Source organism: Armigeres subalbatus, chromosome 3 (assembly GCF_024139115.2).
Source record: "Armigeres subalbatus isolate Guangzhou_Male chromosome 3, GZ_Asu_2, whole genome shotgun sequence".
NCBI classification, from domain to species: domain Eukaryota; kingdom Metazoa; phylum Arthropoda; class Insecta; order Diptera; family Culicidae; genus Armigeres; species Armigeres subalbatus.
Genome location: NC_085141.1, coordinates 186,788,203 through 186,841,514, shown reverse-complemented (window position 1 = coordinate 186,841,514; position 53,312 = coordinate 186,788,203). Strand labels below are relative to the sequence as shown.

The 53,312-nt window shown below is 40.7% G+C and overlaps 1 protein-coding gene and 1 pseudogene across 1 annotated transcript; one reads left to right on the top strand and one right to left on the bottom strand.

Annotated features, from left to right (window-relative positions):
- Nucleotides 1-4,177: 4,177 nt before the first annotated feature.
- LOC134219366 (DET1 homolog) lies at nt 4,178-6,446 on the bottom strand (annotated as a pseudogene).
- A 1,587-nt stretch (nt 6,447-8,033) lies between these two features.
- Nucleotides 8,034-53,097, top strand: LOC134226888 (mucin-17-like). The gene is made up of 13 exons (XM_062707967.1): nt 8,034-8,499; nt 9,582-9,967; nt 10,035-10,111; nt 22,474-24,298; nt 24,355-24,564; nt 26,768-26,965; nt 27,086-27,674; nt 27,736-28,092; nt 28,153-28,524; nt 33,611-33,958; nt 42,127-42,510; nt 43,857-44,258; nt 44,358-53,097. Exons 1-13 carry the CDS (start codon nt 8,320-8,322, stop codon nt 52,806-52,808), a joined length of 13,779 nt encoding a protein of 4,592 aa, XP_062563951.1. The 5' UTR covers nt 8,034-8,319; the 3' UTR covers nt 52,809-53,097.
- Nucleotides 53,098-53,312: the final 215 nt, after the last annotated feature.

The window sequence follows — 53,312 nt, the reverse complement described above, 5'->3', positions numbered from 1 at the left end:
GAACGCCATCTGACCGAATGCCGTGTGGCCGAATAGTTGAAATTCTCTGAATGAAGAATAAACGAATAAGAAGGAAAGAGAAAGAAGAAAGAATAAAGAAAGAGAAAAGAAAAACAAAAGAAGTAGAAAGAATAGAGCAGAAAGAAGGAAGAAGGAAGAAAGAAGACGGAAGAAGGAAGAAGGAAGAAGAAAGGAGAAAGAAGGAAGTAGAAAGAAAGAAGACGGAAGAAGGAAGAAGAAGGAAGGAAGAAGAAAGAAGAAAGGAGAAAGAAGTAAGTAGAAAGAAGGAAGCAGAAAGAAGGAAGAAGGAAAAAGAAAAAAGGAAGAAGGAAGAAGAATGAAGGAAGAAGGAAGAAGGAGGAAGGAAGAAGGAAGAAAAAAGAAGGAAAAAGAAAGAAGGAAAGGAAGAAGAAAGGAAGAAGAAAGAAAGAAGAAGGAAGAAAGAAGAAGGATGAAGGAAGAAAGAAGAAGAAAGAAGAAAGAAGGAAGAAGGAAAAAGGAATAAGGAACAAGGAATAAAGAAGAAGGAGGAAGGAAGAAAGAAGAAGGAGGAAGGAAGAAAGAAGAAAAAAGGAAGAAGGGGGAAGGAAGAAGAAATTAGAAAGAAGGAAGAAGAAAGAAGATTGAAAGGGGAATGAAGAAGGAAGAAAGGAAAAGGAAGGAAAAAGTAAGACGGAAGAAGTAAGAAGGAGAAGGGAGAAAGAGAAGGTCAATTTTTATTAACTGTTCGGCCAAACGGCATTCGGCCAAATGGCGTTCGGCCAAACAGCGTTCAGCCAAACGGCCGGGCACCCAAAAATATGAATAATGAATTCTATCATGAAACAAATGAATATCATGAAACAAATGAATAATGAATTCTATCATAATAATACCTAAAAAGTAGTCATTGATGATAATATTGTGCATGTAGACCAAATCCGTTTGTATGACGCTGATGAACTGGCAGCAAGGCCTACTTCCGACGAGATTAACACGGAAAAATAAAATAAATATGCAGCACTGCACGGTATTATCTGTCATAAAATCGAGCTTGTTTTGTCGCTGACAACGTCGCGGGCACCAAATAGAAGTTCGGAAGTCGATTTCCACACTTCCGAACGCTCTTCCGACAATGTGTTGGTAGCAAATTTAAATTTTGTTCTGATGTTCATGATATCGGAAGTAAGTTCGGAAGTAAAACGTCGGAAGTCGGAATACAGTTTAGTGCTGGCGACACAATAACCACACTAGACATTCGAGAGATATTGGTCTTATTTGGCTAAAAAGAAGCTATTTCAGCTAAAAAACTTTGTTGGGATGTGATAGGAACGCAAAATACGGAATTCTAATTGGATGTAAGAAATAAGTTTTTTCTGCATTTCCAATACTAACAGTTACTAAAACAGAACGCTCTCGAGATTACGAATTTTTTGTTCTATTTAGTGCGGTCAGTAATTGAACTAATTAGTGCGCGATAGTTAAACTACACGTTATACACAGCATGCCGTTTACCAAGACGAACCCCGCTACATTCCCTACCCCATATTTTTCAACATCCCAGTGATTTCTCGTGGAAGTGCAGATGACTCGTCGGCTTCCATCAAAGCGAGTATCACGTCAACATTTTCCTACCCATTCCTTAATTGACCTGCATCCGGACACGGCCGGCGCTGGTATTACTTTATATTAGGTCACCAGTTTTTACACATTGAGGATGAAGCTAGTCCCAAACATCATCTGTTGGTTCTCTGTGTAATTACAGCTGGCCTGGCAATAACGGAGTAGCAACCGTGGGCGGTCAATCATGCATGCATGAATGCATGCATTTCCAATACTAACAGTTACTGTTAGACTAGTCAAGTTGAAGGTACAGGATTGAAATGGAAACGCTACGGAAATCCATTTCCTGTTCTAGCGATTGCTGTAACATGAGAAGTATACAAAAAGATACAAAGTAGGTGAATGAAATGGGCCTGAGATTGAACCCAAGGCATCATATGTATGAGGCAGTAACGATAGTTATAAGACACACTTTTCTGAACATATTGGTTTTCAAATCCCAAATAACTGTAAATGACGGTACTTTTAAATATCCTGCGACATCTAACAATACCGTTTGATCCATATATCACCACCCAGCGGATGTAATCCAAACTAAACAGAATAATGGTTTTCATCCTCGAGCAGCTGTGAAGAAGACGGCCACTCTCTTTAATATCACAGCTCCGGGGTTATATAATCAAACTGGTGGTCTCACATGTACTATCACTACTCTACGGATGAATTTTAAACTTCACAATATTTCAACATATTGGTTTCCAATGCTCGAACAACTTTATAGAGGATAGCAACTTTCCAAAACCAATAGATCCCGAAATATCGACCAAACTGATTTCTCATATACAGTAGTGCCACCTTGCGGGTGAATTTTAAACTAATTAGCTTCTCAACATATTGATTCCCAATTGTCGAACAACTTTGTAGAAGACTGCAACTTTCTAAATCCTACAGATCCCGAGATATCGAAGAACTGATCTCTCATATACAGTAACGCCTCCTTGCGGATGAATTGTAAATTATTCAATTTCTCATCATATTGGTTCTCTGTACTCGTTGTAGAAAACGGCAATTTACTAAATCCCACAGATCCCGAGATATCAAACTATACACTATATATCTCATATACACTAGCGCCGCTCTACGGCTCAATTCTGAACTAAACAGTTTCTCAACATATGGGTTTCCAATGCTTGAACAACTTTATAAAAAATGGAACTTTCCAAAACCAATAGATCCTAAGATATCAAACCAAACTGATCTCTCATATACAGTAGCGCCACATTGCCGATGAATTTCAAACTAATTAGCTTCTCAACATATTGGATTCCAATCTTCGAACAACTTTGTAGAATACGGCAACTTTCTAATTCCCACAGATCCCGAGATATCTAACCAAACTAATAACTCATATACACTAGCGCCGCCTTACAGCTGAATTCTGAACTTAACAGTTTCTCAACATATTGGTTTCCAATCCTTGAACATCTTTGTACAAGACGGAAATTTCCTAAATCCCATAGATCTCGAGATATCAAACCAAACTGGTATTTTCATGTACACTAGCGCCGCTCAGTGGGAGAATTCTAAATCATTTTTTTTCTTGACTCATAGGGCCGCATGGGATTATAGATGGATTAAGATTTTTTTTTCAGAGTTTTTAGAATTCTTATAAGAAACATTGCGCTATTTATTGTGAAGATGGACTATTTTCACCGGTGTTCCGTTGGTTCCGGATCTTCCGGAGGACCAGCAGAAGATTCATTGGACTTAAAAAATGTCCTCAATGAGAGAATATATCCCCTTTATTATTTTCCCGAAAAAATCACGTTCATATCATTTGAATTGGCTTCATTATAACGGATTTTAGGACTGTTGTACTTTTTACAACACGCTCGTTCTCGTCTTATGAAAGTTGAAGCGAGTTGCGGAAGGTTAAAGGCCCAAAAATATTCACTTTGGCATTCAGAAACTATCACCTTTGTAATCCCGAAAGGAATTCGTTTGGAATCCCAGAATGATTCCTTTGATAAATCTTCCACTCAGTTAATCCAAAATTCAATTACCTACTTATGTCGATATATTTGTTCAAATTTTCTATTGATATCTACCTATCTAGCTAAATTCAAGCGCGTAGCTACTTACTACTCATCAGGGAACGTATGAGAAGAGTAATGCTGAAAAAAGAGATCTCACATCATCCAATCTCCGAGGAACAAGCAAGGCCTGCTTTATTGGACTACCGTTCAAGGCTAAAATACACGGTATATATTAGATCACATCCGTGAAATCAGTACCAGATGATATGTGATGCGGCTCTAAACAAAAATAGTCAACATGTGCTACCACCACGACAGGATGTCTTTGGTTGCCATCTCAGTGCTAATGGCGTAAGGAAGCCGATCCATCACGACAACATATCCGAGGGAGAAAGTGTATGCACAAATGGATATTAAAATAAAATACCTACCTATATTTTTCTGTGTTTAACCATTTTGTATGTCACCCAAAAAAATTGGAAACTCTTGAATAAAAAGAGTTTCTGGTAATCTGGTAATATCAACGCACCCTGTGACCGCAGCCTATGTTGATATAATTACCGCTAAGCGATACGTCTAGGGATCGTTCAAAAATTACGTCCAAGGTTTGAGAGGGGAGGGGGTTCTATAATTTGTGACAGGGGGAGAGTGGGGGGGGGTCTAGTAGTGTGCAAAGAAGACGAAACATTATATATTTTAGAATTGTACGTACAAGGGGAGGTCAGTGATTTGTGACAGGAGGGGGGAGGGGGGTTCAAATGCCAAATAAACGATGGACATAATTTTTGAACAGTCCCCTACCTGGCAACTAAAAAGTTAGTTTGAGATAATATTCTTCTACCAGAGAGTGGCCCTAAAATTCGAATCGTTTTTCTGGCCCGAGTTGTTTCATTACGATTAGGGAAGATTCATGATTTACGTAACGCAAAAATTGCCCATTTTCGACCCCCCGCCCTCACACTTTGTATGAAGCATCTGAAATTTTTGTATGGGTTGTCACACTTCGAGCAACCCCCTCTCCCCCTCCAAACGTTACGTAATTTATGGATGCTTCATTAGAGTATTTTAGACGTCTTCCAACTACTTTTTCATCATAAGGCCCAATGTCCACGTAACGTCTACTCAACACTGCGTGTAAGTGGCGTTAGAAGGACGCAAGTGTGCATCGTGAAAAAGCGATAACGCAGCGTCGCCGCGCCGAAGCCACTTGCATTATTTTCATGCTGCTATATATGGTTATGGCGTAAAGTATTTTTGAAAAGGGCCAACTTACAAAACGAATAGTTGTAAATCTTCTCAAGCCGCAATACAAAAAATAGTTATCCAAAATTTGATTTTATACTCTTGTCTCTCATTATTGGTAAGTATAAAAAATTCTTATCACCATATTTAATACTAAATACAATCAGTCAACAAATAACTCTCTACCGATAAAATTCTATCATCACCTTATCATCCGTGCCCCGGATGTGGTATGTGGAAGTTGGCAATGTATTCCATATTGATCCGCTGCAGGCTGATTGCAAACGGCTCCGTGAGGTGGAACGCGAACGCCACCAGCCGTCGCGATCCAGAGCTCGGCAGTTGAATTTGAACTCCAGCGTAGATTCGGAACTTGAGCAAGCCAGAGTCTCTGGCAAAGAATCGAATGGGAAACTCGGCGCACGCTTTAGGTCGCTCCATTGCCGAAACCCATTTGTCGTCGAAGCTGAACAAAATAAGGTGCAGGTATGGAGAGCTGCTGTAGCTTTGTGCACTAATTGGCAGGGTGGCCAGGATCCGTTTGGTGGCCATTTGAACTCCTCCGCCACGTGCCCCGATTATCGTTTGCTTAAAACGTTGATGAAGCAGATTGCTGTAGATGTTGTTCGTTAACGAGCTGATAAATTGCGTTTGATGTGCCAGGTCGGCATTCCTGAAACTGTCACAGAAGTTCTCATACAGATACAAAAGCTCCGGGTATTGATTGCCGTAAATTCCTATTATCGTATTCTTCCAGATGTTGTAGATCACAAACGGGCTGTTGCGAATATTTGGTTCTTGAATCTCCAGCCTAACTTCGTCCTCGCTAGAATATTTGATCAACAGATGATCATCATCCAGTAATTCCATTTTCCACATTCGGAGGTTTCGAAACTCATCGAAGCGACGATAGAATTTTCTCAACGCAAATCTATCTTCGCCAATCGACTGCTGAATATGCGCTTGTCTGAATACCAACCAACATACGATGCTTAACACTATTGATCGTTCGCTCACGAAGCGCTCGCAAGTTTGAAATGTTCCCCGTTGTTCTACCTCCGGACGTTCACATACTGTACAGCATTCCTTCATCTCGACAACAAAACCTACCTATCGTTCGTTCAAGTTTGAAGGTGCCTTCAGCTATCGAAAAGATATGAGCCGTTGGGTGTTGAATCGACAGAATGGCTAACGCGACGATGTAAAGGTAAACGCCTTGTATTTGGTCGACATTAAAGTCCATCGAGTCGGAAATACGTTCATACGTCTGGCAGTGTTTGTGTACAATTCGTAAAGCCATGGATGATTATCTTCTGGGATGAATGATCCAGCTCCAATCACGTATTTCCCATCGTTGGTAAACAGGCTGCATTCGCGGTTCAGTTGATTTTGTTGAATTTCCATGTTAGCTGTGTGCCTTAGCTAAAATAAGCAACATTGGTCATTGGTCTGTCTTTACCAGCCTCGCAAAATCTCACCTTTTTTTTTCTTTGTGATGTCTGTTGACCAATCATGGTCCATCTCGCCAAAATCTCACCTTCAAAGCTAGTCATAAATTTGACTCCGAATCTCGTAGCTTCGGCCTCCGGTTCCATCGTTGAGAAAAACAAAGACTGATGCTAGAAAACGTAAACATAAACAAAAACTGACAGGAATAAAGTCTACACTTCACAAAACACTTTCAAATAAATTTACCATAATATGAGTAAAATACACTAGCGCCTCTGGCGGTGCTGGTCTCGTGAGCTCATCTGAGTTGCACGAATTTTTAATCGGTTCTTCGGGACTCACACGTCCCGGTTATTAGTTCCTGGCGCCACTACCCCCGCGTAGAAAATTTGACAGCTGGAATCGACCGATTTCGTCGGGTAAAATCGGCCGATTGTTGCAACCTACGCTTATGAGATTTTAATACAGGCGTGGGTCAATTAGTCACCCTATTTAATATCATTTCGACGAAATAGCTTGTTTAATACTGGAACTTCGTGCACACCAATTTAAACGAACGATGAATCAACCGATTTGATCGGTAAAAATCGGAACTACCGACTAAGTATAGTGATTGATCGGCCAATGCATGTGTTAAATTCCCATAAGCGACGGTGCAACAATCGGCCGATTCGCACCCGATTGAGTCGGGTCAATTTTCTATGGGGTACTCATTAAAATGGGTAGTGGCACTTTTTCAAGAAAATGGGTGAATTTTTCACGGTGGGAATAATATCAACAATAACATAGTACCCATTAATGGGTAAAGTCATCTAACCGTGTAGATGAGCGAAAGCATGGCTGAGTCGATTTTTTTGCCCGTGCACACGCGCATATGACGTCACAGCCCTTAACGTTTCCATTGAAATCGTGACGTCATGCTCGTTTGGAGACACGTTTGACAGTTCGTTTGGAGTATAGATAGTAGAATCTATAGATGAGCGAAAGCATGGCTGAGTCGATTTTTTTGCCCGTGCACACGCGCATATGACGTCACAGCCCTTAACGTTTCCATTGAAATCATGACGTCATGCTCGTTTGGAGACACGTTTGACAGTTCGTTTGGAGACAGTGGATTTATCTTCGCTCATCTATATACCCGAATAAAAAAGTCCAATAGAATTACAATAGAAATTATTGTAACAATACGATAAATTTAATTGTAATTACAATAAACTCTATTGTTGCTCACAATAAAATAACAATTAAGAATATTGTTTTCCACCAAAAATTCTATTGTAAATGGCAGTTTTACAATAGAAAATAGGAGTTGTTAGTTACCGTAACAATAAAAAAATCGTTTTTTCTCGAATAAAGTTTTGCCATTACATTAGAATTTATTGTAATTCTATTAACAACATTTTTCTGTCAATAGATTTTATTGTACGATTATTGGAACAACAATTAGGCAATTTAATTGATACAATAGAAGAACAATAGAATTGAATGTTCATAAATAAAATGTATTGTAATTTTATGATATTTTATTGTAATTCTATTGTATTTTCTATTCGGGTATTCCACTATCTATAGTTTGGAGACAGAGGATTTATCTTCGCTCATCTATTATTCCACTATCTATAGTTTTGAGTGAAAACGACCCACTTTTGGGCAGTTTTAGTTCTCAGTGTACACTTGCGCCTGTTTATCACCAAACGGTCGATGAGAGAACTACGAAATTTGTTTTTCTTGCAGTTTTCAGTTGAGCGGAGTGATTGCAGTCTTCAACGGAATTTTCGCGGTTCAACTTGTTTTGCTCGCGGCTTCATTCAAATGTAAAAGCAAAATCAAAGAAATAGCTTGTGAAAGCGTTGTTTTTCGTTGTGTGATGAAATTTCGATTAAAGTAATTCAAAAATATGGATGAGGTTTTAGTTAATTTAAAATCCATCGAATAAAACATGAAAGTGAAGCAAACGGTGTTAAATTAGCTAAGCGATCCAAGCATTCCGCGTTTTTGGCTAAAGTAGCCGGTTTACAACGACGCAAAAAGAAAAAAAAAATACGGACAAATGGCGCTTTTGAGTGGGGCTCGTTTGTATGTTCTTCGGAAAAGCGGTGATGGTGTTATCCGGGAAGTTCCCATCCGGAGCAGTTTTGTGAAGTTTGGGTCGGAACTACAGTGCACTATTCGGTTGAAAAGTGAGCTTACGGAGCAGCTTCATTGCAAAATATTTGTAAAAAATGACAAGGTACGTAACGATTTTTCGTAATTAAAATTATGGATTTTAGGTTTTAGTTTGTTTTTATTGTTGCCTAACAATTCTTGAAGTTGTAATGGTTTGCTTATTTTTATCGATAATCAATAATTGATTATTGTGCTGATTATCGGGTTAAGAAATCAAAACTGTCCTTAAGGGCTAATTTTTTATATCCGTTTAACTCTTAAGCGGTCCTTGCCCATACGCTTATGGCCCGTTTACATATGAGCTAGTTCTAGCGGACAATGCACTATCCGACAATACTAGCGCGATATTAGCACAATGTAAACAGGAATTGTCCTCGCTAATAAGCGTTTATGGCCCGTTTACATATGAGCTAGTTCTAGCGGACAATGCACTGTCCGACAATACTAGCACGATATTAGCATCATGTAAACAGGAATTGTCCTCGCTAATAAGCGTTTACATTATGCTAATTTCGTGCTAGTATTGTCGGATAGTGCATTGTCCGCTAGAACTAGCTCATATGTAAACGGGCCATTACATTATGCTAATTTCGTGCTAGTATTGTCGGATAGTGCATTGTCCGCTAGAACTAGCGAATATGTAAACGGGCCATTAAGCATGGCTTAAGACGGAGGTAAAAAAATCGATCGATTTCGAACGATGTGATAAAAGGATACAAAAGAGATACATCTAAATAAAAAAAAAATGCACAAAAATTAACAATAATATTGTTGGTTCTGTCGTTATTGCCAATTGGCCGGGGTTCTGCCAGCGTCAATATAAAATATCCCATTGTTTCTGTATAATTTTTGGAAAGAAGATTCAATAACTGAGGATATCCTACAACAAATGTTCGCATGGATTGATATGAATATATTTTTGTTTTCCATTTTTGAACAAATTTAATTGTAATTGTATATTTTTTAACGATAACCAGTTAGTATATACATACTTTTTATCGGGTCAGTCAACAAAATACTGCTTTGCTGAATCCTTTTTCGTCTTTATTAAATAAATTACAAATTACAAATTGAAGAGGTTTTCTAGCTCGCCTCTATTTTTACTCTATTTTGAATATTAATATACATAATTTGTTTCTATTCTAGGTCATGATAGCAAACTATTCCTCGAAAAATCCAATTTCAGTCGAGGGCAAAGTAATCACGAGACGTGGAATTTTGTCCAATGGAAACATTATAGAGGTATGTGGTACTCGTTTTCGATGGCAGTTCGATGAATCCCTGCTCCAAGCTCGAACCGAGAGAACAAAAAAGGGCCAACCGACACCGACTAGCTCCAAGTTCAGTAAACCTAGACGTACAACGATGGTAGTCAAGAAGTTGCAGCTTGCCGAAGGCAAAAAGCCGCCTGTTGATACAGGATCTGGTAAAAAATCGGGCCCGAAAAAGTCGCGGAAGACGCCAACCTACACGTTACCCAAGAATAACAAACAACTGTTGAAAACCATCAAAAAACGATTTACTATGCATAGGTAGTTTTTCCCCGAAAAGATTTTTATTCACTAAATATTTATTCACTATTTTTCTTGTATTTCAAAGTGTTATGGTTGATAACCATTCAGACGATGAAGATGAAGAGATAGAAGAAGATGAACACGATCAAAATGAGAGCGCATGTAAGTAACATTTAACAGGTTTCAAAATTTAATGTTATGTTTGCCCATTTCACGGAAACAGATATCGAAACTACTAACGAATAAGTGGTATTTCCTATGTCAAAAAGTTTTTTCTCTTAATACAAAATCTGAATACAAACAGTGATTTACAGATAGAATGCATAACTTACGATGAAGAACTATGATACTTGTCCAGTTCCTTCAGAATTTAATACAAAATGTTATGCGGAAAACTATAACTTTGCCTACATTCTGTAGGAACTGGACTAGTTCTCCGTCGTAAATTGTGAATTCTAACTCCAAATTACTGTTTTCCGATGTTCCCCCATATAAACTTCCAACGAGTTTAGCATCTCTTAAACGTTAACCGATTTGGCTGAAATTTTGTCCAGAGCATCAGGACATCAAATAGAAGGAAAATTAGAAGGCGGCTCAACAAAAAAAGAATTGAAAAAAAGTTTTTTCCATACTAATTTGAACCATCCAAATAGGGAATAATATAAATCAGAACTATAAATGATTGTGGAACCTGTTGCAAAGATGTTCACAGATAGTTTCTTCGTGGTGACCCCTTGGTAAGCGGTCCTAATAAGTCTAATTTTATATGTGCGCTTCGTTACTCAATGTGCAAATGCACAGCATGGGCAAGATTTATTTTAAAAAATGTATTGGACCACTTTTCTTTGGAAATTAGCTTTGATTTAGATACTTAAAATAAATCTCAGATTTCTCATGTGTGAATATGTACAGTTGCTGATGAAGAATGTGTGTAGCCGCCAGACATTCTAAATACTCACGCTCCTCTAATGTGAACGTGTAGGTACTATACACATGTGGAAGTGTTGGCATGACAAAATGGATTGCGAGTGATTTGACTATGCGTCCAAATTGGGAATCTGGAGCTCATTCAGTAGCCACTAGTGTCGAATTCGTTTTTAAAAAGTTCCAACCTAGGTTGGAACCAGTTCCAACCTAAGTGCTGTCAAAGTGTTTTTTTATTCGCTCAGGTTGGAACTAGGTTCGCACTAGTTCCAACCCCAAAGCTGTCGGGTTCGCACTGTGTTGTTTCACGGTTTCGCACCGGGTTCACCAATACAACTGTACTTCAACTGTCAAAACCACGTGGGTGGGTGGGACTGGGCGGAATAAACAAGCAGAAGGGAGAAACGAAACTGTCTGTTCATTAAAATAAAATGCGCGTTGAAAATCTTTTTTTCCGGGAATTTTGTCATATTTGTTATTAAAGTTTTAAATGAAATTAATCCGGTACTGTTGTTTAGATTCAGTTTAAAAAAATAATTGTTAGGGAAGTTATGTGTTCGTAAGTTCATTCAGGTTTTCCTCACAGATGGTGTCCTAAATTAGGTCGGTGGATGGAATTATGTAGTTTGAGAATTCCCCTTGAAACCCGTTCACAAAATCCGCTAAGAATTGTCAGAAAAATATATTTAAGGAATACCGAATAGAATTATTTCTTTTGCAGAATTTCTTTTGAAATTCTTCCAAAAACTCCTTCGAGCGTTTCAGAATTTTCTTCGGGAATTCTGCCAGAAATTACTTCAGAAATTCTTTCAGTATTCTTTCTTCATTTTTTTGGAGATATCTTTCAGGCATTCCTCCTTATTTTTCCAAGGGATCCTTTCGAGATGAATTCCTTTGGAAATTCTTCTAGGAATATCTTTGAATACTGTTCTCCAGGATTTTCTCTGGAAGTTGCTACAAGAATTTATTTTGAAATTCCTACAATATAAATCTTCTGGAATACAGGAACTTACTCGAAGTTTTCTTCAAGAATTGCTCCGCGAATACATAAATTCCCCCAGAAGTACCTTGAGCAATTCCTTCGGGAGATTCTTGAAAATTAAAAATGCACGGGGCCCAAAATCCGGCGGGAAATTTTCCCGAGGTGTGAGGCTCCCTTTATCAGGAGAGGTAGCGAGGAAAAAAATTAACAAATCCTGAAGAATTTTTATTACATGCTTCTGAGTGTTCTCCGAAAAAAACTTTGCAGAAATAGATGATTTTTTGTAGAATAAAAAATCTCTTTTACATGAATTCTATACGGAATTCTTGGTATAAAAATGTGCACAGGATTATTGAATATAATTAAATAGGGGAACTGTTCCGATCTCCATCTCACTGAACATATATTCATCTCATCGGGAAACAAAAAAATGCAGCACCAATTTCGTCGCCTCTTTCATGCGTGCTCACTGCTGAGAAAAATCACAAAAATAATAAACAATCCAATTTCCTTTCAATTGCTTTGTTTTTGATGGGATGAATATCGGAACCATGAGATGAATTCCAGAAGCAGTTTTCCTATTTATATCCACCCAAAAGTAAATTCCACTATCCGCACTGTCGGTGCACTGGATGTCCTGGATCATATGTTTCGAATCAAAACAAACACGATGCTACGCACACCAACATATCCACTGACAGATGGAACTGAAAATGTTTTTTTATTCAGGGTTCGGGTTGGCACTGACCCAGGTTTAAAAACGAATTCGACATAGGTTGCGAAGGCCGAGGGAGGTCCTTCGTAGCTTAGTTCAGCGGTTCTTAACCTTTTTCTTGAGAGGTACCCCTTCGTGTTTTTGTATTTATCGAAGTACCCCCTATTTTAATAAGCGTAATTTATAAGATTATCTTGAAAGAGTTCTTTCGAACCTATTGAAAAGAGATTTTTGAGCATCTTGAAATGACATTTCTGAATTTTTTGAAAGTAGGCTTCCAAGCTACTTGGAAGAAGAATTTCGAGCCATTCGAAACGAAGTTTCCGAGCCTCTTGAAAGTGGGCTTCCGAGACTCTAGAAAGGAGGCTTCCAACTCTCTTGAAAAGGGGGTCTCCGAGCCTCCTGAAACTGGGCTTCCGACCCTTTTGAAAGAGGCTTCTGAGCCACTATGGGTTGGCTAAAAGAGTTCTAAGCCCATCGAACGGAGACTTCTGTGCTTTTTGAAAGTGGGCTTCCGAGCCTCATGAAAGGGGTCTACCGAGCCTTTAGAAATGAGGCCTTGGGCATCTTGACATGATGTTTCTGAGCCTTTTGAAAGTATGATTCTAAGCTTCTCGAAGGAAGAATTCCGAGTCCCTCCAAAGGATGTTTCCGAGCCACTTGAAATAGGGCTTCTGACTCTTTTTGCAAAGAGGCTTCCGAACCACTCGAAAGGGAGCTGGTTGAAAGAAGATTTCTGAGCCCCTCGAAAGGAGGTTTCCGAACCTCTTAAAATGGTGCTTCCGAGCCGCTTGAAAGGGGTCTTAGGAGCCTTTTGAAAGAAGGCATTGATCATGTAGAAATGATGTTCCTAAGCAGTTTGAAAGTAGGATTCCAAGCTTCTTGAAAGAATTCCGAGCTACTCGAAGGAAAGTTTCCTAGCCATTCGAATGGGAACTTCCAAACCTCCTGAAACTGGGCTTCCGACCCTTTTGAAAATTGGCTTTTGAGCCACTTGTGGTGGTTGGCTGAAATAACTCCGAGCCCCTCGAAAGGAGGTTTCCGAGCCATTTAAAGGGAGGCTTTCGAGCCTCTTGAAATGACGTTGCTGAGCCTTTTGAAAGTAGGCTTACAAGCTTCTCGAAGGAAGAATTCTGAGTCCTCGAAAGAAAGTTTCCGGGCCACTTGAAAAGGGGCATCCAAGTTTTCTGAAACGGGGCTTCCGCCTCTTTAGAAAAGAGGCTTCCAAAACACTTGAAAGGGGTCTGGGTGCATGAAGATTTCCGAGCCCCTCGAAAGGAAGTTTCCAAATCTCTTAAAAGGGGACTTGAAAGTAAGCTTTCGAACCACTTTGGAAAAAAGTTTTTATGCCTTCAAATTCAATATTTTAGTTATGAAGTATAATATTCTTAACATATTTCATAATTTTGTTTCGTTAAAGTAGATTGCTTTTGAAGCTTTTTTTTATCTTTTGTCCCACATACAGCGATCTTTTGTCCCATATACGCCTTTTATACACTGTGAAGGCTATGGTGAACATGCTTCGATTTGTTTTGATTTACTATGCATATTATGTACAATACAATGTCTTGGAATATAAATTTATACAATTATTAAAACTTTACCAATACATTTTTTTATTGGAACTGTAGTATGTCCGCCATTACGCATTTTCGTCCGAGGTACCCCCAGGGGTCAGTGAAGGTACCCCCGGGGGTACATGTACCCCAGATTGAGAACCGCTGGTTAGTTGGTTAAAGCACCAGTCTAGCGTATTGTAGGATCGTGTGTTCGAGTCCCATCGAAGGGCATTATCTTCCACATAATGTACATATTCACATATAAGTTTTCATAACATTGTAAATTAATGTCCAAGTCGGATGGTTTAATCTCTGGAACATAGGCAATTAACTTTGATTGAACTCAGATTTCTGTAAAATATCACCGACATCTCAACAGCAGCACTTTTGTTATTACGCACAAATCTGCTGTTGAGATCTAAAAAATGTTTTAAGTATCGCAGTTATTATTCTGAAAATATTGGCCACCTTGCAGAAATGTTCCGATGCTTCGGTAGCCTTCTTACTTAATTATTACTCCGAATGGTGTAAATGACCAACTTAAAATATCTCCATGCTGGACTACCCAAGTAACATTTCAAGTTTTATTCCGCTCTAGAAATGGTTTTCAAGATCGAATTACAAGAACTGACAATAAAACCCATTACTACAGGATTACCTTCTGATGACCACTATAAGAGTAAAATATGTCCAAATGGCCCTCTCTAGATTACCACTATAAACCTCTTATAAGAGTATATAAAAATCCGTTTCAAGCCGCCCGCAAAAAAGGGAATTTGGCTGCGGCAGCTGTCAAAAATGTTGCTTTGAAAAAAGAGAAACAAAACCTTGCAAAAAAATAATAACAAACTAAAGTGTTGATGAAAATCATGATGAGGGTGAATACAAAATAATACTTTTTCAAGTTTTTTTTTCAATATACTTTCATGGAAATGAGGTGCGCACTCGATTTCATGGTGAAAGCTAGTGCAAAAATGAGATTAAGCACTACGCGCCCGCAAAATAATATAGTTTTGGGCAATAAATTTAAAATTATTATAACATCAATAACGTAAATCTTCACTAAATTTATTGATATTACACCCAAATATGTTTGTTTTTATAGCTTTTACCAAAAACGTGTCATTTGCGGCGGAAACACCGTCTAATCATAAATTCCAGTGATAAATTTCACTGACTTGAAGATGGTTCTCCATTTCCAATATGGCCATCATAGACTTCGATCAGAAAAATGTTGCTCTTATTGAACACCGTTATAAACCCTTTGCAATGTAAATATTCTTATTGAGGTTATTCATTTGACCACATTATGACCAAAAATTATGGCTTTGATCAAGCTTTGAAAATTGGACTTATTACGCTCTTCGTTACAACCATATAGTTGCTAACAAGACCAATCAGTATTTGACGTTTGAAGCTTTTCAAGCAGATTTATTAGAGGTTTATTGATAGCAATAGGATCGCCAATAAATCTGAGCAACTAGCCATGGTGACTGCCGTCATAAATCCGCTATAAGAATTAAATAAATCCAACAAGCATGAAAATTGTTACTTGGGTATGTCCAGTAGAGTGGGGCGCAGTTGTATGGAAAAACGCAAACTTCGTCCGATCAAGTAAGATCAAGGTTTTTCTGAATCGTTTTGGGACCCCAATCAACTGTGCAAAATATGTTCTCGATTGGTTGCAACCTCGCATGCCGCATCGTGTTTTAAATTTACATGGAGATTAGTATGGGAAAACTTACTTTTTCACATTTTTGCTATTAGCGGCTTCAATTTATCATCAATCACGTGACTCAATACGTTAGCATATAGTCTGGAACATGCCGAAAGACTTTGCCGAAGAAGGTACGTAGCTGGAAGGTCTACAAAAAATGTTATTACGTTTCGAAAATTGATTGTTCAAACCATATGCAAGAAATCAATGTTTCTGCCAGCACTACCGGACAACCTATCTTCCTTCTTGTCGGATTTTTTTTCTTTGTGAAATGATTCCGGATAGCTCCCATTAGCTCTAACGCCCTATAAGATCAATTATTTTAAAATAACTTTCAGTTAAATTATTGGTCTACGTAGTTCGGCAGTGCTGGCAGAATAAACGATTTTTTGCATATGGTTTGAACATTCAATCTTCGAAGCGTTATAACTTTTTTCGTAGACGTTCCAGCAACGTGCCTTCTTCAGCAAAGTTTTTCAGCATCCTTTGGGTTATACTTTAACGCAATGTGCCACTTGGTTTACGGTGAACTGAAACCTGTAGTAGTAGAAATGCAAAAATATACGTTCTCCCATACTAATTTCCATACAAACTTCAAACGCGATGCGGAAAGCGAGGAAGCAACCAAATTATGCACAGTTGTTCAGGACCCAGAATGGCTTCGAAAAACCATTGATTTGAAAAAATGACCATGACGCCCCACTCTAATGTCCAGCTATCGTCTTACCCTGTTGCCAGGTTAGATTTAAATCGACTTCTGTAATTTATTTATGGAGACTAAGTAACCTCTGGGTCAGCCTCTGCTACTGTTGAGATCTGGGTTCCAGTCTAATGTTTGTTTACAGTTTTCTCTAAGTGTGGCAGACTCAGCATCACTTCAGTTCCTGAACTTGACGTGACAATGACGATGGAGTTCGGTAGCCATTAAAATGACGTGACAATGACGATGGAGTTCGGAGCCATTAAAATGTAAAAAAAAAAGAACCCAACGCCAAACCAAAATGTGTAACAAGCTTCAGCATTTTATAAGACAAATAAAATTCTGTTATACATATTATGAGTGTGGTTGGTCTGAGGGAGCCCATATGGCATAAGGTCGTTTGGGATAATGGGTTGAAGGTCTATTTGATATAAAGATCATTTGGTATACTACCGTTCCAGATGTGCTTGACTTGCGGTTAGCGGCAGATTGAGACTGAAAACCGTTTAAATAAGACCGTTTTATCTCCTGAAAAAGTGTTGCCTGTGCCCATAACATCCCAAAAATATTTGTTGAATATCAAGATACTATCGATTCGGAAATTAGTGGGACAAAATGACTCGAATTTGGATTTTTTAGATTCATCAAAGGTAACATGGGATAATTATGTGTAGAACGGCAGTATAATTCCCACCAAAAAAGTGAAGCATATGAATATATGGTTCCATCTTTAGAAGTTTTTATTTGTCCGGGATAAGGCAAAATAGTAGATTAACCCCTTATTCAAAAGTATACATTTTCCCGGAATAAATCGAAGAGTACCGTGCTGTGAACTTATTCTAATCAGCACATAATTCCGTTCAGACAAAACAAAATAATAAACAATGAAAACTGCATAACAAAATAACAGAAAATTAACAGTCTTAAAATAACAGAAAATTATCTTTGTACTATTCTACGGTTATGTGTGATTGGAATAAAATAAAAGACAACGTAAATTTAACCTTTTGTCTGTGCTCTGGGGTCAATATGACCCCAGGCCACTTTAAGTGGCTGCCATTTTTTTAATTTTCAACCGACTCTCCTAATTTTTGGTAGTTTGGTAAAACTCGCCGAGATCTGTCTCCTAGGTGCAAATTCACTTAAAAAATCTTGAAAATATGCGCTACAGTGTACTTTTTTCAAAAAACTTACGTTGTCTGTGCTCTGGGGTCAAATTGACCCCAAATTGAAATTGCTATAACTTTTTTAATGCTTGGCCAATTTTGGATTTTTGGGGCTGTTTCGAAAGATAATTTAATCATCTTTCAGGTCGTTACCAAAGATCGACTATAGGTGGGCGGGTACATCGTGAGGAGGTTTTCGTAAAAAGGGTACAAAATAGTGATTTTTCATGCTTATTTTACTTATATCTGAGAATCCTACCCATTTTGAACTGCACCTTTTCAAAAGGTTATGCAGGAAGGCGTGTGCTTTGATATGAGGCATTGATTAGTTTAGAGCTTGGTCGCTAGGTGGCGGTATATTTGAATTCATTACTTTAGACTACTCAAGTAATTCCGATATATGGAATTTTCCTCATTGTAAATATTCTTATCGCACAAATTTGAAATTTGTAAAGATGACGTCTTTAATAAAGTTCGTCTGGTGGGAATGGACTGTCATGTGACGAAATGAATAATTAGGAAATTTACAAATAGGAGGCGCTAGCGGACTTGCAATATTCTTGCATATATGAAATATTGCTTTAGCTTGAGATCCCTCATACCTACACTCAAGTTGTATTCGGCAACATTGTTCAGGATGTCTAGCACTAAAAAACGGTGCTCAATATAATGAGTACGTCTTCCAATTTTTAAATTTGTGCGATAAGAATATTTGCACTGAGGAGAATTCTATATATCGGAATACCTTAAGTAGTCCAAAATAATTAATTCAAATATACCACCACCTGGCGGCCGAGTTCTAAACTTATCAACGCCTCATGCCAGAGCACATGCCTTCCTGCATAACCTTTTTAAAAAAGGTGCAATTCAAAATGGGTAGGATTTTCGGATATAAGTAAAATAATCATGAAAAATCACTGGTTTTATACCCTTGTTCACTAAAACCCCTCCCCGCGATGTACCCGCCCACCAATAGTTAATATTTTGTAACGACCTGAAAGATGATTAAATCATCTTTCGAAACAGCCCCAAAAATCCAAAATTGACCAAGCATTAAAAAAGTTATAGCAATTTCAATTTGGGGTCAATTTGACCCCAGAGCACAGACAACGTAAGTTTTTTTGAGCACAGACAGAAGGTTAAACAAGTTTTGGTCTTCATTATAGCCACCATTTAACTGTTTTCATTACCTCACTTCACTTCAGAAATGTCGTAAAATCCCGAATAACCGATTAGTAACTAATCAATAAATCGATTACTCTCGATTCATGTTGATTGTCTACGTAGATACCTGGTTGGGTCGTTACAGATAGCGTCGTTACACCTATATCTAGCGTATTGCAGAGCTCCATAATCGTCGGTCTTGGGCGATGTTCCTCCAGTTTCCACTAACGTTCAGGGTCTTTTTGTGGCCTTCCACGAAGTCGCAGGCCCCATATCTGGTTCTCTGTTGAATACTGCTTTCGCTATTCTTTCTTCCGACATCCGCACTAAGTGACCAGCCCACTGAAGTCTGTCGTATTTTATACGATTCACAATATTTTCTTCTTCGTGTACTTGATACAGCTCATGATTCATGCGTCTGCGCCACAAACCATTTTCTAGTTTCCCTCCGACTATTGTACGCAGCACTTTTCGCTCAAAAACCCCGAAAGCTCTCCGGTCGGTCTCTTTTAACGTCCATGCTTCATGTCCATAAAGGGCCACTGGTTGAATTAGAGTTTTGTATAGAGCAAATTTCGTTTCCGTCTGCATGCTGCGGGACCTAAGCTGTTTACGTAATCCGCAAAAGGCCCTATTTGCAGCAGCAATACGTCTTTTCACTCCACGGAAAACGTCACTGTCACATGTCACAAGCGTTCCAAGGTAAACAAATTCTTCAACAACTTTAAACACATCCCCATCAAGCACTACCTCAGCACCAACACCACTAGGTCTTACTCTATCTCTACCTGCCAACATGTACACACTTAGTTTTTATTTCTGCAGCTCGGCAAAAATCCGCACAGCCGTGCGCCAGCAAAATAAATAATTGATATTCCGGCAAAAATTATTTTTGTTAGCTGATTTTCGGCAAATTATTTGCTGATTTCCAGCAATTTTGACAGAAATCTCGGCAAAAAACAGGTTTGCTGGGGCTCGGCTGTGCGAATCTCGGTAAAAGTTGATCATTTTGCTGAGATCCCGGTAAAAAAATTAAGTGTGTAATTTGTCTTGGTAGAGTTAATGGTTAAGCCTATCCTCGCCGTCTCCCTCTTCAGTGGGACAAAAGCCTCCACTACTGCTCTGCGATCGATTCCAATGAGGTCGATGTCGTCCGCAAAGCCTAGGAGCATATGCGACCGTGTGATGATAGTGCCGTTCCTCTGCACGCCAGATCTCCTAATAGCGCCCTCGAGTGCAATGTTGAACAATAAATTCGAAAGTGCATCACCCTGCTTCAATCCGTCTAAGGTCACAAACGAGGTTGACACTTCGTCTGCAATCCGAATACTTGATTTTGAGCCATCCAGCGTTGCACGTATCAGTCTTATCAGTTTCGCCGGAAAACCATGTTCGGACATTATCTGCCACAGCTCATTTCTTTTTACTGAATCGTACGCTGCTTTGAAATCTATGAACAGATGGTGAGTCTGCAAGTTGTACTCCCGGCAAGGAAAAGCCGAATATCGAATGATTGTTTTTGATGCCAAATGACTTAAAAATGCATGAAACGTCGAGATCTGATGTCACTTAATTTTTTTTTGTATATCGATTTTTTCTCTTAATACATTTTTGGGACTTTTTTTTCAGACGATGACATTTTTTTCATCGAATTTTAACACCGGACGATACGCAAACATTTTCGTAGCCAAAAATATCTTCCTATGCAAAATTTTAGCTCAAACGAACCAATTAGGGGTGTTTAAAAGGCGATTTAGGGGTGTTTAAAATTCATCAAAGTTTTGAAATTTTTACCCATGAAAATGCAAGAAGTGTAAACCGAAGAACAAGCTGGAGTCCTTTGGCATCAAAAAACAAAGAGAAAAAAAATTGTTTAATTTTGAGCACTCCTAAATCATGTCCGATTTAGCCTATGTCCGATATTAAAATTTTGTCCCAAAACTAAGAGAAAAACCGATTTTTCTTCAATTTTTTTAATAACATCAGATCTCCATGTTTAATGCATTTTTAAGTAATTTGGTTCAAAAACAAAAATTCGATTTTCGACTTTTCCTTTGGGAAAATCCTCCCCTTCTTGGGAAAATTTTCATTTCAAAACTTTAATGAATTTTAGGCACCCCTAAATCATGTCCGATTGAGCTCAAATTTTGTCATATTTTGGAGTAATGAGTTTTTTGAAATTAGATGACATTTTTTTCCCATACATTCCATTGGCACCCTACTTTTCAGCAACTCCGTCAACTGAACTACAAGTTAGTGATCCGAGTCAATGTTCGGACCTCTGAAGGACCTCACATCTATAACATCCGAGAAATGTCGTCCGTCTATCAGCACGTGGTCTATCTGTAAGCACGTGCCTCCAGTCGGATGTTGTTCCCAGCTCGTGTGCATTGCCGCAGCTCTGGTAGATGGTATGACTACCTCTAAACGTTCGCACCATTGCTCCCTTCCAACAAACCTCCTGCAGCGCTACGATGTCGAATCCACGGTCCTTGAGCACATCGGCTAGTATGCGTGTGCTCCAGATGAAGTTGAGAGATTTGCAGTTCCACGAACCGAGTTTCCAATCGCTAATCCCTTTTCGTCGCGGTGGTCTTCGCCGATGGTTCCGGTCCGTACTTGTTGATTGTTCGTTGCGTGAGTTTTTTAAAGGCTGGCTTGCAGGGCCTGACACCAAACCCCCTAAATTTCCGGAGGACTCCTCCTTATTCTCGGTGGACCATGGTGCACAGTTTCACTTATAAGTCCTTCGCTGGCACTCGGACGATTATCAGCCGCCCATAACATGGAGAACAGACGCTGTTGTGAGTCGCTCCTGACATGGAGAACATACGCTCAGTAAAATTTGCATCCTTCCTCCCCTGTCAGCATACGACCATAGTTCCCACCGGGGTTGGTTACCCGATCTTCCCTTTGGTCGAACTCAGGTGGGGTAAAACTCAAGTTATATCTGAGCTTCGGTCAAATTTTCAGCAAAATTGGTTCACACGCAACCGAGATCTAGATCTCCAAAGTTAACCATTTTGTATGAAAACGGCTTTTTACTATGCCGATCATTGTACGTGAGAACTTGGTTCAGAAACTTCGCAGTTGATGCTGGAAAAATGCTTTTAGAATGCTAAGCTGCTATGCGGCATTAACCCAGTTGTTGGATACGCAGACAGTTTGGATCTTCTTCTTCTTCTTCTTCTTATTGGCATTACATACTCACACTGGGACAGAGCCGCCTCGCAGCTTAGTGTTCATTAAGCACCTCCACAGTTATTAACTGCGAGGTTTCTAAGCCAGGTTACCATTTTTGCATTCGTATATCAATGAGGCTAGCACGATGATACTTTTATGCCCAGGGAATTCGAGACAATTTCCAATCCGAAAATTGCCTAAACCGGCACCGGAAATCAAACCCAGCCACCCTCAGCATGGTCTTGCTTGGATCATGAGTTTTGATCATGTGACATTAACTCTGTATTTTTAGATTACAGCACAGAATATGTTCACATTAAAGAGTTGCTAATATTTCGTAACATGGGCTATTATTTGAAAAATTGATTGTAAAAGATAGATGGAGTAATTTATTTTTATCTCGTTTTTATAAAGCTGTTAAACCCGTGCCTGCGACTCCCACGAAATTGGTCACTCCAGATGTGTCGAAAAACAACACGCCATTTTACACACCAGAGCCGGAGAAGGAGAATCAAACACCAGTACCAATCGGAAAGACACCGTGTACACCAAAAACTCCCTCTTTGGAGAACTCTGCGATGATGATTCTATCCTACACGCCAGTCATTGGTCCTCGCGCCAAAACCAATTTACAGAAAACTCCCGCAACAATGAATAAAGCCGGAACACCCCTATCTCGATCCGGATACTTGACACTCAGGAACGAGAACGTATCTATGAGCAACACGCCTGCTAAAAGTAAAAATGTTGCAAAAGTTGGAAACTCAATGTACCTTATCGACCTTACGTCTCCTGCTACTTCCAACAATAGCAGTTTTACCTGCAGCCTAACGGATACTTCTTTTTCGTCTTCGTCTGGGCCGATAGATTTGATAACCCCTCCTCCGAATAAGTTGAAAACTCCGTCATCCACAGTAGCCAAATCAGCTCAAAAAGGTTTGTTACGCTCAGCCTTGAAGAACGCCAGCAGAACACCTGTTAGCGCACTGCGTTCTCGTTTAGCAAAGGATACTCCGAAGAGTGTGACGAAAATCAGACTCGATGAATCAATTGGTTCCAAATCCACACTAACGCCAACGAAAGGTCGCACCAGTAGCCGGCCAATCACTCCTGTGAGCACATCTAAAGGCAAGCTAAAAAGCGAATTGTCGAAAACTCTGCCGGTTGATTCCCCCTCGGATTGTGTTGCTTCTGGGAAGTCAGATACGCCGAGTGTTGTCCCAGTTTCGGACAATAGATCACCCAAAGCAACAACTACCGCCATGACCACCGACGAACTTTTTGATACCCTAGTTGGCAGAACATCCGTGAAGAAAACATACACTCGAAAGTCAGAGTCTCCGAAGAAAATGCCCTCGCCGTTGGTGGTTGCTGAAGGTTCAAGTGATTTACCGAAAACGGATGTAGATCTATGGGTGGAGTCGGTCGTGGCTGCAGTCACAACGCCAAACCGCACCACACAGGTCCGATTATCTCAATACTCTGACATAACTCCCCATGAATCCTTCTCAGCCGATCCAGCGGCCACAAATATCGATTCCCAGCAAATAGAGACCAACAAAGAAGCAATTGGGCTGACTGCGATCGCTGATGAACTGGATAAAATGGATGACAAACCAAGCCTTCCCAGTGAATCCCGGAAAAGTCATACACCATTTTCTAGTAAGATTGTTCGTTCATTGGGCAATAAACGACAAACAATTGGAAACTTTTTCTCAAACATGTTCGGTAAGTTGACAGTCAGCCCTGTCACCAGAGTAAGCATCACTGACGAACATCCTAGCGAAGAAATTGAAGAGGCCCTTAATCGTAGTATTGGGCATGAATCTGATGGCTCTGAAGAAGTCTATCACGATAGCGAATCAGACCATCCCCCAGAATCAGACGTTGTATTGGAACCAGGTTCGAAGCCCAGTCCAAATCTACGACACTCGTTGAGAGATACAAGAAAATTCATCGGCAATGCATTAACATCGTTAAATACTTCAAGATTGACGATGGACAATACAGCAGACATTGACGAGAGTCTACTGCTGAGAGATGACGAAAGCGTCGATCAAAACGAAGAAGAAGAGAATTACGATTTAACGGATTTAAGCTCCAGACCTGACAACGCACATTCGATCAGCGAAAGTCTTAATGACCATTCAAGGCTAACTACTCCTGCTAAATCAAATAGGAAGACTTACTCGCGAGATTTCCGAGCTGAAATATCTCCGTTTGTCGCTGGCGATAATCGGTAATTCTTGCCACCACATTATTCGCAATCGTCCATAACTCACAAATGTTTTTCAGGCTCGCACCAATTTCCGTTTCAACGCCAACTGGCCGAAGGAGCACCCGAAAAAGACCTGATGTTGATGTCGACATCAGTCCTTTGGCCGTTTCTCTACCATATACGCCGGGCAGAACTTCACCACAATCCGAAAATTCAACGGTACCGGAACAGACAACTTCAATGCGTGTAGACGACGAACCGGAAAAGTCGATTGAATCTTTCGAGAGGTAGGTATTATTTACACGTAGGTGAATTTCAAACATTGTGAAAGTAAACATTTTTAGATATAGGGTAACGGTACCAATAGTGGAGGTATTAGTAGATCCACAAAAGAAAATATTTTTTAAAAATTAATAATTATGGGAAATCCACTACTTTAATATCTTAGTCAATAGATAAACTAGTTAATATTTGTTGCATAGCATATGAATGATTGATATGAATTTCAGAATTCACGTTAGTTGAATCATTGATTCGTTAGCTCGTTTTTGCAAGTTATGAATTGCAGAATGCATTCTTTGCAATTGTTGTTTGCCATTTTGATTGTTTTTTACGTAATGTCGCGTACTCAGACGACTAATGACGGTGATTGACGTCATTAGTCGTCTGAGTACACGCGACCGTTTACGTAAAGGCAATCAAACTCATCAAATGCTTTAGCCAAGCAAGCCTTTGGCACAGCAGAGTGCGATTGAATTCGCATTCTATACCGTCCCGCCCAGTCCGTTGCTGGGGGGCATGGAGTGCGATCCTCTCGTTTAATAAACAATGTGCACTCGCTTGGCTGTGGATATACAACAGTAAAGCAAATGTGGAGATTGGGCAAATCAAGCATCCGAAAGATATTCAATTTGGTAAAAAAGAGAGCTAACCGCGGTGGAGGTTGGTACTGGATTCTGATGGCTTTTCCGCAAACGTGACCTTTAAGTGGTCATGTTGTGTAGGAGAAATCACGCCTATCTCGAGAGTAGGAGGTTGAGGGTTCTGAGTCCCTCCAAGACACGTGGATTCTTTTTCGCAAATTTCATATCAATTTGTCCATTTCGAAACATATGCTGTGCATATGCACAGCCAAGATATTTAACAAAAAAATGGTTTTCGTACGGCCGAGTTGCCGAATAATATGCAATTAATTGTAATCAAGTGTCGGTCTTTCACCGTCATTAGTCGTCTGAGTACACGCGACCGTTTACGTAAAGGCAATCAAACTCATCAAATGCTTTAGCCAAGCAAGCCTTTGGCACAGCAGAGTGCGATTGAATTCGCATTCTATACCGTCCCGCCCAGTCCGTTGCTGGGGGCCATGGAGTGCGATCCTCTCGTTTAATAAACAATGTGCACTCGCTTGGCTGTGGATATACAACAGTAAAGCAAATGTGGAGATTGGGCAAATCAAGCATCCGAAAGATATTCAATTTGCAAAAAAGAGAGCTAACCGCGGTGGAGGTTGGTACTCGGATTCTGATGGCTTTTCCGCAAACGTGACCTTTAAGTGGTCTTGTTGTGTAGGGGTTATCACGCCTATCTAGAGAGTAGGAGGTTGAGGTTCGAGTCCCTCCAAGACACGTGGATTCTTTTTCGCAAATTTCATATCAATTTGTCCATTTCGAAACATATGCTGTGCATATGCACAGCCAAGATATTTAACAAAAAAAATGGTTTTCGTACGGCCGAGTTGCCGAATAATATGCAATTAATTCTAATAAATTTGCTAAAAAAAATGAGATAGATATCATTTAACATCAACAATTATCAAATATTGCTTGCACCACTATGGGTACACTGTTCCTTTAGTGGTGGTACAAATTAATTTTGGTTCCTATAGAGTCGCTATCCATTGGTTTCTTATAAGACTCGCAACTATTGGTACAGTTGCACCACTATAGGTGCAAGGGAGTCAGTTTTGTTAAGGGAAATCATTGTTTTCAATAGTTTTTCAAGCGAAATCTTAAGATAAGTTGCATTTAACAGGATATTTAAAGCACGACGCATCAACTGAAACCATCGTAAACTATATAAATATGATAAATCTCATTAAAACCCCACTACCTCCACTACTGGTGCTACCTCCACTAAGGGTACGGTTACCCTACACCCGATTGTTTTTCCCGGTTTTTTACACGGTCGTTTAAAAAAAAATCCTTAACAAAATGTTAACAAATTTTAACAGCTCCATTTTGCAGATTACGTCGAGAAATCATGAAAAAAAAATTTTAACGGATTTTCGAATTTTAAACTGAAAACTTTTTTTTACATGGAACGTGTCCCCCGTGTTAAAAAAAAGAATCGGGTGTACAACGAAGTTAATGGATTAAATTCAAGCGCAATATGTATTTAAGAATTCCAGATATTAATAGAGTAATTCTGTTTTGAAGAATAACATTTGTATTTTTAAAATAAGTAGGTATATAATTTCTTGTTTGATTATAGCAAATCTATCACGAGCGAGGATAATTCAACGATAGCCACTTCGGCTAATTCTACACCTAGGCAATCAATAACAGCAAGCTCTGCAAAAAGAGGCGCCGATGACTTTAGTCCTGATGTTCGGCTGTCTAGTGACATGGGCGCTAATACGACGCAAGAAAAGCACGTACATACTGGAGACGTACCATTTGATAATCATAGGTAAGTCATTGATCCCACCCATCAAAAAATGAAGTCCCAATACTTTTCCAGTGATAATTGAATAACTTTTATTATGCAATGCTTGTGACCTGAACATAAACTATGACATGTTTTTTTTAGCACCTTGGAGCAATCAAATTTGGTAGAACAGCTCAGTGAAGCCGATATGGATAACCCCGAAAAAGAAAAAGAGGAAAATACCAGCACTTCTAGTAAGCGCCAAATTATTGCTGATGCACCAACATTGTCGACTTCAATACTTCTCCAGAGAAGAAGAACTACGGCATCCATTCCACGATCAGAAATTAAACAAACTAAGCGACATTCGATAGCAATCGCGAGTAGCGCGTCACCTAGCAGCAATTATATGGCTATTGGAACGCCACTACTGAATGAATCGATTCAAACAATGGAACATTTTCCAATGCAGGAAGAATCCATGAATACACTCAGCGTTTCTCAAAACGATATCGGTTCACATGTTGAGCAGGAATCAGAAAATACTGCCGTGGAAAACGAAGTGCAAGCCGATGTCACTATTGATAGCTCTATCGTTTCCAGAGAAGCGTCGCCAGATCGTAGCACAGCCACGCATAATGTTAGCAACAAGTCTGAAGTAATGTTTGAAAAAGCGCAGGACGCCGCACTACAGGAATCGGATCCATCAGAGGAAGTTGTTGATCGAAATCAATCGACTGGTTCTGGAACGGTAAGACTATTTTTTTAGGAGATATAAATCGTAAAGGTAAATCAATTACTTATCTGTTTAGGCATCCAACACCCCTGTTCGTCGAGGAAGGAGCTCTCTTAGGCAGAGTGGAACAATCAATGATAACAATCGGATAAGCATGACCGTCGGAAAACAAATTAAGAAAAATTCAAAAGACACACCTCTTCTAAAAAAGGCCATCTTAGCGATGTGTACTCCTACTCGTACATTGCGGAATAATGCAGAAAAGACAGATTCTAAATGGGAGTCGTGTTCTTCGCGGCAATCAACGATTTGTGAAATTACAACAGTTAGTCAAGCTGGTCAGCAGGTTTCCTCAAGCTTGGCTGTTGAAGAAGCAGTTGATTCAAATGCAGAGAGCCCTTCGAAAACATGGGACGCGATTACTTCATCATCGGTATAGTAATCAATTAACTATCTCGTTGATCAATTTTAAAATTATTTAAATTATTTACAGTCTGTACATACTCCTCGGAATCGGAAAACTGCTTCAAAAACTGAAACACCAGTGACATCGCCTCGGTTAGCGCTGGCTGAAATTTCTGCATCATCAATTCCAAATACAGATTCCGCCACAACGATGACGGAAGAAGAAATGCATTTTGTCGATGAAGCAACAAATGAGGAAACATCGTCTCCAAAAAGAGCATCAAGAATAATCACCGATGACGCTATGAGAGAGTCGATACTAATCGGCCGAAGTTTTAATCACACTGGAATTGACTTACGGAATGAATCCACAGAAACTGGAAATGGCTCCAACCATCCACACACTGAATTCGAGGAACAATCGTTAGTTGGGCTAGCGGAACTTTCGGCTTCTTCATTGGTAAGTTGTTATGACGATTACTTATTTTTCTGCTACTCGTCATATTTTGTGTCTGTGTCTGACACACCTCCGGCAATCTTGGCATCACTCTGAAGAAATCATGACATCTTTGTTGTGAGATTTTATTTTTAACTAGTTTGCCATCCGTTCCTACCAACCCTTTATTCCAATGTGAATAGTATTTATTTTCATTGCCTTTATTCCCTCTGCTTTAGTGATAGTTGCTCTCATTGAAAACACAGAAATACAGCACAAACCTCGTCACTTCTTTTTGTTATCACGCGTGTTCACTGGTTAAAAAAATCACAAAAATAATAAACAGACCAAATTCCTTTTCAATGCTTTGTTTTTGATAGGATAGATATAGGAGCAATGGGATGAAGTGCCGAACCGTTCCCCTCTGACATTCGAATTGGCCTGTATCTCACAAATACAAATTTCTGTTGAACAATTTGTAAGTTTTTAACGAGTGGTTAGTAGCAAATTATAGGGGAAATGACGGCTTTGGCAAGTTTTGTCCTATTATTGTCAGGGGGGTTTTCTATAAACAATTATCTTCAAATTTGGGCTAAACATTCTTTGCATATCGAAGAATTTTGTGGCCGAATTTCATAAAATTTGGACAAACAAAAACCCCCCTGACAATAATAGAACAAAACTTGCCAAAGCCGTCCTTTCCCCTATCATCCTTAGGAAAATTATGTTGAGCTTTTTATTGGAATGTCTTCACTTGTCATAAGACGAGTTTGTACCATCCTATTTAATTCCACTACTTGATTGTACCTTGACAGATAAGTATTTCGACCTCAACAGTAAGGTCGTCTTCAGTGTCTCGTAAGTCGAGTCAAGTACGAGACACTGTAGACGACCTTACTGTTGAGGTCGAAATACGTATTTGTCAAGGTACAATCAAGTGGTGGAATTAAATGGGATGGTACAAATTCGTCTTATGACAAGTTATATTAAATTTTAACATAACTGTAGTTCGCTGCCAAAATTTCAACTCAATCGGCCATCTACTAAGTTACATGTCAAAGTAGGGCATTTTGCATGAAATACACCAAAATATTTAATACCCTACCCACGGGGGCTGACGGCACTGAAGATAATATTTATCTGTGTATCATATCACAATTGGAGCACTTCAGTGCACCTCTAACGATTCACAGTGGATCGGCTGCTTTGCAGACTGAGCCCCTGATGGTATGTCCCGGCATACTTATCCGGTATAGCTCTTTACATGGAGCTAGGGCTCATTAGCACTTTCCAAGGGGTCGGGAAATTAACCAATTTCTCGTCAACTGGAAGTAGCGAAGCCAACGCGTGGCCACAGGTAGGATATGATAGGTTGTAATATAGATTGAAATTGAGAAGTCATGAATCACAATAGATTAGTCTTCTATTTTAGAGACATTCAAATTTCAGAATGTTTTCAATTAGAAGTGGAGAACTATTTAGACTCATCAGAATTTGCATCAGGTTGGAAAATTCAAAATGGTAATTTCGATGCAATTAAATCAATGGAAAATAGCTTAATGATAGGAATCTGAATTTATGTTTCTCCATAACAATGAATATTTCCTACATAAACTTTGCATTGGTTACGATGATAAGTCTTAACATAATACCTAGAACCAGAAATCAAGTAAGAAAAAACCGTAGGAATAAAAAAAAAATAGAAATGAAAAAATGAATGAAATAATAATATTGAAAATTTTAGATTTAGGTATTTAGATAGGATTTTTTTGTTGTGTTTGAGAAATTGTTTACTCTACTATTGGATAGAACATATTAAATTGAAATTCTGAGATAGAAGAAAGACAAAAGAAAAAAGTAGAGATTGAGCTATAAAAGATAAAATAGAATTTGATAAAAGGCAGATATTGATAGATAGAGGAAGGACACAAAGGATTTGTAAGGCAATACTTAACTATTCTTTTGTAGTTTTATACACACTGTATCTAACAATGACTAAAACACTAATAAGACGAAGTTATACCGTGAAGTACCCTAATTTCGCGCACTTAAGATCTGACAAAGTTAAAACGTTCATTAAAAAACATGTAGTGGCCATTTGGAAACATTTGGAGAAGTAGGCTTCGGCTAAGCAAGACGGTTCATTTTTTTTCCTGTCATTTTTTTCGTTCTTTTCTAACTTTCGAAGTTTGTGAAAATTTTAATATTCTGCGAACTTGATATTGAGTCAACCACCTCATATGATGATGCCAGCTCTGGACCTATCTGCAGCAGAAATTTCACCTGACCCGGCTCGACTCCCACCCCAGCGGTAACCCTGGACCTCTTCATCAACGATACAAGCACTGGACACAGTACAGTGAACCAGCTCTAGGCATGCCGTCTGTAGCAGAGAAGAGGATACTATTTCTGCCACCATCAATAGAAGAAATAATTGCGACGGTGGCAGTGGCATCGAAACCGGAACAAGGGAGAAGATTTTGTAGGAGTGGTTCTTCGGAACGAACCAGAACTTCAAACAGAACTAAAAGGAAGCAAAGATGGATGAACTGAATTGGTGAGCACGTTCCAATTCTTTACTTTTTCTTCTCTGATCGCTTCACCAATATATGAATAAAAAAATAAACACTAGATACGTACAGGGCATCGTTTGCTGCTATTGCCGCGGATACTGTGGGAGTCCCAGGTATCCGGTTCAAGCTCTAGTTAGCAACGGTGGCTCTTCTCGACCTTCTACTCCCTGAGTAGTTAGTACGAATAAGGGCGTCCTTGTGAAGTCTTGCTGTACCTGTTATGATCAACTAGTACATCCCATTCGCTACACTTCTGAAGAAACCTTCCTTGCTTCAGAAGTGATTCCTTTTTGTAGTACTAGTCTTCGTAACAAAAAGGGCACCATAACGGAACATGAGATCTGATCAAATTATTCGTAGTACTACTTGATCGACACCCCCGGCTGGGTGAGGGATAGAGGATGAAGCACACACACACAGTAGCCATTTGGAAACATTTACTACTGCATCACGTGGTAGAAACATTCTAGGTTCTCAAAAAAATGTTACTTGCAAATTTTGCTGCTATTTAAAAAAAATTGAAGTATGAATCCGAGACCGTTGAATGCTCCTTATTTCGCGCAAGAAAATAGGATAGTTTCTAATTTCGCGCAAAAGTGTTCCTAACTTCGCTCATGTTTGGAATTGAATATCGTTATTGGTTTGATGAAATATAATCAATTAACCAATAGAAGCATGCATCCATTGTTCAGAATATGCAGATAACGGTATCAGACAGCCGTCAGTGACCCATTATTTAGTCGAAATGGTATGTGCCTATATTTCGACCCTGGAGCTTTGCTTAGATTTTACTTTATGCATTTTAGTTGACACAAATCATAATTCCTAAAATATCGTTTGCTTCTGAAATATAAACCATATTTTAAGAAAAAAGGCATTGTATGAGCAATGTTTAGCTGGTGTGTAAAAAAAAGTTTAAATTTTCGAGACGTCGTGAAAGAAAGTCTTAAATTCCGCTATCTCTTACATCTTCAAATATGTGTTTTATTCAAGACATCTTCAATATTATATACGTTATCGAAAAAGCTGCTGTAGTTTTATCTTAAGTTTAGCATCATTCTACACATCGCACATTTTAGCATCATTTTACACATCGGATTTGGTAGCTATTGCAGGCACTGATCTATAAGATTTTTCTAGTCAACATTAGTCAATGTCGGTGGTTATGCGCCTGAAAATTAGATAAAAAGCGTATGGGAATGAACTTTTCGGGTTCTATTCAGTGTAAAACTGTCCTGGGTATTTTATTGCTTTTGTTTCATTAGAATGTTGCAAATGAAACTACGCAACAACAATAAACGAAATTAGGCACCATAATTACTCTCATATACCTAATTTCGCTCACAAAGCAAAAGTCTAAATAAACACAAAATACATAAAATTTTACACTTTTCAATAGTAATGACGAATAAACATATCCAACAGAGCATAATGGATACAAATATTTCCAAAAAGTAGCCAGTTTTGTACAGTAAAATCATTTGTTTACTTGGGTCATGTTCTTCGTCGCTGTGCTAAGCACAAGCAAATATGGCGGTCGATGGGAGGATCAAATTGAAATAATTTTATTTGGTGTACTAAACTGTTCCGTAACAGTGGACCATAAGACTTGGTGGAGGGTAATCGTCGTAAACTTTGGAATGACACGGAAGTGTCCTTGGATTACGATTCCCTTGGATGGATGGATCTTCGGAAGTGGACTGTATTAATAAAGACCGGTTCGAATTAATTAACACATTAACACTTAATTCTACTTTATTTTTGAAAACGCTCTACACTGTTCGAGATCTTATACGCGACTGTCCTTCGTTCCAAATTTTCCGCTCGCACGCTCTCGTTCACCGGCCGGCTTAATAGCATTGCGGGTCGCTGTCTTCTTAAAGTCGACGCTGCGTCAATATTGATCGTCGCTGCTGTGACGAACGGAACATAAACCAAGTTTGTTTTTCAAATTTTTTCGTGAAAAACATTCAACAACAATGATATTTTGTAATCCTCCAGATTTTTCAATTTTGACTGGTACCTAAAAATTGGAAAAATAAATGATTTTTTAATGTGCAAAGTTAGGGCGCGCGCGTAATTAGGGCACATCACGATATAAGACATTTAAGTTGAAACTTAACAGACAATCGACAACAACACAGTGACAATAGCAGATCTAAAATATAGAAGATAAGGTGTGTTTTACATTAATGATACAACTCACAATTATAGAAATAACTCAATAAATAATTAACGCTTAACGTACATACAAATAATACTGACATATTCAAATTTACATTTTGTTATTACTATACGTAGAACAAACTTCCCCTTTTTATTAATTTCTTATAAATATTAACATAAGTTCTGATGATTCCAACAAATAACTCAAAATCAGTGAAAAATCGAATGGGACAATTATGCCACACACGGCAGTACACAGGGCCCACAAAATTCAGGAAAAAAGCTTCCTGTCATAAATATCAATTAAATAATGCAGTCGTACGCATGTTGGGGTAAGAAACTCTAGTAACAGTTTTTTTTTTTCATTTTAGGCTTCCGACTCTTTTGGGCATAATCAAACAATCAACGGTGGCGCTCGACTAAGCCTGACCACTGAGAAGTCAGGTAAAAAGCGTAATACTGGAACACCACTATTGAGGAAAGACATATTTGCAATGTGTACTCCCACTCGTACTTCACGAAGCAGTCTCAAAACGTCGATTACCCTGGAAAGAACTACAGCACGAACTTTGTCGCGGCGAGCGACGATAGACGAGTTGACATTAAATGATAATGTCGCGAAAGACGGTTCCACGTTGGACATTGTAGATAATGCAACTGTTTCGAATGCGGAACATACGGTAGAAGACTTGGAAGTTTTCGTGACAATTCCATCACCGGTAAGTTCGATATACAAATTTCGCGAATATGGGGAGTTACTGCACTTTGTGTAATGTATTTTGGCTTAACGAGTTGGAGAGCTAAGGGTCCCGGATATCTTTTGGTCATCTAATACCCATAATTGCATATTGTATATTTGTCGTATATGGAACCTGCAAAGGGAATGATTGACGTTTTTTTTCCTATCATTCAACCTGCTGCCATGCAGTCAAAGAGAAACAAAATCATGGCAGCCGCAGTAGCTGCCACGGCGCCTTTAAGCTGGACTGATTCTTAACCCTTTGTAAGGCAGACGAATCTAAACAATAAATTAACAAAAACAACAATAGGACACAATGTTGACATGGTATTAAACTCAAATGTATGTTTGTTATACATTAAACAGTTCAGAAACATTGAAAAATTGGTGGCAATATAGTTGCCACTGCCCGTCAAGCGGGACAACATTGGTGGCAATATAGTTGCCACTGCCCGGCAAGCGGGAAAACAGGCAACAACAAAATAAATAAAAGATTTTTAAAAATTAGGTTTTACGTAAAACCAGTCAAATCAAGGCACGTTACTTTTTTTGGTGAAGAGTCCTAGTCGGAAAACGCATTATAAGTGAAAAAAAAATTTACGCTTTTGTTCCCAAGGGGGGACCCTAAAAACCAAATATACAGAAAGGTAAAGCTTTTTTCACGCTAATCACGTAATAATCTAACACAGGAGATTCAAAATAATTAATACAAACGGGAAAAAATTTATGTTCGTCGTCTTATTAACGAATTATAACTGAAAATCCTTCTTCCACTCGAAACTTACGATTTGTTCGTAAAAAAAAACTTTTTTCAAATTGAAATTTCAATTTTTTTATGGCTTAAATTTCATCTGGGGTGTAACTAGGAAGCAAATAAAGCCACTACATGGGAAATAATAAGTAGAGATTTTGTTGATAAATAGAAAAACATATAATTTGTTCGTGACAATATAGTTGCCACTGCCTTATAAAGGGTTGACTGGGCGTTCGCTAAGCCTATTTAAAAATCAATTATCCGTCAAGAAATAAAAACATCACTTACCCCCTCGTCAACTGCGGTATGTACTCGTTAACTGGGATGTGTTTTAGCCCAGTTAGGGAATGGTTGCTGTACTATTTTCACCCCCCACAAAAATAAGCAACGAATAATCAACTAGAGAATATGGACCGGAACAATCGGCGAAGACCACAGCGAGGGAAAGGAAATAGCGATTGGAAACACGGCTTGTGGCCGATCAATGAGAGAATGTGCATGTTGAGGATCAATGGCCGGTTCTTCAACTTTAGCATCATCAACCTCCATAACCCACACTCCGGAAGCACGGATAATGATAAGGGCGCATTCTACGCGCATCTGGAACGTTAGTACTACAGCTGCCCGAGACACGACGTCAAAATCATCATAGGAGATTTGAACGCTCATGTTGGCCAAGAGGAGGTGTTTAGACCAACTATTGGGAAGTTCAGCGCTCACCGGCTGATGAATGACTAATTGATTTCGCCGATTCCAAGAATATGGCCATTCGCAGCACCTACTTCCAACACAGCCCTCCGTATCGATACACCTGGAGATCAGAACTGCTGACTGAATCACAAAACGACCACGTTCTGATTGATGGACGGCACTCCTCCGACATCATCGACGTCAGGACATATCGTGGTGCTAACATCGACTATGACCACTTTTTGGTGATGGTTAAACTGCGCCCAAAGCTATCCGTCATCAACAATGTTTTTTACTGACGGCTATCGTGGTACGACTTGGAGCGACTGAAGCAACCTGATTTTTCTTTTGCATACGCGCAGCATCCCGAGGCAGAGTTGCCAAAAGAGGATGAGCTCGATGGGGTTCCTCTTGAGGACTGCTGGAATACAGTTGTTAAAGCAGTCATTAACGATGCAGCTGAGAGCAACGTTGGATATGTGGGACGAGATGGAACAATTAGTTCAACGAAGAGTGCAGACGGATTCTGGCGGAGAAGGACGTGGCGCGAGTGGTCGCACTGCAACAACGGTCCCGGCAGAACGTGGCAATCAACCGTCAAACAATAAATTTCACCAATTTCTGTACCAACCTCGAAATTGCTTGCTGAGATCAATTCTGTCACAGGCCTGCCATCTATACTTCAATAGCCGAATCTAAATTTTACTAAACAGGGATTGCAATATTTCGAAATGGTAATAACTTTCTGTGATGGATGTCTGGACATAATTAAATGCAACGATCCTGCTGTCACTTGTGATGGATCTTGTGAGGACGGTAACATATTTCATGTAGTTTGTGTTGGATTGACTGTGGATGAAGGAATCGCTTGTAAAAACGGAAAAAAGTACAGCTGAAATGTCGGAAAAGAACGAAATCCCTGGAGACAACGAAATAACCGCAATGAAGGATGAAATGAAAGAGATGAAAATTTTGCTGCAAAAACTTACTATCAATGTCGAAAGCTTCAGTGTATCATCAAGCCACTCATCAAAAAACGCAAACATCGAACATTGCCACGACCTAATGAACTCCTCATTGTTGGCTTCAACAATATTCGATCTCTTGTCATAAGACGAGTTTGTACAATCCTATTTAATTCCACCACTTAATTGTACCTTGACAGATACATATTTCGACCTCAACAATAAGGACGTCTTTAGTCTCTCGTACTCTCAAGTACGAGACACTGAAGACGGCCTTACTATTATTATTATTTATTCAGACTAAGGCCGAAGTGGCCTGTGCGGTATATAAGAGTCTTCTCCATTCGGCTCGGTCCATGGCTACACGTCGCCAACCACGCAGTCTACGGAGGGTCCGCAAGTCATCTTCCACCTGATCGATCCACCTTGCCCTCTGCGCACCTCGCCTTCTTGTGCCCGTCGGATCGTTGTCGAGAACCATTTTCACCGGGTTACTGTCCGACATTCTGGCTACGTGCCCGGCCCATCGCAGTCGTCCGATTTTCGCGGTGTGAACGATGGATGGTTCTCCCAACAGCTGATGCAATTCGTGGTTCATTCGCCTCCTCCACGTACCGTCCGCCATCTGCACCCCACCATAGATGGTACGCAGCACTTTCCTTTCGAAAACTCCAAGTGCGCGTTGGTCCTCCACGAGCATCGTCCAGGTCTCGTGTCCGTAGAGGACTACCGGTCTGGGCGTGGGCAGCAGGGACTATGTCCAAGGGCTTGACGATCCCTCCCCAGGCCATCTGCGAGTTGTGGGGCTTGCCTAGGATGTGGTGGGGTTTGACAGTGGGCCCTGTTAAACCTCTATAAAAAGCTGCATGTATCCGCAAGTAGGCCCCACCAAAGCGACCGTGTGCCGCTCAAAGCGCACAAGCCCAAGTCCTGGTGTTAGGTGGGACGATAAACAGCCCTGACACGACGGCCCTCCGACGAGACAGGAGGTTTGCGCAGGCCCAATAAGCCGCCTAGAAAACCAATCATTACGAACAATATAAGAGATAATGCGACTCGATATAATCGGCAAAGACCTAGGCGACGAATACAGGATCACGATTGGAAGCTTGGAACATGGAATTGCAAGTCGCTAGGTTTCGCAGGTTGCGACAGGATGATCTACGATGAATTACATCCCCGCAACTTCGACGTCGTGGCGCTGCAGGAGATTTGCTGGACAGGACAGAAAGTGTGGAAAAGCGGGCATCGAGCGGCTACCTTCTACCAAAGCTGTGGCACCACCAACGAGCTGGGAACCGGCTTCATAGTGCTGGGTAAGATGCGCCAACGCGTGATTGGGTGGCAGCCAATCAACGCAAGGATGTGCAAGCTGAGGATTAAAGGCCGTTTCTTCAACTATAGCATCATCAACGTGCACTGCCCACACGAAGGGAGAACCAACGACGAGAAAGAAGCGTTCTACGCACAGCTGGAGCAGACATACGATGGATGCCCACTGCGGGACGTTAAAATCGTCATCGGTGACATGAACGCACAGGTAGGAAGGGAGGAAATGTATAGACCGCTCATCGGACCGGATAGTCTGCACACCGTATCGAATGACAACGGCCAACGATGCATAAACTTCGCAGCCTCCCGCGGAATGGTAGTCCGAAGCACCTTCTTTCCCCGCAAAAATATCCACAAGGCCACATGGAGATCACCTAACCAAGAAACGGAAAACCAAATCGATCACGTTCTAATCGACGGTAAATTCTTCTCCGACATCACGAATGTCCGCACTTACCGCAGTGCGAATATTGAATCCGACCACTACCTCGTTGCAGTATGCCTGCGCTCAAAACTCTCGACGGTGTACAACACGCGTCGAAGTCGGACGCCGCGGCTTAACATTGGGCGGCTACAAGACGGTAGACTAGCCCAAGAATACGCGCAGCAGCTGGAAGTGGCACTTCCAACGGAAGAGCAGCTAGGCGCAGCGTCTCTTGAAGATGGCTGGAGAGATATTCGATCCGCCATTGGTAGCACCGCAACCGCTGCACTAGGCACGGTGCCCCCGGATCAGAGAAACGACTGGTATGACGGCGAATGTGAGCAGTTAGTGGAAGAGAAGAATGCAGCATGGGCGACATTGCTGCAACACCGCACGAGGGCGAACGAGGCACGATATAAACAGGCGCGGAACAGACAAAACTCGATTTTCCGGAGGAAAAAGCGCCAGCAGGAAGATCGAGACCGTGAAGAAACGGAGCAACTGTACCACGCTAATAACGCACGAAAGTTCTATGAGAAGTTAAACCGTTCACGTAAGGGCCACGTGCCACAGCCTGATATGTGTAAGGACATAAACGGGAACCTTCTTACGAACGAGCGTGAGGTGATCCAAAGGTGGCGGCAGCACTACGAAGAGCACCTGAATGGCGATGTGGCAGACGAAGATGGCGGTATGGTGATGGACCTGGGAGAACGCGCGCAGGACATAATTCTACCGGCTCCGGATCTCCAGGAAATCCAGGAGGAGATTGGCCGGCTGAAGAACAACAAAGCCCCTGGGGTTGACCAACTACCAGGAGAGCTATTTAAACACGGTGGTGAGGCACTGGCTAGAGCGCTGCACTGGGTCATTACCAAGATTTGGGAGGAGGAAGTTTTGCCGCAGGAGTGGATGGAAGGTGTCGTGTGTCCCATCTACAAAAGGGCGATAAGCTGGATTGTAGCAACTACCGCGCAATCACATTGCTGAACGCCGCCTACAAGGTACTCTCCCAAATTTTATGCCGTCGACTAGCACCAACTGCAAGGGAGTTCGTGGGGCAGTACCAGGCGGGTTTTATGGGCGAACGCTCCACCACGGACCAGGTGTTCGCCATTCGCCAAGTACTGCAGAAATGCCGCGAATACAACGTGCCCACACATCATCTATTCATCGACTTCAAAGCCGCATATGATACAATCGATCGGGACCAGCTATGGCAGCTAATGCACGAACACGGTTTTCCGGATAAACTGACACGGTTGATCAAAGCGACGATGGATCGAGTGATGTGCGTAGTTCGAGTTTCAGGGCATTCTCGAGTCCCTTTGAAACCCGCAGAGGGTTACGGCAAGGTGATGGTCTTTCGTGTTTGCTATTCAACATCGCTTTGGAAGGGTAATACGAAGAGCAGGGATTAACACGAGTGGTACAATTTTCAATAAGTCCGTCCAGCTATTTTGTTTCGCCGACGACATAGATATTATGGCACGTAACTTTGAGAAGATGGAGGAAGCCTACATCAGACTGAAGAGGGAAGCTAAGCGGATCGGACTAGTCATCAACACGTCGAAGACGAAGTACATGATAGGAAGAGGTTCAAGAGAAGACAATGTGAGCCACCCACCGCGAGTTTGCATCGGTGGTGACGAAATCGAGGTGATTTGTGTACTTGGGCTCACTGGTGACTGCCGAAAATGACACCAGCAGAGAAATTCGGAGACGCATAGTGGCTGGAAATCGTACGTACTTTGGACTCCGCAAGACGCTCCGATCGAATAGAGTTCGCCGCCGTACCAAACTGACAATCTACAAAACGGCCTTACTATGTAGGTCGAAATACGTATCTGTCAAGGTACAATTAAGTAGTGGAATTAAATGAGATTGTACAAACTCGTCTTATGCCAAGTGAAGACATTCCACTAAAAAGCTCAAAATAATTTTCTTAACAAGATTCGATCATCACATCTGACCTCAGGAAGTCATCAATACAACACTCTTCGTTTCTAACATTGCCGCTGATGTAAGCGATGAAGAAGTTGTGCATATGGTACAAGAAACTGTTAGTCCTGATCATTTAGTTTCAATAAAATGTCTAGTGCCACCATGGAAAGAAAGAACTGCATTGGATTACATTTCCTATAAAATAGTTGTAAATCTCGATTATCGGCTTCAGCTGCAGGCGGTTAAAAGGCCCAAAGGAATACGCTGTAGAAGATTCGTGGACCGACTGAATGCATCTTGGCGTCCTGCTCACCGGAATTAACTGTAACATTTGATCATTGGATAAAGGAGAATATTACCTATGTATTTAGGTTTAAGTCATTGGATTGTAATAACTCTTTGTGCTTTATAATTATATTTTTCATCATTGGGGCCATCATCAGGGTACAAACAATACACAATAAACAATAAGATCATTGAACAATTGATGAAGAAAACTTTGTGGAACCAATGAATAACGCAGCTACGGAACACTTGAAGCCGATCGGAAGAAAATATCTTGAAAACGAAAGCGAAGTGGAAGATAAAGGAAGTAAAGTGGAAGAAAGAGAGGATACTGAGGCAAATCGGGTTCTGTCAGCCGGTTACCTAACGGATTTGGAAAATTATGAAGATGTTGCAGATGCCAAACTTCAAACGATGAGGAACCCACAGGCGAACCAACGAAGAATCCTGTTTGCGTCTTCTGGGGGTAATTCGAGTTTCCATCCTAGGACGAAAATTCGGCGAAAATTATATTTTTGATTTCAATGAAATATTGTATGTAATAGGGTAGAGAACCATTTGGACAGCACCCCCTATTCCCGTCAGTAACGTTCATTACTCGAGCGCAATACAACCGAATAACTTTTTTTTAAATACATGGTTAGTTTCTGTCGATTTTTTTTTATTTTACTACCAACTATCAAACTCATTCGTCCCATTGGGCATAGCGTGAGCGTATTTCTAAGCGACATCTGGCTTTACAACACTGTAGCGCAGAGTCAATTATATATAATTTTTCCAATTTTTTTTTGCTGCTTCTGTTTTTCGCCTTTTTGTTGCGTCCACATCTGCTTTATCGACGTGATGGATGAAGTCCATGACGCTGTTACCATTATTCGTGTGTTGAAAAGAGGGTCATTGTCAGTCGCTGTCCGATGATTGTGATCACAAGCGTTCCCCAAAGCGTCGTTATTCACGCTGCACCTTTCAGCGACTTGACGAAAGGTAGTTGGGGGGCTGGGTATCGAACCCATGACCATCCGCTTATAAGGCGAATGTGTAGCCAACTAGGCCACGGGACCCCCCTTTTCTGTCGATATCTAGTGATGTGCAAACAATCAAGCCATTTGGTTGGAACGTGGTCGAGTTATTAACATTTCGGACGGGAATAGGGGGTGCTGCCCAAATGGTCCCGCTCCCTATCATTTCAAAAGACTTGCGGCTCCATGGAGTTTTTAATTAAACAAATGATCCTTATAAATAAACGATTGAAAAAAAGAGATCGAATGAGGTTACATACAGGCGGCACTCAAAACAAAAAGAGGAAATGGAAACCAAACAAGTTTGCGGTGTTCGGTGTTCCCCAAGCACGGATCATAACGATAGGGTTGTTAATGTAGCAAAGAAAGAAGGATTTTTATTATAAAATATGTATAGAAGCGTGATGGGTTACGCTAGACATTGGTAGACAAGTGGTTTGTTCTGTAAAGTTTCTTCTTCATCTATGATTCTACATTCCAACTGTAACTTGGCCTGCTTTTCAACTTAGTATTCTATTAGCATTTCCTCAGTTATTAAAATTAATAGCTTTTCTATGCCCGCCATTGCATAAGTATGTACCTTGTGTGGCAAGCACAATGGATACACTTATGAATGGCCTTAAGGTCTAACACATAATACCAAATGGCTCTTAGGTATCTAGTTCGCTTTGCCATATGTTTCTTTACTTATTAAGCGTATACAATAAATTACTAATGGTATTAAATTATTTACAGCCCACCAAAACTTTGCAAGCAGAAGCACCATTGTCAACCTCTTCGATTGTATCTGTTAAAACGCCATCATCCGGAAGGAAATCGGCAGCTGTACCAATTACATCAGGAGAGAAACAGCAAATTGACGCTCCAGTTGTTGAATGTGAATCAGAAACCGAGGACAACTCTCCAGTCTTGACATCGGAACTATCCATTTCGAATAAAGTTTCAACAAGAACATCACGGCGACTTACTAAGGATGCTACGCTAGTTCGTCAAAGTCTAGATCCTACGATCATCGAATCACTAGATGAATCCGCTTTGGTGGAGAGTGTGAATGAGTCCAAACAACTATGCACAGAGGAACCAAAAGAACTCTTCAAGGCAGAAGCTGTTCCATCTTCGGTAAGTTGCATTGTTCGATACATTTATTTTTCTACTATACTCAGGTCTCCTTTTTTACTTGTTTTTGCCTTTCTCGTACAACTAAGTTGTACCGAAAGCACATAACATATAGGCATCTTTGCCGTAGAATGTGGTCCTTCCTTGATTTTGAAACTCTAGCGAACCTAGCGGTGGAAGTCAAGCTTTACTCAACAACGAGCATAAGACAGAGCAGCAGCGCATGCTTTTCTGTTTCTCTCTATCGCCTTGGATACCCGGGAGGCCGTTCGTCAATTGTTGATACACAAAGAGTTCACTTTGAATTTTGCTGTTTGTTCTATGATGTCTATCTGTTTTGTGCCGAAAGGCTATCATTTCACTCCGAAAACGAATTTTTTATAGAAGTCTCGGAGACCCAAAGTGTTATGTACCAATCGACTCAGCTTAATGAGCTGAACAAATGTCTGTCTGTCCGTGTGTATGTATGTGTGTGCACAAAAGCTACGAAAAACATTAGACAACTTTTCATATAACCGATTTTCTCGCAACAAGTTGCATTCGACAGAGGACAAAACCTAGTTGATCACTATTGAATTTGATAACGATCGACCGTTGCGTTAAAAAGTTATGAAAAAATGGTACAATAAACCATATTAGCACCATATACGGTTGGTGTCTTGGCTAAATGCGAGAAAGGCAGTATCACTAATCGGTGAATATGGTTGGTTTTTTTTATTTGTTCGAATCTATTTTCGAATGGCTTTCATTCCAATCAGTGAAACAGTGTCCAACCACTGATTGTTTTTCGTTGATTTCGCAACATCGCCGTTATCCATGTACCGTGAAGTATCCTTATTTAAGCGCAAGCATACACACGAGACCACGGTATGTTACTTATTTCGCGCATGAAAATGGGATAGTTCGTAATTTCGCTCATGTTTGAAATTGAACATCAGTATTGGTTTGATGAAATATGATTAATTGATCAATAGAATTAGGTATACATCCATTCTTAAAAATATGCCAAACACATGTCAGTACCCTTTCTTTAGTCGGAATAGTGTGTCCCTATATTTCGACCCTGAAACTTTGCTTAGATTTTGCTTTATGACTTATAAAAGTGATTCCTACAAGTAACAATTCCTTAAATGTTTCCTTTATTATTACAGAAATAAATATTTAAGGAAAAATTTACGCATTTTTAAGCAAAATTTAGGAAGTTTTAACTACGATTCGAGATATCATGTATGAAAAACGACCTTAGGTACCTGACACATAACACCGTTATCGCTATCCCAAATGTTTGTTTCCTTGTTAAACGTATACAATAAATTTCTAATTGTGTAATGGTATTAAATTATTTACAGTTCACCAAAACTTCGAAAGTAGAACCACCGTTGTCAACCCCTATGTCAGTAACTGTTAAAACACCATCATCCGGAAGGAAATCGGTATTTGAAAAATTGCCGGCTATATCTATCACATCGGAGGAGAAAGAGAAAATTAACGCTCCGGTTGTTGAATGTAAATCGGAAACCGAGAACAACTCTCCAGTCTTGACATCATCGGAACAATTTATTTCGAATAAAGTTCCAACAAGAACATCACGGAGACTTACTAAGGATTCTACAGTAGTTCGTCAAAGTCTAGATCCTACGATTATCGAATCAGTAGATGAATCCGCTTCAATGGAGAATGTGAATGAGCCCATACAAATATGTACAAAAGAACCAGAAGAAATTTTGAAGGCAGAAGCTGTTCCATCTCCGGTAAGTAGCAAAGACATGTTGATCAGATCATTTTTCTTCTAATCATCCTGTTTTTCTTTTTTTTTTTCAAAATATTATTTAAATTGTTTGCTATTACAGATGAAACTTGCAAGGCTTACAAGAGGCAGGGCTTCTAAATCCGATACACCTGTCACCACTCCAGTATCAGCCAACGCGAAACAAGTAGTCGACACACAAACGCCATCGTCCTTAAGGAAGTCCTTGCTGAAAACTCCACAGCAGGTGGGGAAAAATGTCGAAGCAATTGTTGAAAAAATCAGCATCGCAAGCACAACCGCAGAGGTTAGCACGCCTGAGAAAAACACCGATATATCCCGAACCGAGTCGACTCCGATTTTCAAAACCCCACGTCCGGTTCGCGGAACACGAACTCCTCTTTCCGTGTTAAAAAGAACCCCAGCTACCCCGGCAACTCAAGTTATCGATTCTGATCAAATGGAGAGCCATATAAATGATACATCAATTACCCCTACTGAATTGAGTTCATTTGCGGTTGCTGAACTTTTCAGCACCCCTGTTGGTGATAAGAAGTCTACGTCTATGACTTCAACGATAAGAAAATCAGATACTCATCAGGAGAATGTGATCGATAAAAATGTAACTGAAGAGCTACCTTTGATTGAAAGCTCCGCCGTGTTTTGTCCTGAACTGCTGCAACATCTTTGCGAACGAGTCATAACATTGGAACACGAAATGCAAAACCTAGAAGATTCTTCTCAACAATCGTTCGATATCACGGCAGGTAACAACACTGCCGCTCAGGAAGGAGTCAAACTTTTGGAAACACCAGCGGCGACCTCTACAGTCCGTAAGAAGCTGCGATCATCGGTAGCTTCAGCTGAGTTGAACGAAACGATTGACATTGGACAAGTATTTAACGCCTCTGTACATAAATCCTCATCGTCAGGTGAACCCTCAGAGCAATCCGAATTGATCGAAACATCATACGAGGTTAGCAAAAAGTTGAAGGATTCGAATGATACTCCCATATGCCTGGACATTCCCCATGACAGTTCGATTCAAAACTCATTTGTAAACATGAAAGACGTTAGTCAAACACTGAAAACGCCAATATCCGCTACCAGAAGGCTGTCCATAAATTCGACACCATCTCATACTGCCACGATAGAAGAAGATAGAGACACGACTGTGGACATGGAAGGTGTACAACAAATGCTGGCAACTCCGGCAGCTATGTCTGTTCGGGGCCGCAGTACAAGGAGTTCGACAACTGTCGCAGACAATACAATCCACTTGGACGGTGTTCGAAAGTTACTACAAACTCCAGTTGCAGTTAGAGGATCTCCGAATAATTCGTGTAATTTAGAAGGCGTTGATCAAATGCTCAAAACACCATCTGCGGCGAGTGTGAAGAAAGTAGCAGCTAAGGACATCTCTGTCAACTTGGAAGGCATCGAACATCTGTTGAAAACTCCAGCGTCCGTTAACAAACAGGTTTCTGATAAAATAAAATCACTAGTCGCCAAGACAGAAGGAGATAATGACACTACAGTTGACATGGAGGGTGTGCAGCAAATGCTGGCAACTCCGGCACCTGTGTCTGCTCAAGGCCGTAACACAAGGAGTTCGACAACAGGTGGTCGAAAGCGCTTGCAAACCCCAGTTGCAGTTAAAAGGTCACCAAATGATTCGTGTAATTTGGAAGGCATTGATCAAATGCTTAAAACGCCTATGGCGCGTCTCAGGAAACCAGCACCTAACGACATCTCTGTTAACTTGGAAGGCGTCCAACAGCTGTTAAGCACTCCAGCGTCTGCAAGCATACAGCTGGCTGAAGAACTGAAATCACCTTCTGTCGCCACGACCGAAGAAGATAGTGACTCTACAGGTGATCTGGAGGGTGTGCCGCAAATGCTGGAAACCCCGACATCTAAGTCTGTCCAAGGCCGTAGTACAAGGAGTGCGACAATCAACGCAGACAATACCATGCACTTGGAAGGTGTTCGAAAGCTCTTGCAAACTCCAGTTACAGGGTCATCCAATGATTCGTGTAATTTGGAGGGTATTGATCAAATGCTCAAAACACCATCTATGGCGCGTGTGAGGAAAGTAGCAGCTAATGACATCTCTGTCAACTTGGAAGGCGTTGAACAGCTGTTGAAAACTCCAGCGTCCGTTATCGAAGCGGTTTCTGATAAAATAAAATCACTAGTCGCCAAGACAGAAGAAGATTGTGACATTACAGTTGACATGGAGGGTATGCAACGAATATTGGCAACCCCTGCTCAAGGCATAGAAGGTCATACAAGGAGATCAACAGCAGTCTTAGATAATTCCATGCCCTTGGAAGGTGTTCGAAAGATCTTGGAAACTCCAGTTGCTTCTAGAGGGTCATCAAATGATTCGTGTAATTTTGAAGGTACTGATCAAATGCTCAAAACACCATCTATGGTGCGTGCTAGGAAAGTAGCAACTAACGACACCTCTGTTGATTTGGAAGGCATCGAACAGCTGCTGAAAACTCCAGCGGCCATTACCAAAAAGCTATCGAGAAAATTATCACCTTCTGTCGCCACGATAGAAAAAGATAGTAACACCACAGTTGACATGGAGGGTTTGCAGCAAATGTTGGCAACCCCGGCACCTGCATCTGCTCATCTCCGTAATACAAGGAGGTCGACAATCGTCTCAGATAACACCATGCACTTGGAGGGAGTTCAAAAACTTTTGCGAACCCCAGTTACAGTTAAAACTTCACCAAATGATTCGTGTAATTTGGAAGGAATTGAACAAATGCTTAAAACACCATCTGTAGCGCGTGTCAGCAAACTATCAGTTAACGACACTTCAATTAACTTGGAAGGCGTCGAACAGCTCCTGAAAACACCATCAACTTACGTGTCTAAGAAACTATCTAAAACGATTGCCGCTGCAGAAGTTGATGAAAACTCCTGCATTGGCATGGAAGGACAACCACAAATGCTGCAGACTCCTATTGCTAAAGAAGCCTCTGTGTCCTCTAAACAAACGGAATGTTCGGCAGTGCAATTGGATGATACAATGAACTTGGAAGGTGTAAAAATGCTTTTGAAAACTCCGAGAGCCCTGATGAAAACACCGAATAATTCGTTCAACCTAGAAGGTGTTGAACAAATGCTCAAAACACCAGCTGAGATCACGAAGCGGGCATCGAAGGACGCATCTGTCAACTTGGAAGGAGTTCATCAGCTATTACAAACTCCTGATGCGCCTGTTTGCAGAAAACATTCCGATTCAACTGAAGCAACTGAAATGACAAACGGAGAAGCATCCAAGTCTACTGAAGGTCTTTGTACGAGGAGTTCTTTAGCTGCATTAGATTCGCTAGGAGACTCGTTCAATGAGACGTATAATCTTGAAGATGTTCAACAAATGCTCAAGACACCATCTACAGGACATGCTAAGAAAGAGAAAGTTAACGAAACATCCATTAATTTGGAAGGTGTTGAGCAGATACTGGGAACTCCAACAATTTGCGAATCCAACAAAATATCCGCTGTTGCAGAATTCGATTCAGTTTCACAGGAGTTATTTGAATCTTCAGATGTAGAGAACATGTCAAATGTGCAGGCAGCTTCGACAGACGAAAACATTGCTTTGTCCATTCAGCACATGGATACTTCTACGTCTACGAGGAGGCGAACAACGAGAAGTTCAACAGGCTTCAACAGCGCTGATTTTGATGGTATCCAACAGATAATGAAAACACCAATCGGTACAGGAAAAACTTTGAACTCAACTTCTGTCAACAGTCAGGACCTAACAGGAGTTGGTGAGCTTGTGGAAACTTCAGTATCAGCAGAAAAAACTGCATTGCCCAAAACGCCAGGTGTGGGTAATCTCGAAGGTTTACAACAGTTGTTCAAGACTCCAATTGCTTCGTCAACTGTCCGAAAGCCATTGAGATCCGTAACAAGTAGGTGCACACCATCTATTATCAATGAGAGCAGCAATTTGGAGGGAGTTCAACAGTTACTACAGACGCCATTAGCAAAGCAAAGCATTGAATCGCTAAACGAAACTGGGAGTCTAGAGGGTGTTCAGCAACTAATGCAAACCCCAAAAACTACCGATCCATTGGCATCCAAAACCTTAAGTGACGAAACAAATCTTGAAGGCGTTCAGCAGATGTTCAAAACTCCGATTACACTGTCGGTAACTCGCAAACCAGATACAATCAAACCGAATCTAAACGAAAGCATTAATTTCGATGGCGTACAGCAGTTACTTAGTACTCCGGTACCCTTGACTCGGACGAGAAGATCAACCAAGAATCGTGGAAGCATTAGCGCAAACCTAGAGGGCCTAGAACAATTAATGAAAACACCTGCCAACAAGAGAAACAGTACAACATTGCATGATGCTAGCCCTTCTGGTTCGGTTTGTGAGTCTCCATCCTCATTACCTGATGCAAGAAAGCGATTGCGAACATCAGGTTTTAATACACCTGAAGTGAGTTCTTGTCTTGCTGCTGAGGAAACATCGTTCAGCAATAATACGACATCGCTAGAAGGAATTGATCAATTGTTGAAAACTCCGGTCACTACAACTTCTACGACGGACACAACGTCCACAACTCCACTTAACAGTGTGCAACAGCTATTCAAAACGCCAAACCCTCCTTCAGCTCTAAAACGTCAAATCAGACACTCTAGGGCAAGTGTCGGTAAACAGGGATTCGATAACAGTGCTGTTCTAAGAACAGCGGAAGTATCTTCCACGACCGATAATTTGAATGGAACACCTCTCAACGACACGGTCAACATGGAGGGGCTACAACAACTATTGGAAACACCAACCCAGACACAGCGAGCGATATCGACTGTATTCGAAGAATTCGTCAATTTGGATCGTGTCGAGCAACTGCTGACCTCGCAGATTACTCCAGTTCTAACGGTAGATCGAGAAACGCAGCCAGTATCTGAAACCGTAGTTGACTCGGATACGAGTAGCAATCTTTTCTCACCTCCCGAGGACGGTCAACAATCTTCTTCAGCCGTTGTGAATCTAACCGGAATAATACAAATGCTAGACACTTCGGTTAATGATAGAATGACGGAAAATACCAATCAAAAACCCTCGACAAGCTCTACGAGCGTAAGTGAACAAACCCCAGATGTAACCCCTCAAATCGCGAATCAAACTTCGGCTGCAATTTCTGCAAAGATGAATGTGGATGTTGCCTTGGAAATAGGAACCCCATCACAAAGAATGCGACGCAAATTGTACACCAAGAACGATCCGGACGATAAAACTCCAGAGCGGGTAAAAACAAGCGTGGTACGTCCTGTGACAAACAACGAATATCTTCATATCATGGATCCCACTGCTTCGAGTGATAGCAATAGTGAGGAGAAGAAGAGTCGCCTAGATAAGAAATTGACAGACGATTCAACGGACTCGGAATCAGAAAACTATAGCGTTCAGGAGGATATCGAGCCCGTACGAAAAATTCTGCCATCCAGAGCATCACGTAGGAACATCAAAACATTATCCGAGGAGGAATTGGCTGGAGCTTCTCCAGAGCTGAAATATGTTAAACCGAAAGTGGAAAAAAGTGTGGAAAAGCCTACCGTTGTACTGCCGCCGACAGAACTCTTGCGCACAATAGACGAGGAATCCGCTCTCATAATTCAGGACTTGTCCGCCGGTCGCAGAAAAGTGATGTTCAACGAACAAATTCAGATTAAGGAGATAAACTCGCCTGCAATTGTTGGTGAGATTATCCAAAAAGTTTCTAGAGGACGAGGTGGCAAGCATCAGAAAGCAGTCCAAGTCATTGTAACGCAATCCAACAATGAACAACTTATCAAGCCTGCAAGACGAGAAAACAAAAAAATCCCAGAGGAATCACCTGGAACGAATGAAGATCTTGAGTCTGAACATCCGGCGGAAACCCTAAATGATGCAGACCCATCAAAACGTTCTCGAAGGTGTGCCAAAAAAGTCAATTATGCTGAACTAATCGACGTGGACACGAAAAAGACCGACGAAGCCCCTAAGCGAGCTAAACGCGGTGCAAATAAATTAAATAAAGCTGATGATGCCGATACAGACTTTTTACCATCGGTCGAAAAACAACGTTCTAAGCGGGTAGCAAAGAAACAGGACATGGAAAAGGTTACTGACCTATCGAAAAAAAGTAATGAAGACCAAAGTGCACCTTTGAACACAAACGACGATGTCGGAGAATCCACTGCTAACGCTACCGAATCATCATCAAGTGCAGTCGAAGAGGCTTCTACAGAAAGAATCATAGAGGAACCCATGCCGAACCGAGCCCGACGGGCACCTCCCAAATCAAAACCAGCATCTAGAAAAACTTCGTCAAAGACAAAATCCAAGTCAACGGAACCTGATACCGATGAAAAAGGTGCAGATGAAGCGAGCGGTAACGCCGATAAGAATTATGAAGAATCTCCGGAAATGAAAGACAGCGGTGAAAAATCCAACGCGAATGCAACGGAATCATCATCAAGTGGTGCAATTGTCACAGTCGAAGAATCCCAGGAAATCGTAGAGAAAGAAAAGGACGAAGGTGAACCCATACCGAAGCGTGCGAGACGAGCGCCTGCCAAGTCGAAAGCAGCGCCCAAACCAACCAGATCAAGATCCAAGAAAACAGAAATTGTAATCAGTGAAAGTGAGGAGGACAACGCGAATGCGACGGAATCATCGGCAAGTAGTGCAACTGTCACAATCCAAGTGTCCCAGGAAACCGTAGAGAAAGAAAACGACAAAGAGGAACCAATACCTAAACGTGCGAGAAGAGCACCCACCAAATCGAAAGCAGCGCCCAAACCAACCAGATCAAGGTCCAAGAAGACGGAAATTGTAATCAGTGAAAGTGAGGAGGACAAGGTAGAAGCAACCGGAAAGCACATTAAAAAGACCAACGAAGACAAATCTGACTCTCCAACAAAGAATGAATCAATTGAAGCAGCAAAAGAACAGAGGACTGCCAAGAAGACAAAGTCTGAGCCTAAATCATCAAAAGGAAGAACAAGGGAACCAAATACAACGGAAGATGCTGATTCCCAACAAGAAACACTTCAAATGTCAGAAACGAATCCGGCTGAATCGCAAGTATGTCAAGATCCTTCAACTGAAGATACAAAGGATATGACCGATGAGCCTTCAGCTAAACGAACTAGAAGACTCCCACCAAACAAATCTAAGGATATCGTACCTAAAAATGTTTCAGTAAAATCTTCTAGTGAGAATGAAAAGGACACCACTGATACGGAAATTCTTGAAGATACGAACAAAAAAACTGCATCCAGTAGAGGTAGACGTGGAGCGAAGAAAACAATCGCTGGGTCTAGAAGCGTTAAATCATCAGATAAGGAAGAAATAGAGCCAGCAGAATCGGTTGAGGAACACACACAACCAACACACAACTCTGTAGAAGAGAAAGTGTCCGAAACCGAAAGCAGAGAAAAAGAAAAAACTCCACCAAAACCAACTAAACGAGTACCTGCTACAAAAAGTAGACGGCTGGTCGCTGCCAATAAAGTCAATGATGATGACTCCAATGCTCCGCAACAAGTTGCCGTGCATACTTCCCCTACTATGTCGATAGTAAAAGCTGCAGTTGTTGAACAATTCGCAGCAGATTCCACTACGCAAGGTGAGTTACAGCCAGCTAAACGTGGTCGTAACGCTCGGAAACCAACATCAACGAAAACCAAAGCTTCGGAGAATGAAGCAACCGCGATGCCACCACCTGCCATGATAATTACTCCCGAACCGAGCCAGACAAACAAAAAACGTGGTGGAAATCAATCGTCCAACACTGCAACCACCCGAAGAGGTCGCCAAAAAGCAGTAGAAGAAGAATCCCACCCAGAACTACATCTAACCGTGGAAGAATCGCTGAACGAATCCCGCATGGTTAAAATGATGCTGCCATCTTCGCACACGTCAACTCCATTGTTGCAAAACAACGAGGATGTGTCCAGACCACGAAGTCGTCGCGCAGACAGTCAAACAGATGAGTCGGAAACAAAAATAAAGCGGTCTCGAACTCGTACTGTCTCCAGGATGAATTCCATGGAGGAATCTCATGAGCAGCCCAAAACAGAAAGTAATGTTTCTACGATTGTCGAAGAAGATGAAACAACCGAAGTGAATGCCACACCGGACATTATTCCGTCCAGCAAGTCCCGTGCACGAAAGAACCCCCCAACCAAACGAGCACGAGGTAAGACAGCAGAAGAATCCGAAGCAGAAATTGTGGAGGTAGCGCCGAAACGTGCTCGGAAAACTGCCGCCAAGAAACTGGAAGCAGAACAATCGAAAACGGAAGATGAAGCAGCAGCAAAAACGATTTCTCGTAATCGACGGGGTGCCAAATCTACGCAGATAACTGATAGTGCTGAATCGGAAGATGTGGTAACAAAGACGACGAGAAACAAAAAACCGGTAACTGCTAGGCGTAAGAAGGATGATGTCGTTGAACATACTGAAGATGATGATGTTGAGGAGTCAACTAGCAGTCGCAGACGACCAACGCGATCGCGTAAGTAAATTTGTCGTTTTGAGTCAATCAGCTGTCGGCATGGATCTCGTAAAGCTTTTCTAAGTTGTTCAGAATAGTTTCTTCCACTGAGAAAAATATTCGATTTGACATTGTTTTAATTGTTATTGGTTTTCTTTTAACTTTTTATCTAACAACATACTAAATGAAACATTGTATTTTTTTATAAAATCACATATTAATATTAAACTAAGTTATGCCCTGATGTACCTAAAATGTTCGTTGATACTTCGAAAATTCCATTCATTAAATAATAAATGCGTGTTATGCTTTAAATCTCTGCAAGTTCTTCAACAAATGCCTTGATGACAACATACCCTACTCGACGACCTCGTTTTCAGTACGTCCAGTGTACAGTACTGCCTGACTCGTATAACAGTCCCATTTGACTTTTCATCTCTTTTGAGTAAACCCAATGAATTGTGCTCATTTTTATGTATGTACCTACTTCCATAAATCACAACGAAAATTGCGATTTTTTATGTAGGATTGAA

Coding starts and splice junctions, on each gene's coding strand:
- LOC134226888 (XM_062707967.1), top strand. CDS start 8,320: ATGGCGCTTTTGAGTGGGGCTCGTTTGTATGTTCTTCGGAAAAGCGGT. Junction 26,966..27,085: donor GTACCATTTGATAATCATAG/GTAAGTCATTGA, acceptor TGTTTTTTTTAG/CACCTTGGAGCAATCAAATT. Junction 27,675..27,735: donor AATCGACTGGTTCTGGAACG/GTAAGACTATTT, acceptor TTATCTGTTTAG/GCATCCAACACCCCTGTTCG.